The sequence below is a fragment of the Amblyomma mixtum genome, chromosome 7 (genome assembly GCF_055824585.1).
Source record: "Amblyomma mixtum isolate Tamu chromosome 7, ASM5582458v1, whole genome shotgun sequence".
Lineage (NCBI taxonomy): Eukaryota > Metazoa > Arthropoda > Arachnida > Ixodida > Ixodidae > Amblyomma > Amblyomma mixtum.
Genome location: NC_143018.1, coordinates 130,118,157 through 130,189,809, shown reverse-complemented (window position 1 = coordinate 130,189,809; position 71,653 = coordinate 130,118,157). Strand labels below are relative to the sequence as shown.

The 71,653-nt window shown below is 47.6% G+C and overlaps 3 protein-coding genes across 3 annotated transcripts; 1 reads left to right on the top strand and 2 right to left on the bottom strand.

Moving 5' to 3' along the window:
• Window positions 1-2,404: 2,404 nt before the first annotated feature.
• On the bottom strand, window positions 2,405-3,962 carry LOC149337583 (uncharacterized). The gene is made up of 2 exons (XM_089554462.1): window positions 3,621-3,962; window positions 2,405-2,524 (listed from the first exon to the last, which is right to left on the bottom strand). The coding sequence occupies exons 1-2, from the start codon at window positions 3,906-3,908 to the stop codon at window positions 2,405-2,407; spliced, it is 408 nt and encodes a 135-aa protein (XP_089410588.1). The 5' UTR covers window positions 3,909-3,962.
• An 8,687-nt stretch (window positions 3,963-12,649) lies between these two features.
• Window positions 12,650-13,570, top strand: LOC149337582 (uncharacterized). Its single transcript, XM_089554909.1, has one exon. It carries the CDS (start codon window positions 12,650-12,652, stop codon window positions 13,568-13,570), a length of 921 nt encoding a protein of 306 aa, XP_089411035.1.
• Window positions 13,571-42,473: 28,903 nt separating this feature from the next.
• On the bottom strand, window positions 42,474-70,177 carry LOC149337581 (uncharacterized). Its single transcript, XM_089554461.1, has 10 exons — window positions 69,949-70,177; window positions 68,738-68,996; window positions 67,863-67,998; window positions 64,653-64,820; window positions 61,767-61,919; window positions 59,659-59,938; window positions 56,043-56,203; window positions 51,798-52,144; window positions 45,639-45,984; window positions 42,474-42,800 (listed from the first exon to the last, which is right to left on the bottom strand). The coding sequence occupies exons 1-10, from the start codon at window positions 70,175-70,177 to the stop codon at window positions 42,474-42,476; spliced, it is 2,406 nt and encodes an 801-aa protein (XP_089410587.1).
• Between the last annotated feature and the right edge of the window lie 1,476 nt (window positions 70,178-71,653).

Sequence of the window (71,653 nt, the reverse complement as noted above, 5' to 3'; positions counted from 1 at the left end):
TCGTTTTAGGATTCTATATCGGAGAAGGCGACAAAGTGTCGAGCCTCACAAGGGCGGCGATGCTGGCCCGGCCCAGCCTGGTCGTCTCAGCAGGGCAATACGTCGGAGCCCGTTTGACGGCGGCAGGGTGGCAGGTCTATTATCAGCAATTTGGTACTTGCGCGTGGGTAGCCAGAGAACGTGTGGCTGACTTCCAAGTGCGCGGCGTGAGATCGCGTGCGTAGTGTTGTGATTCGCGGCCAACGCAGAGGGCGAGGACGAGCATTGAAGGGGGACGGCTGGTGCCGGCTCTGGCTGTGAGCCGCGGTCTAGATTGCTGAACATTGTTTTCGAATGCTATAACTGCGGTGGCTGTAAGTAATCATAAACGACGAGATGACGGGCTTATAAAATCAGCGTGTAACTCTTCTCGATGTCCCTAGGAAGTTGTCAAGGTCCCAAGAATGCACGCGTTTCTATACAGACCGCACGACCGGTGAGGGGGAAGAACGTTTTTCGAAGAGTCTCGACCCGAAACAACACCGTCCCTCAGTTACAAGCACGGCTGAGCGAGGGCGAAGAACTGCATTTGAAGTCTACCTAGCGCACGCTATCTGCTGTGCGTAGCTATATTTCCAAACACCGTGGCAAGTCCGCGCACGTTAGTTTCATCCTTTTTGTCCAAGTATTTTAGCGCTGTGAAATCTACATTACAACCTCGACTTCACGACATGTGTTAGCCGGTCTTCGCTCAGTTCTCAAGGAGTCGACCGACTGACGAGCCAAGGCTTGCAGTAGATCATTAGAGCATTGTTCGGCTGTACATCACGATCTTCTTTTTGATTCACGGTGGTGTGCTAATAAACTATTTTGTTCCTTCTCCCGTTAAATAGCTAACAGGGATGCTACTGGCCAAGTAACGATAGGGGCATGACGGGATCGTTAGGGCATGTAAACGAAATAACGTTGGAATCACAGTGTCCCGAATGGAAGCAGAAGAGTATACTGCCTCCAGGAAGCCCTTTTACCCTTTTATTGGTCGTCTAAAAAAAAGCTAAAAAAACATAAAAGAAAGAGAGAGGATGCCTGGACCAGCAATGCTTTGTCAGGCTTAACGCCAATACAAAATAAATGAAAAGTAATTAAATGTTTCAAAGAAGAAAAACAAAATTAAGCGAGAAAGAGAGCATTAAAAACAACCCAAAAGAAAAGAAATAAAAGGCTCGTCAGAATAAAAGATAGTCGCAGGCAGATAGCCAAAGTACAGCGTGCAGTCCGCGGAATAAAAATAGTATAAAAACTAGAGAAAACCCAAGTCACTGCAAAGTCATGGTCACCGTAACAGTCGAAGAAAGCACTGAGCGCCCGCCACAAAATAAAAATCAGAAAAATAAAAACATAATCAAGACAAAAGAAAAAACCGAAGTCACAGTCACACAGTCAGGGACACAGACACAGTCACAGAGTCAAGACAAAGTCACAGTCACACAGTGAAGAACGCAGTCACGGTCAAAGTCACGCCACGACAAAGCCGCCTATGCTCAATAAAGGAGCACGGGGCGCTCCTCTCTGCAAAGCTTGGGGAAGAGAAATTAGAGGAAAGAGAGGAATCAGCGTGAATAATTTGGAATTGTACTACTTATGAGGTGAACCATTTGAAGGAGAAGAGCACAAGCAGCAGGGTATCGGAGAACGGAGGGGCAAACAGATGGTGTGATGTCCGATGAGCAAAGAGGTTTTAAACGAGAAACTAAAGGAGCAATAACGGAACAGTCCCGGAAGTAATGACTGATATCTTAATATAACAATCCACAGGAACCAATTGAAGACGGAGACAGGCCAAATCTTTTAAAACAGAACGGAAATCTACCATTCCCAGTAAGTAAAGTTATTAGAGGATTCCTGGGTAGACGAATAGGGGGAATATTAAATGTATCAGGGATCCAATTGAATAATTCAGTGGCACCATTATTCCCGCGCCAAAAAATGCTCCATAAATGAAGTGAAGAATGATGCAAACGGAAATGCACGCAACGACGTGAAAGGGCAGAAATATGTAAACTTCCAAACTGCCCGGCACTACCAGCAGCTTGCTCCGCTAACTCGTTACCGAAAATTCCGGAATGGCCCCGTATATGAAATAAAATAAATGGGGCTAAAGAAGACAAACGATAGGGGTCTTTCTTAATTTCAATAATAGTAGGATTGTAAGAAGTAACTGAAGACAGGGCAGAAAGCAGAGATACAGAATCAGTGTAAAAATGAACAGGCGTAGAGTGAGGGTTGTGAATAGCAAAAACAACAGCAGAATGAAAGGCTACAAGCTCAGCGGCATAGGCGCTAGAGGGTGCCAGGAAGCCATCGATCGCAGCATGTCATACAATGGAACAGTGAGAGAAAACAAAAAGTTTATTTCTGTATCACGTCAGACGGTCTTCGCACGAGGCCGGCCACCGGGAGCGGCAGGTGACGGCTTCGGCAGCCGCCTCACGTGTGAGCCCCAGTTGTTCCCCTCAGGTGGGGCTGCTCTTGGTCCGGCGGGGACCTGTGCAAGAACAAAGCGGTGGCATCACGACGTGTAAACACAGCCCCGGCGCAAAGTTGCGATCCTGCTTATCTTGAACTCGCGAATACTTCAGCTCCGGTATGACGCGTACTGCCGAGATTCCCGACCGTGGTGGCTGCTTCTAGAGAGAAGCGCGCAGTGCGAAATTACTCCTGTACATAGATCCTGGTGCGCGTCAACGGCCCCGAGGGAAACAAAACTAACCACAGACCTCCGCTCCGGCGTACCTCATAAGCGTAGCCCTGTGGAAGAACACGCCAGAAAATAATCTTGGACCCGTTAGAAAACCGGTCAGTCCCCTGCGGCACTGGGGATCGCACCCAGCACCTCCCGAATGCGAGACGGATGCTCTACCGCAAGGCCACCGCTGTACTAAGGAAGCTTCACTAAGGACGAACCCTATAATACGGTGATGTGAGCTATGCAGTAGACCATGTATAATCTCTGTATGGGCTCACTGTGGGCGCGTGGAAAGGAACTCTAGCGTGAGCGCGCTGTGGCCAGCCCCGCAGCTGCGTACGCCATTCTCCCAAGTGATGAAAGGAATGTTGTCCTCAAACATCCATTAAAAAAGCTTTTAAACTAGCTCAAGTAAAAAGAAGCATGAATAGAAATTACCTCTGCTGACAAAATATTATGCAACTTGGCTTGAAAGAGGCGCGTTAAAAACAAGAGTTACTCGTTCACCGCCACCACGTCCACTTTTCTAAACTGATTGTAGTAGGAAGGAGGGTTTCACCACTAGAACGCGATACGCCGTTCACTATACAACGGAAACCAAGACCTTTCAAGACACGATACCACCTTGAGCGAGAGCCCATGCATTAATTTCTTCACATGCCACTACTAAAATATGTCCTTGGCGCAACCTGGAGGAGGCCTCAATTGGGCTTCTAAGCAGCCACCACGCGATTGCTCGTTAAGGGGAAGGAGAATTCGCCATTATATGCTTGCGTCATGTGAATTTGTTAAAAGGGAATATAATGCGGAGACAAAACTTTCCGTGTTTTCTAATAAGCAGGGAACTGGCCTGCCCTGTGTGCTACCGTTCATAAAGACACATTCCCGCTCTCACCTGTCCACCCAACGTGGCCGCCTCCCGAGGATGCTCTCTGCATGGCCCAGGTTTGTTGCGAGCGGCAGCTCTCTCCATGCTTCCCAGTCGAAGCTCCTGCCTGAGAAGCTCGTTTTCTCGCAGCATCCGACGCATTCGTGCCTGAGCCTCCGGCTCCAAGAGTATGCACAGCACTTCTTCGGGATGTCGCCGCTGCAACTCCTGCTCTTCATGCCCCATCACCTGGCACGCCGGGACTTCATTGTTTCGCCAGAGGGCTTGGTGTGGACTTCGAAAGAGGGAATGCATGAGCACACTTCGGGGCTCTTCACAGCAGCTGTGCGGTGTTGGCCGTCTTAGTAACGAGAGCCGAGTCCATGCTGCTGTCCCATGACCAAGAAAGACCAAGACGGTTTATTGAACGGAGACAGCGTATATATACATGAAATGACGTCACAAGACAGAATCCAAGACAATCCACAAAACCGAATCAAGAACTGAAACAAATACAGAAAACACATGAATCACAATACAACATACTCCCTTTCTTTGGGGAAAATGATTCACAGATACATATAAAAATTCACACGCAAACAAGAAAACACACTCTCTCTCTTCCTTGGAAAACAATTCACAAATACATATAAAAATTGACACATAAGAAAGCACACATATTTCACTTATTCTCTTATTCCACTTATTCTCTTTTTACGCTTATTTTACTTATTCAATAACGCTTATTTTTCTTATTCCCCGGGGAAAAAGATTTTACAGCTACATTAAAAAATGACACAAGCAAGAGAACACACTCTGCACACAAGAAATGTACACACAAACAAAAAAAACAAGTCATTTTGTTACAAAGTTCTCGAGCCACAAAGATTTCCGCACAGTCCTCTTTGGCCGCTGAGCGCGCTCCGGAAGAGGACCTTCAGAGCTCAGGTCTGGAGAAAAGTCCCTTGAATTCCCTGAAGTAAATTCGATGTGATCACCTGGTTGCTTGAAGGAGTGGTGAGAGTTGTGGTTGTCACCACTCTGCACACCTGTAGGCACAGACCAGTGTTCAAAAGAATTTGGACTGTTATGTGAAGATTCATGATCACCACACACTAAAGCATCATCACACATTAAAGGATCATCACACATTGACGGATCACCAGACGCTGAAGGATCATCACACATTGAAGACACATCACAACATACGCACATCACAAAAGACTAGTCACTGCACAAGATGCCCCAGGATGTCACCTCTTTGGATACAAGGTAGGAGCAGCGCCGGGCCTGAGGCACTTCTCTGGAAAGAGGCGTGTGAGGGAACCCGATGCAAAGTGCAGCGAGCACACGAAGTTGTCTTCCTGCTCTGGCGGCATCCAGTCAAACAAGTCGTCGCGGCCAAGACACTGTCGCACAAAGTCAATCCACTTGTGGCTATTGGGCTCACGCTCGGGTAAAGGATGCGGCACAGTGTTGTGGGACCGCTGCAGGCCATACTCGATGCAGCATGGAGAAGTGGAGGCGCTGAATACTTTCGGTCTGTAGGAGACAAGGTCCGAGACGCGAAAGCTACCGTTTGGAGTCCGTGTGGACCCAATTGCTGGAGGACTGCTTCCAGTCCTACATCCGAAGCATCGGTAGTCACAACAGTGGGCAAATAGGGATCAAACATCAGTGCATGGAGAAATTCCTCTGTATGTGGCAGTGGGAACACATCAGGTACCACGGCCTCATTGACTTCACGCAAGTCAATACACAAGCGGATTTTTCCATTGAGTTTCTGGATAACCACGATTGGTGAAATCCATTCTGAAGCATTTACTCTTTCAATAATATCTTGCTTCTCTAACCGTTCGAGTTCTTCAGAGACTTTGGAGCGGATAGCAAGTGGTAACCGTCGTAGTATGGCAACTACAGGTTGCACATTCGGACGCACTTTCACTTCATGCTGGAGCCCTTTAGCTAGTCCCACTTCGCCTGAAGAGAGTTTCGGAAACTCTGTCGCTAATGCGGAGGGAATTTTTTCAACTGGATTCGCCACCGTCTGAAAACACTGCAAAGTTGTTCATACAATAAATAAATTCAGAGCACGAATGGCATCCAAGCCAATAAGTGTAGTACCTTCAGAGACAACATATAAAAGAATAGGAACAGTTCTGTCATGATACTTGACTGGTGCAGTGAAACATCCTAGCACAATAATAGAACGCTTGGAATAATCCACAAGTGTTGCACGAGGTGCTTCAAGTAGTTGAGCGGTTGAAAAATACCTTGAAAAAGTACTGTTATCAATAATGGAAACTGCAGACCCAGAATCAACTAAGAAAGACAAAGTGACGTCTGCCACTTGCAACTGAATATGAATGCCAGACCTCCGGTCCTTATCAATAACGTGAACATTGGTGGCCAAGGATTCTTCTGTATAATGTTCACTCTGAGTTCCTGTGACTTCAAGTCCGGTAGACATGGACGCTGTTTTTTCAAGTTCCGAGACATGACCATTTCTTGGTGATGATTGAACGCAAGAATGCATAAGATCAAGTTGTGACCCTTGGTTAAGACTTTGGTTTGTCCAGCGTTCGGCTGTGTGACTGCGGTATCAGCTGATCACGGAGCGGCGTTGCGGATTGTTCTTGCTGGCTTGTTTCTTCCTGTTCTTGCTGTATTTCCCGTACAGCTGAGCGCTGCCTACACATGGAAGCGAAGTGGCCATTTTTTCCGCAGAAGAAGCATGTCTTGCCTTTAGCTGGGCAATTAGACGCTGTGGCACTATGACGACTTGATCCGCAACGAAAACAAGACGACTGCCTTGAACGATGATTTTGCAGTTGAAAATGCCTGGTATTAGGCTGTCTCATAGGCTGTTGCGACATCGACGATGGTATATTATTTTGCGGAGGATAACTCGGACGCGGGTGCCGCGGACTGTATTGTCTATGTTGATATTCTGCAGCCTGCGACGCAGGAGGTTGCTGAGAAAAGCTCGGCGCTTGTGATGGAAAACTAGGACAGAATTGTCTGGGTGCCGGCCTTTGTGAGGACGCTGAGTGATTCGATGTTTCTTTCCTTATGGGCTGGACAGGGGCCAAGAATTCTTGCGCCTCGCGAGTCACCTGTTCGTACTGCAACGCAATGCTAGACGCTGCGGAGAGTGTAACTCGGGATCCTTCCAGCAAAAGTCGCTCTCTAACCCTTTGGGAAGAGACTCCTGTCACAAATCGGTCCCGGTAATTGTTGCCTGTTTTGAAATCTTCTCCGTTCCATCACTAAATTGGAAGGGGTACTAAATTCTTGTTGTTGTAAGGCAACAGTTGATTTGTAGACGTCTTGCGTCTCACTTTCAACGCGAGCGTCTGTCGGCGAGTGAGCTAGCGTCTCACTTGTAGATGCGACGCGAGCGTCTGTCGATGACTGGGCTAGCGTCTCACTTTGACATGCAGCGCGAGCAAAATAAATTCTCCTTCCCTCATCTCCTAGACTATAGAGGAGGAGGGCTTTTTTGAGCTCGGCGGTCGCTGCCGATCCACCTGATACAGTCAAGTAAAGTTCAAAAGTTTGTATCCATTGATTAAATGGAACTGGGGGACGACCCGGATGCTGAAGAAATAGGTCCGGTGCGCGAACGCCAGTGAAAGATGAAAAAGCCATTTTGACCTTGCAGACGCTGCCTAGCGTAGAAAACGGAAAACGTGGCAGTCAATCGATGAATATTTCCTCTCTTGAAACCGAACCAAGGTTTTCTTTGTTTCCCTCGACGACGAGGCTTGATTAAGCTTGACACAACATACTTCAGTCACGAAGACGAACGGTCACATTTGTGACTCAGCGCACGAACGCTCTTTGTTCCAATACTACGCTTGAAAACTTCTGAGGATGAATGAACTTCTGAAAATACGCAAACGTCTGACGTACGGTAGCTCACATGTGCTACGGCCAACATGAAAATTTCTTGTCTGCCTTCTTGAAATTCTTCACAGAATGAAAATGTTTGTTGACTCACGGACTTTTCACGATGACTTCGGCCCAGGACAGCGTTCCAGCAGGCTGTGGCTCATCAGGCGACGACCTCGCTGGCGACGACCACGCTAGTCGGCAAAGTTGAAGAAAACTGGAAGAAAACTTGCAATACCTCCGAAATACGACATTCTGTCGACGGCGCTTCTCCATACAGCTCACATAGCAGATAATGGCAGGACGATTACTTCAAAAGATGACGGATGCCATCGGATTACTGTAAGATACTGGGATTACATGCCCCTATTCCGTTAGGCCTATCCCATCCTCGATCGCCAATGTGGTGTTGGCCGTCTTAGTAACGAGAGCCGAGTCCGTGCTGCTGTCCCATGACCAAGAAAGACCAAGACGCTTTATTGTTGTTGTTGTTGTTGTAACTGAGAGAAGGATGAAAAGGAAATTGCACGGGCCTGCTACTGGCTCGAGCCAAGCCACCACCGCTGCCACGTGCAGATACAGGAGAGTTAAAAGATCAGAGGAAGGAGAGAGAGGAAAGGAAAGACGCGCGTCGCAGCAACAACTGCGTCCGCCGGAGCGGACGCTGCTCAAAAAACAGATAAGCGGCCGAAGCCGCGCTCGCCGAAGCGAGAACAGATACCCTCAAGACGCTTTATTGAACGGAGACAGCGTATATATACATGAAATGACGTCACAAGAAAGAATCCAAGACAATCCACAAAACCGAAACAAGAACTGAAACAAATACAGAAAACACATGAATCACAATACAACAAGCTGGACCCACCATGCTCGTTGGGGGAGGAAGACGGCTCTGCGTGGCTCATCCTAGCTGATCGCGATGTTATACTAATTTCTGGTTGCAGCTGTATCTCTGCAAGTGGTTGACGGGCCGGGGCCAAGTAGTTGTCTGCAGCGGACGCAGATGAACTCTGGGTGGACGGCCCGAGGTTGTTGTCCGGGCTTTCGTCTTAGACGTAAATGCTGAACTCGGGCACGCCGTACTCACGACAACCGCCAGACGTCAACGTGCTCTCAGGGAAAGGCGTTGCAGCGAGTAACTCGTCGAGTGGTGTTGACGTCCTGTACAGGTGACTGGGCCACTCAGTTACCGGCACTGTACCAGTCGCTTCACTGGTGCTGGTGGCTTCCTAGCCGTCGTACCAACCAAGTGAGCCACGGGACAATTGGTAGCAGTCTTGTGCGGAACCTGGCCGTCCTTCGTCCTGTGGTTCACTGTATTTGTTCCCTTGTCCTGAAAACTAAATCTTCTCCCCCGCGCTGTTCTCAGCAGCGTCGTCCCTGTTGGTCGTTGCCTTCGCCGACGCTTCAGCGGCTGTTAAATGTTCTGGTTTTTTCTGCTTCAACGCATGACTTTGGGAGCTTAGGTCTTCCTCAGCCAAATTCACCGAGGTCTTCCGCTGAGCCATGTTTGCTTCGTTGGTAGTCTCGTCAGTCTTTTTGGGCTTTTGAAGCTCCGCACTATATGCAATACAACGCTCACCTCTTCAGGTGTTATGGCGACTTCAGGACGTCGACGCGTCGACGTTAGGGCCACCCGAAGCGAACGTCATTTTTAGTCGGAACCTTAACTCGTGCTGAGCCACCTTTGCAACGTAGCTTTGTAGCCGCAAGCTTGCGCTGCGGGTTGGTAGTAGAGGGGGCGTTCGTGCAGCTCATGAGTGCACGCAGCTCGCTGCGTAGAATGTTCCTCAAACAGCATCGGTCACTTCCTTTCGGAGGTTCAGCGGCTCGCTTAGCGGCGTGGCGAGATTTACGCGGCCGTGTTGAGTTCTCTGAAGCCATCGCAGGAGGTGCTTAATCTCCGTAGGCCGCACCGGTCCTCAAGGGGTGCCACACGCAATCTTCCTTCGCTCGCTCTCTGATGTCTTCGCCTGCGTAGCTCTGCAGCTGCTCCCTGATGGAATGAAACTTGATGGGTCGTCCATCAAAGCGCGTGCGAGACTGAAATTTCTAACCTCTTTTTTTCTTTGCAGTAACCAACTTCTTCCTCTTCTCTCAGTCGGAGATTTCATGCTCATAGAAGACGGAAATGAAAATTGTTTGTGACGGAAGCATATCATTTAAAACCTTCCTGATCGGACATCGGCTACATTTTTTTGCGTAATCTGAATGCCAGATCGCAACCAATAACTATGTGCGCCTTGGATTCCCATTTGTGTGAAAGCAATATAGCAAACCCAGTGGCTCATCGCCGCAGGAATGGCTATCACCTTTAAATAAATGTGTGACGTACGTCTTAGAAGACTAAGAAGGCCTATAATCCCCATCGAGCGCCCACTAAACCTTCCTCTCATAGTATAGGTCCGGACGGCTGACATTTTCTTCGAAGCGCACAGACACGATTTATATTCCTTGCAAAATGCCTCTCGACACAGCACTACCTGTCCTATGAAGCTTAAATAATTTATTTAACTTATTATTTATTTATTAATTCATTTATCTTATTTAACTTTGTATCTAAATGGAACATGCCTCAAAACCCTTGTTACTGACAATGAAGTCTTAGCTGGTTTCCTAGCGTGCGCGAGGTTGAGGTCATGTAATAGCTCCTAAGAGAGAAATATCGTATAACTTGATCTTGAAGCTTTGCGCCACATCTGTATTTTTAGACACTCTAGAAGACACGAGGAGGAAGCTAGACGCCTCGCGCCTACACGACGAAAGAGCGCGGGTTACACCTACGCCGGCATCATCAAACGCCCAGGCGCTACCCCGCCCCCCCCCCCCCCACTTCCCATGCAACCAGGAGGAGAGGCACGAAATTTTTGGATGCGTGCTTTTTTGTTTGCAATTATGCGCAACACATTAACCTACATGAGTCACGACGTGGAATTTACCTACGTCAGTTAAATAATTTAAAACTGATTTTTTTTCTTACGTTGTTTCGGTTCCAGCAGTCGAATGATGGCCGTGACGTCATGGAAAACTTAAGGTCAGCGAGTCATGCAAAATCTGCGATATATTCGCTGTTTGTTTATTTTTTTGAGATCGCAACTCTTGGACTGGCTTAATAGTTGGAATGCATTGAAACGATGAAAGCAGCGACCCTATACTGCAGTTTTTGTATGCCTCACGTCACTTCAAATAATCTGTTACGTAAGAGCTATCATTCGGCTGTTGAAACCGAAAGAAGCATGTAAGAAAAAAATTTAATTATTTTGTAGTCAACATTACACTAACTGGGAGACCTGATATTATATCCCACATTGATCAAACTGCACAGTGGGTGCATATCATATACGCTGAGAGCCCGATCACACCAATGCTCTCGTTCCTTCCGGCGTCTTTGTTTTCTGCCATTCCCACGAAATGATACGAAGAGCGTTGACAGTGTCCACAAATGCTGGAGAAAGCAGAAGCCCTCGATGACCCTGAAAGTGGCCTCCATCAACTCATTGTCTGAACTTTCATTTGAAAGAATCCATGGTGGTCGTCATGCACAAGGCGTGTGTCTTGGCAGGAGGTGCGAGGCTTCCGCAATGAAGGCCCAAGCAAACGTGTGTTGAGTAATGCTCTGATTTTTCTTTCGACAGGGCAAAGAACAGAGCCGAAACATGGACATAGACGGTTATTTTCATACTTATTCATCTTACGAGTCTCTTACCAAGTGTTCTTAGTGAAAGCGATCCATCATATTTAGTTCGTCAGATTATTTTCAATGTCCGGCCGATGACGACGACTAAGCGGCTCTGGCACCAGCTCAAGGCTCGCACTAGTTATGAGCTGGAGAAAGAGTTAAACAGAAAAAAAAGCTATCTTTGGTGGGGGCCGTAGAGCTCCTAGTCCATGTCTCCAGAGGCCTCAGCTGTCAAGTGAGCCCGGTTGATAAGCTTGAGCTGGTCTTCCAGGCTTCTGCAGCGTCCTATAATGGGGCTGTTTATCTTTGGTGCTGGCTGGGTTTGTTGGCAAACTCTGATGTTATATAAGGTATGTAATAAAGAGAGTTGGGGTTTGCTGCCCCAGCGGCTAGCGCCGAGGAAGGAGACGAAGAAGATAGAAGACGAAGCTGACGAAGCTCGGGAGCGCGCTTGCGAACGCTGGCCTGCTGAGCAGCACCGCTTGAACAAAGACCGGCCGTTCACACTAATTGTGCGAGTCGTCTCATTACACTTGGTGGAGGTGCTGTCTGCTCTTTCCTTGCTACGCCACGATGCCCAGACTACCAGGCTCTACCACGACGACCGAATCCTCGGCCCAGCCCGTTCCCAGCGCTGTCGTCTGTTCCGGTGCCGTCCGTCAGCGCGACCCTAGGCTCTTCAGCGGCACGGACGATACCGACGTAGAAGATTGGTTGGCTTCCTAGGAACGCGTGAGTGCTTACACAAGTGGGATGACGTAGTTAAGCTCACGAACGTCATCTTCTACTTGACCGATGTTGCCAACTTGTGGTTCCGCAACCACGAAGCGGATTTTACTACCTGGGCGGCTCTAAAAGTTAATTAAAAGACTAGCGCAAAAAACTAGGACAAAGACAGAGAAGGAGACAGGACGAGCGCTAAAACCAACTAGCCCAGCTTTCCGCCTTGATCGGCTCTAAAAACCAGCCTGACTGACGTCTTTGGCCGCCCCGCTGTCCGAAAACTTCGTGCCGAACAACGTTTGCGCAGTCGTGCTCAGCAGAACGGCGAGAATTTCACCAGCTACATCGAGGACGTAGTTGACTTGTGTAAGGAGGACGTAGTTGACTTGACTTGTGTGTCACACTGGCAGCGGCAGCGGCACGGGAAAGGCACCATCTTAAGAAGTTTTCTCTGCAATTGCAGATATGAAGTTTTGACATCGACTACAACCGTCTGCGTGCACGTGTGCTGGTTGCTGCGGAAGATAACGTCATCCAGGACTGCATCGCTACCGGCCAGCGGACACGCCCACCCATCGGACGAGGCTATAAAGAAAGCCCAGAAACCTGCGGCTGTCACACTGGCAGCGGCAGCGGCACGGGAAAGGCACCATCTTAAGGAGTTTTCTCTGCAATTGCAGGTTAGTTGCTGCTCTGTTAATATATTTTCCCGCTGTCTTCTTTTACTGCTGCTGCTGCTGCTGCCAGAAGGGTCGCTATGCCCCTTGATGAACAGTGTGGGTCATGTGATATGCAACTCGAGGAACTTGATTCCAAAATCGACTGTAGTGACTGTAGATCTGTCTATCACACGGGAAAATGTGCAGGAATTTCAGATGCTACTATCAAGTCAAAAGGGGAGCAGTATCACAGTGCCTGGCGTTGCTCAAATTGCAGGCGTTCGAAAGGTCGTGGTCCACAACTCGATAGATCCAGCATTGATACGGATGACCAAGATGTTCGTGCACTGCTGAAATCAATCAATGAAAAGCTGGAGTACCTTTTACCGCTAAAAGAAACATTTGACAGCGTCGAAGACACAGTTCAGTACATGAGTGACCAGTACGATGAGCTTCTAACTCGGATAGAAAAGAACGAACGTGAAGTCAAGGAACTGAAACACAGGGTAGATAAGATTGAGAAGCAAGACGATGAAATAACGCAGCTGAAAAACGAAATGGACTGTTTGGAATGGAGAAGCCGAAAGCTCAACCTTGAATTCCATGGAATTAAAGCAATGAAGGATGAAAACCTGGTTGATGAGATAAATAAGCTGGCAACTCTAAACAACCTGCCACAGCTTCAGGAAAGTGACATAGTGTCCACTCATCGCCTGCCCTCAAAGCAAGATAAGATACCTGGCATTATCTGTCGTTTCGCCAAACAATCAGTAAGAGACAAATGGTGGCAAAACAGGAAAACACTGTGCCAAGGAAATGACAGCATTTTTGTGTTAGAAAACCTGACAAAAAGGACACGTACTCTGCTTACCGAAACAAAGCTCTGGGCCAAGACAAATAACTACAAATACGTATGGCACAACAACAACAAGGTCTTGGTCCGGAAAGCTGATGGGCAAAACGCGGTGGTCATTTCCTGGTCTAGTGACCGCGACAAACTTAAGCAACAGATCAGCTGAACACTAAGAACACTATGGCACCTACTCACTCGTATGTATTGCCACACACTTTCAACCATCACTTAGGTACAGCGTTTTCGAAGGCTTTCAGATGTTTTCACTTAAACATACGTTCTTTTACTCGCAAGGAACATGACTTCCAACTCTTTTTTGAGCAAACAAAGCAATCCTTTGACGTCATTATGCTGACAGATACTTGGTGTGTTGACGATGTGAACATCTTTCGGCTTCCATTGTACAATACTTTCTACCTGAATCGATCAACAGGTCGTGGTGGCGGAATATGCACCTTGGTTAAAAAGCCGTCTGCATGTGAAATATTGAACCAGTTTTCAGTAATAACTCATGACTATGAATTTTTATCAGTGATACAAAACAATACTGTTTTCGCTGTTTGCTATCGCCCGCCGAATGGTTCCGTTACATGGTTCCGTATGTATTGCCGTATTGCCGTATACATCATTTTTGGAGTTCTTAGAAACTTTTCTCGTCTTTATAAATGAAAACAATTTCAATTTAATTTATGGCGGAGACATTAACATTAACATGATGAAGAATGATTCACCAAAATTTAGCTCTCTTGGAGCTGAACGCGTGTTGGAATACTATCAGTCTTCCTACCAGAGTGACCGAGAATTCGTCATCTTTAATTGACGTATTTATTATGAATTTAAGTTCTGAAGTCATTAATGCTGGCGTCTTCGCGTCGGATCTCAGTGATCACTTGTCGATATATTTATGTTTCAAGGGTCACGTACGAAACAAGGAAACAAAGACAAACCATTTCATTCAACTAATAACAGATCAGACTCTTTCTATTTTTCGTGAGAAGATAGCTCAGACATGTTGGGATACTGTATACGATCTTAAAGACGCAAATTTGGCTTACGAGGCTTTTTTCAGCCTATTGAAAGAAAGTTATGACATTAGCTTTCCTTCTAAGTGCATTAAACAAAAAAAGAAAATACGTAAACCATGGATTAGTGCAGAGCTATCTGCCAGAATACGGAGAAAGAATGCATTATACAGTGAATTTATAAAGGCAAGAGACCCCGAATATTTCAGGCTTTTAAAAAAATTAGGAATCGTTTAGACAAAGATATAAAAAAGGCCAGGCGAGATTACTATACACTTTCCTTTAATTCACTGGTTCCACGTACGGCCACAATGTGGAAAAAACTGAACTCTTTGTTGAATTGCAATATTCCTGAGGAAAGGATACAGAGCTTAAAAATAAATGGTCTTGAGTTAGAGGGAAAAGCACTTGCTGACGCTTTTAACGAACACTTTGTTAAAATTGGAAGTAACAACGTACCAGACAATGATCTTGATGGTATTCCATACAACTCTAGCTCTATATTTTTGTATCCAGTAAATGAGGGAGAGATAATTAGCACAATTCATAGTCTAAATAATAGTACCGCTAAAGATATTGATGGTATCCAAATAAAACCCATCAAATATGTTGCTGACCTTCTCTCTCCTTGTCTTACATATATCTTTAATATCTGTATAAGCGAAGGCACGTTTCCTCGAACGATGCAGATAGCGCGAGTCGCTGCGCTCTTTAAAAAAGGCGATAAAAACGACTTAGGAAACTATCGACCGTTATCAATCCTTCCCGTCTTTTCAAAAGTCTTCGAAAAAGTTATTTTAAAGCGACTATCCGAATTTGAGCAGAAACATTGCCTGCTGACTGATTGCCAGTATGGCTTCCGTAAGGGTTTAGGCACACAACTCGCATTGCTACAACAAAAAGAACACATACTAAATCAGTTTGAAGAAGGAAGACTTGTATTAGGAATTTTTATTGACCTGTCAAAAGCATTTGACTCCATTAGTCATCAACTTTTAATTAAGAAACTCCAACACTATGGCTTTCGTGGTAAAGCCGCATCTCTTATATGCTCCTACTTGGAATTTCGTAGACAAATAGTCGTCATAAACAACCACAGTTCTAACCCATTATCTATTTCAGCAGGCGTCCCACAAGGCAGTATATTAGGACCTTTTTTATTTAATATGTACGTGAATGATATTGTGAATATTGACGCAACCGTGAAATTTATCATGTACGCGGATGATACCAGCATATTATTAACCGGTAAAACTAGTGACGACCTTGTTGATGCTGCTAATTTAACATTAATAAAACTAGACGAATGGACGCGTAAAAACAGCCTGACGATTAATGCAAACAAAACAAAAGCCGTATTCTTTCGAAGTAAAAACAAAAACCTAACAATACAAAAGTCTATCTACTTAAATGCCACTCCTCTCGAAATAACTTCCAGTATTAAGACATTAGGTGTTATCTTTCAGCAGAATATGTCATGGGATGTCCACGTGGACAGCATGCTTATTAAGCTGGCACAGGTAATTGGGCTAGTATACCGCAATCGCAATTTACTACCACCAAAAATCTTACTGTTAATTTATAATACCTTATTCTCCTCCCGACTCAATTATTGTCACTTAGTTTGGTCTACGACAACTTACGGAAATTTGCAGAAGCTTCACAAGTTGCAGAAAAGGTTTGTAAGAGTAATAGAAAATCTGCCGTTTTATTCACATACGTATCATCTATTTCCTAAATACAACATAATTCCTGTTACCAAGCTGTTTGATTATATCCTTTGCAAGACAAGAATGAAAACGCCAGCAACAGTTCATTCCTACATCGTCTAGCCAGGTTACAACAAAACGCTACTACACGCCAGACACGTTACACGGAGCTCTGGAAAGTAAGGACGTTTCGCACAACATACGGCCTACAAACACTACAGAATAAACTACCCCGGTTACTAAATGATTTAAATCATAAACATATCCAACTTGAAAAGGTGACGTTCAAAACACTCCGCCGGTATTTCAACATGTACTAGGACACTTCGCTTGCCATTCCTGTTTACTCTGTCACGTTGTTGTTTACCATGACTGTACCGCTTGTCTGTATTCACTTTGATTTGAATTTTATTTGAAGCAAAAATGTGCTTAATTTATCTGTTACTTTCGCTAAACTCATTGCCCTCGCACATGAATGTTCCATTGCTTTTGTAAGTGCTTTCTAGCTTCATTCTAACACATTTTCTGTATAATTTTATGTAGTTCTTATGAGTAATTGTAATTGGAGATGTTTTCATATTTTGTTCTATTTTCTTTTTGGATGAGACATGCCGTTTCATTGCGCCTATGATGCTGTCAAGTGTATAGGGGGGCCTCCGGCTTTGTCAAGCTGTCGCTTGTGACAGCTTTTACTGCGGGTCTCCCGCGCCATGTATTCATTTGGCGCAAATAAAACCATTATTATTATATTATTATTATTATTATTAAGCGGCTCAATCCATCTATGAGCGAAACTGACAAAATACGACACATTCTGAAAGGCATTGAGGACGACGCATTTCAAATGCTGTTGTCAAAAGATCCTCAAACAGTCTCCGACGTAGTCTCTTTGTGCCAAAGCTACGACGAGCTCCGCAAACAGCGTCATGTCACCCGACGTGCCATTTGCCCGGACGACAGTCTTTCCAGCTTGGCGGTAGGCGGTCCTGCCCACGATCAGCCGACACTTCTTCAGCACATCAAGCAGTTTGTGCGGGAGGAGGTCGCTCGTCAATTATCGATAGTTACCTGCCAATCCACCCCAACGCCACCGCTGTCGCCATCTATTCAGCGTGTCATCCAGGAGCAGATAACTGAGGTCCTGCCGCCCACTAATCCACCCCCTCTGGTCACTGCACCGCTGACATATGCAGAAGCAGTCGCCCGGCCACGCCCTCAGCCGGTTGTGCCTGCTTATTCGCCACCTCTCACCGTGTACCCTCAGCGGCAGGTCGCCCCTGCACTGCCACTCACTCACCATCCTCTGCCTCGTACCGGTCCCCGCCCTATGAATCCGTGGCGTACCCAAGATAACCGCCCGATATGCTATGCTTGCGGTCTCGCTGGTCATGTAGCCCGCTGGTGCCGCACGCGCGGATCCGGTTCTCACGACTACGGGCGCCCGCCGACGTACGACGTTCCGTTGCCTTCCGTACCTGTCTCCTCTGCTCAGCCTCCTCAGAATCCCCCCCGTCTAGCTCCGACTCCTACAACCGCAGCCATCGGTCGCCGTCTCCTCGACGCCGTTCGCTCTCTCCTATGCGCCGCCGGTCACCACCCCTCCAAGCGGAAAACTAGGCGCGGCAGTTCCGGAGGCAAGAACTGCGCCGTCAACGACTGTCTCAAGCCCTATCACCGCTCCTACGAATGTTATTGAAGTGATCGTTGAAGGTGTTACTGTTGACGCGCTCATTGACACTGGTGCTGCCGTATCCATCATTAGTCGCAACTTGTGCCGCAGATTAAAAATGTGATGACGCCGCTTTCGGACCTTTCGCTTCGCACCGCCAGCGCTGACCCCATTCGCCCTCTGGCAGCGTGCACTGCCCGCCTCGTCATCCATGGCCTCTCCTACACCATTGAGTTCTTCGTTCTCACCCGCTCCTCTCATGATATCATCCTCGGGTGGGACTTTCTGTCCGCGCATCACGCCATCATTGACTGTGCACGTGCTGAAATTAATTTGTCGCCGCTGTGTGATGCTCTTCTGGACGCCTCCCCTGTTACCGCCACGCCTATTCTCGCCGCTGACGACGTCGACGTGCCAGCTTTCTCATCTGTTCTCGTGCCGCTGACTTGTGCTGCCCTCTCTGACGCTACTGTCCTTTATTCACCCTGTCCTCTTTGTGCGCACCGAAAATCTGTCATGCTCCCTCATGCCGTGCTCACACTTTCTGGTGGTTGTGGTGCCCTGTACGTCGCGAACCCGTTGCCTTTCCCCACCACTTTACTTCGGGGAGAATCGCTTGGCACAGTTGATTTAATCGATCTCGACGACGCTTCTCCTGTCCTTGATCACCCTGACGCCCATGACATCAACGCCCTCACTCCTCCCGCCGACATCGCCGACCCGTCCTCCTCGGATATGTTCTCCCATTCTGTCGATGCCGCTCTACCACCTCACCACCGCGCCCAGCTCATCGCTTTGCTGCAGCGCTTCCGCGCATCCTTCGACTCCCCTCAAGCACCGTTGGGTCGTGCAGCAGCCGTTCGCCACCATATCGACAGTGGCATCCATGGACCCTTGCACCAACGCCCCTACCGCGTCTCCTCCGCCGAGCGCCGCATCATTGATGAACAGGTGAACGACATGCTACACCGCGGCGTGATCCAGCCCTCTCACAGGCCATGGGCTTCTCCGGTCGTGCTCGTGAAGAAAAAGGACGGCTCCATTAGATTCTGCGTAGACTACCGCCGGCTAAGCAAAACTACTCGGAAGGACGTCTACCCGCTCCCTCGTATAGATGACGCGCTGGATTGCCTGCAGGGAGCGGAGTACTTTTCTTCGTTGGATCTGCGCTCTGGCTACTGGCAGGTGCCGATGGCCGAAGTCGATCGCCTGAAAACAGCTTTCATCACACCTGATGGGCTGTATGAATTTAATGTGGTGCCCTTCGGTCTCTGCAACGCGCCTGCCACTTTTGAGCGTATGATGGACAACATCCTCCGTGGGCTTAAATGGCAGACCTGCCTCTGCTACTTGGACGGCGTTGTCATCTTCTCCCAGAATTTTCCTTCTCATCTTCTTCGCCTCGAGAGTGTTCTTCGCTGCCTCAGTGACGCTGGCCTGCAACTAAACTTGAAAAAGTGTCGCTTCGGCGCTCGACAGCTGACTATCCTAGGCCACGTCGTGTCCAAGGATGGTATACTCCCGGACCCTGCCAAGCTCCGCGCAGTTGCTGATTTCCCGAAGCCCACATCCCTGAAAGAACTCAGAAGCTTTCTTGGCCTTTGCTCCTACTTTCGCCGGTTCATCAAGAATTTTTCTGCCGTTATCGCCCCGCTGACGCAACTTCTCGCTGGTAGCCACGACTTGTAGGCTTGGTCCCCTGCATGCGACGAAGCTTTTGCGACGCTGCGCCAGCTCCTCACCTCTCCTCCGATCTTGCGCCATTTCGACCCTTCCGCGCCTACAGAACTGCACACAGACGCCAGCGGCATTGGTCTCGGTGCCGTTCTAGCTCAGCGGAAACCGGGTTTCAATGAGTACGTTGTTGCTTACGCCAGCCGTGCGCTCACGAAAGCGGAGACTAATTATTCCGTCACAGAAAAAGAATGTTTGTCGATTATTTGGGCGATCACAAAATTTCGTCCTTACTTATATGGGCGCCCGTTCGATGTCATTACCGATCACCATGCCCTTTGTTGGCTGTCGTCACTCAAAGATCCATCTGGCCGTCTCGCTCGTTGGGCTCAGCGTTTACAAGATTACGATATTCGGGTCATTTATCGTTCCGGTCGTAAACACTCCGACGCCGACGCTCTCTCGCGCTCCCCTGTGACCTCTGAGCCTGACCCACCATCTATTTCCGGCCTCACGCCTTCTCTTGACTCTATTGATATGGCTTCTGAGCAGCGCAAGGATCCTTGGATTACTTCTCTTCTGGATTTCCTAGCCAACCGCTCAGCGCGCCTCCCTTCTAGAGCGCTCCGTCCTCAAGCCCATCACTTTGTCGTGCGTGACCAGCTGCTGTACCGTCGGAACTACCTCCCCGATGGTCGCCAATGGCTGCTCGTTATTCCAAGGCATCTCCGCTCCGCCATTTGTGCCAGTTATCATGATGACCCGCAATGCGGTCATGCCGGTCTGCTAAAAACTTTTACCCGCCTACGCCTTCGGTATTATTGGCGGGGCATGTGCCGTTTTGTCCGCCAGTACACACGCTCTTGCCTGGAATGTCAGCGTCGCAAGAACCCACCACCGCACTCACCTGCTCCTCTGCAACCTTTACTGTGTCCCGTCCGGCCATTTGACCGTGTTGGAATTGACCTTTATGGCCCTCTTCCCTTCACTGCCGCCGGCCACCGCTGGATCATCGTTGCCATTAATCATCTCACGCGCTATGCGGAAACTGCACCGTTAACAGCTGCGACCGCCTCTGAAGTAGCCGGTTTCATACTTCAGAACATCATTCTTCGTCACGGTGCGCCTAAGGAATTGCTCAGCGATCGGGGTCACGTCTTCTTGTCCGGCGTCGTGGAAGCCCTCCTTCGGGAGTGTCATATCGTTCACCGCACGACGTCTTGGTACCATCCGCAGACCAACGGCATGACCGAGCGCTTTAACCGGACCCTCGGCGATATGATGGCCAAGTACATTTCTGCTGATCACTCAGACTGGGACCGCGTTCTGCCTTTCGTTACCTACGCTTCCAATTCTGCAACGCAAGCCACTACTGGTTTTTCCCCGTATTTTCTTCTCTATGGCAGCGAGCCTTCCTCCATCATGGAAACCATACTCCCTTATTGCCCCGATTCGTCCAAATTGACCACCGTCTCTCAAGCCGCTGCGTACGCCGAAGAATGCCGTCAACTGGCCCGTTCCTTTACTTCTCACGACCAGCACCGTCAGAGAAGCGCCCGCGCCGCTTCCCCCGGTCTGCCGCCATCTTATGTTCCTCAATCCTTGGTTTGGCTTTGGGTGCCCTCCTCCTGCTCGGGCAGTCTACAAAACTGCTTAGCAAATACCAAGGCCCCTATCGCGTTGTTCAGCAGACATCCCCAGTTAACTACCTGATCAAACCCCTCACGCCTTCGTCTGGCAATCGCCGCCGCGGCCGTGAAATTGTGCACCAAGACCGCCTGAAGCCCTACTACGACCCAGCTATCGTCTCGAGTCCTTAGGCCACCAGGATGGCGCCTTTTCACTCTGGGGGTATTGTAATAAAGAGAGTTGGGGTTTGCTGCCCCAGCGGCTAGCGCCGACGAAGGAGACGAAGAAGATAGAAGACGAAGCTGACGAAGCACGGGAGCGCGCTTGCGAACGCTGGCCTGCTGAGCAGCACCGCTTGAACAAAGACCGGCCGTTCACACTAATTGTGCGAGTCGTCTCATTACAGGTAGAAGATTTTTTGCATTCCGCGAATTGCCGATGTACCGGCATGTCGAGCGTGCTCACGAGGTTCAGCATGGACTGGGCTCGTCCTATATACATATACCACCGCATCATCTAGCGAAAGTATACTTGCCTATGCGAAGTTCGAGCCTAATTTAACAGGTAAACAAGCACAACGAGTACATTAAAGAGGAGCGCACCTTGCTTCCTCCTCCATATCCACATTTCATCTCACAACAACCCCGAATTCGTCGTAATCCAAACCAACGTGCTCTTTACGCCGCACAGACTGTATTTATTCCGCTTCCGCAGAGGACCCAAATTGCCCATAGTGTTCTCATCAGATTGCAGACCCCAAGCATACGTATGCTTTTCACATGCAACGCTCTCCTTACCCTCTGCCCCGACACACACGCGCACACGCACACGCACACACAACCTGGAGCGCTTGGCGAAACTCTGTGGAGCTGGATAAACAGCGGGCTTTAGCAGAAAGGTGACCCACACTCTGGGGTCTTCATCTGGCTCCGAAATAAAGCTGTTTTGAGTGACTGACTGAGCCTCACTCGATTAATGAGAAAGACGGAGAGGCTGCTAGCTGTTCGTTCATGTAACGCTGCGCAGAGAACGGATCAACCTTATGTCTGCACATGGGCTTTGAGACACGCCGCCGTGGAGGGCTCCGGATTAATTTTGAATACCTAGGTTTTCTTAAAGTGGGCTACCATCGCGAGCCACGCTGAAGTTTATCCATTTCGGCTTCATAAGCACAATGTCATCGGCTCTGCCGGGATCCTATCCCACATCCATGTTCGGAAGACAAACGCCATGGCCACCCTTCCAAGAAAGGCAGAGATGTTGCTGTTCATACTTAGCTGCTGCCTTTCATTTTTTCACACTCGGCTTTTTGTAACGTGAGTTAGCCCGGAGCTTTTTGCGATTTTCGTAATTTTTTGTTCTGTATTGGTTCATCCTTTCCGCCTTCCGACGACGTTGCGAGCCACTTCTGGCAATTGTACAGGATTACGCGGCTGGGCAGAGAACTGCTGTCAAGCCATCGTGTCGGCATTCGAAGAGTGTCGTTACAGCAGACCTTTCGGGTACTTCAAACGAGAGGCGCCTATGTGGCACGCTCCTTCTTAGTCGGCGTGAATAGTGGCCGCAAAGCAGTTAATTTTGCCAGCGGGTCTGGCGACGGTGTTCAGCCCGTCGTTTTAGGATTCTATATCGGAGAAGGCGACAAAGTGTCGAGCCTCACAAGGGCGGCGGCGCTAGCCCGGGCCAGACTGGTCGTCGCAGCAGGGCAATGCTCGGAGCGCGTTTGACGGCGGCAGGGTGGCAGGACTATTATCAGCAATTTGGTAATCCCGCGTGGGTATCCGGAGAACGTGTGGCTGACTTCCAAGTACGCGGTGTGAGATGGCGTGCGTAGTGTTGTGATTCGCGGCCGACGCAGAGAGCGAGGACGAGCTCTGAAGGGGGACGGCTGGTGCCGGCCCTGGGTGCGAGCCGCGGTCTAGATTACTGAACATTGTTTTCGAATGCTATAACTGCGTTGGCTGTAAGTAATCATAAATGACGAGATGACGGGCTTATAAAATCAGCGTGTAACTCTTCTCGATGTCCCTAGGAGGTTTTCAAGGTGCCCAGAATGCACGCGTTTGTATACAGACCGCACGACTGGTGAGGTTGAAGAACGTTTTTCGAAGAGTCTCAGCCGGAAACAACGCCGTCCCTCAGTTACAAGCACGGCAGAGCGAGGGCAAAGAACTGCATTCGATGTCTACCTAGCGCACGCTATCTGCTGTGCGGAAGTATATTTCCAAACACAGTGGGAAGGCCGCGCACGTTTGTTTCATCCTTTTTGTCCAAGTATTTTAGCGCTGTGTAATCTACATTACAACCTCGCCATCACGACATGTGTTAGCCGGTCTTCGCTAAGTTCTCAAGGAGTCGACCGACTGACGAGCCAAGGCTTGCAGTAGATCATTACAGCATTGATGATGATGATGATGATGTCCTCAGGCTGATTGGCACATACCCGCGGCTGGGGATTGGCCAGGGTGCATAGCGGATACAAACGCTCTCATGTACAGGGAATGGAGTAAATTTAAAATTTTGGGACGCAGAGCTAGAATTTGTACGAAGCAAAAAATACAGAGAAAGAAAAGTTGTGATTTCACATTCTAGCAGAGGAATCTACCAGATGAAATTATATAATCGTGAATAGAATCGAACACTGGCTTCAGGTCTTATCCCTTGGCGCTTGCTTCGAAGGATAAGAGAATCGGAATAGATAGAGGAAGCCCAAGCCGAGCGAGGGGGATCTCCAAGTAAATTCTATGGAGAGCAGCGAGCCGCCGGCAGGAGAGGAAAAAATGTTCTATTCACTCAATTTCGCCACAAGACTCAAAAAGGTTGGATATCGAAAGCCCCGATCGGTATAAATAAAGATTTAGCCGCGGTATCCTGCAGCGCAAAAGGGTCATGGACACCTCACATTGGCTCGAACTGCACATCCGCACACTCCAAGGAAATGCCAGGTGTTGAAAATCTGCTGCAGCGAGGAGAGGCTCATGGCTCAAGGTGTGGAAACGCTGGAATCGCTGAAAGCATGCTAGAGTCAAGTAAATAGTATTTGGGACGAAAGGGACAATAGGGCCATCATGGGCAGACTTTGCTAAAAAATCAGCCCTCTCATTAAAAACAATGCCACAGTGCCCAGGGACCCAGTGAAAGCGTACTTCTGTAACATGTGGACGAATAAAAAATTGAAGGGAACGGCTCATAGGAGTATCACTCGAGGTTTCGGGCGCTGCCAAAACAGAAAGGTTGTCTGAGAGTATAATAACCCGAGTGATACTGCAGGGAATCCTTATTAAGGCCAACTAAATGGCCAGAAAATCAGCTACAAAAATAGGGGTATAGTCAGGGGCCCGAAATGAGTAGCTGCAATCAAGAGCCCTTGAGTAAATACCAATAGCGGCATTTTCATTTTGCTGGGAGGCATCTGTATAGACGGCAATATGGTTAGGAAAATTGTCTAGGTACTCGTCTATGAGCCCATTTAACATATTGGCGGGCAGGTTCTTAGCATTCCTTGGGAGGGTGTTGTCAAGGAAGACTGCCGTGTCAGCCCGCCTGTGGTTGACTAGTACTAAAGATCTCATTGATACAGGAATATTTGACAGCAGGGAGTTAACACCACCTGAGGGAGCGTATACCGAGGCCAGGGAGTGCCAAAGAAGAGAGTTGGGTTCGTTGTAAATATAGGGCTAGCCAATCCAGGAACAGGCTCCAAAGACCTTAAAAATGTCTGCACAGTGATAAGCTCAAACCGGGAATTGAGGTCAGGTATCCGCGCCTCCAAGTACAACACAGCATTAGCTACTGATTTAGGCAGACCTAAGCAAAGGCGCAGAGCGCGTCGCTCTATAACAAACAGGGGTTCACGCTTGTACTTTGGGTACCCAGAAAAGAGAACGGAGCCGAATTCAAGGATTGGCCGTACATAGGTCTTATAAAGAAGTAAGAGAGTGTCTCGGCGCATACCAAATTTTTTGTTGCTGACCCTCACCAACCGGCCGAGGGCACGCTCACCCTTAAGCGCAATGCTTCTAATGTGTGGCCGCCAGTCTAAATGCGGGTCATATATTATGCCCAAGTATTTTGTTGAATCAACTTGCGGGATGAGGATAGAGTGATATGACAGAGAGATGTAAAGAGGGGTTGCTTGTGGGAAAACAAGGACGGCACACTTGTTGACATTTAAAGTTAACTTTATGCTATCTTGCCAAATTTCCAGAGCATTTAAATACTCATGCAGTAATTGGTACAGGATATGAATGTCTTTGGCAGAAGCGAAAAAAGCAATATCATCCGCGTACACATAAACTTTGACGGCTGGGTGAATAGGGATATCACGCATTAGTATGTTAAACAATAACGGTGAAAGAACGGAGCCTTGTGGGACACCTCTAGACTGGGCGTATGTTGTAGAAGTGACAGTAGAGCATTGGTGTGTAGAGCATTGGTCGGCTGTACATCACGATCTTCTTTTTCATTCACGTCGGTGTGCTAATAAACTATTTTGTTCCTTCTCCCGTTAAATAGCTAACAGGGATGTTACTGGCCAAGTAAGGATAGGGGCATGACGGGATCGTTAGGGCATGTAAACAAAATAACGTTGGAATCACAGCGTCCCGAACGGAAGCAGAAGAGTATACTGCCTCCAGGAAGCCCTTTTACCCTTTTATTGGTCCTCTAAAAAAAAAGGTAAAAAAACATAAAAGAAAGAGAGAGGATGCCTGGACCAGCAATGCTTTGCCTGGCTTAACGCCAATTCAAAATATATGAAAAATAATTAAATGTGCCAAAGAAAAAAAAATAAGAGAAAAAGAGAGCATTAAAAACAACTAAAAAAAAGAAATAAAAGGCTCGTCACAATAAAAGATAGTCGCAGGCAGATAGCCAAAGCACAGCGTGCAGTCCGCGGAATAAATAATAGTAATAAAAAAAGAGAAAACCCAAGTCACTGCAAAGTCATGGTCACCGTAACAGTCGAAGAAAGCACTGAGCGCCGGCCACAAAATAAAAATCAGAAAAATAATAACATAATCAAGACAAAAGAAAAAGCGAAGTCACAGTCACACAGTCAGGGACATAGAGACTGTCACACAGTCAAGACAGAGTCATAGTCACACAGTGAAGAACGCAGTCACTGTCAAAGTCACGGCACGACATAGCCGCCTATGCTCAATGAAGGAGCACGGGGCGCTCCTCTCTGCAAAGCTTGGGGAAGAGAAATTCGAGGAAAGAGGGGAATCAGCGTGATTAATTTGGAATTGTACTACTTATGAGGTGAACCATTTGAAGGACAAGAGCACAAGCAGCAGGGTCTCGGAGAACGGAGGGGCAAACAGATGGTGTGATGTCCGATGAGCAAAGAGATTTTGAACGAGAAACTAAAGGAGCAGTAACGAAACAGTACCGGAAGTAATGACTGATATCTTCACATAACAATCCACAGGAACAAATTGAAGACGGAGACAGGAAAAATCTTTTAAAACACAACGAAAATCTACCATGCCCAGTAAGTAAAGTTATTAGAGGATTCCTGGGTAGACGAATAGGGGGAATATTAAGTCTATCAGGGATCCAATTGAATAATTCAGTGCCACCATTATTCTCGCGCCAGAAAATGCTCCATAAATGAAGGGAAGAATGATGCAAACGGGAATGCAAGCAACGACGTGAAAGGGTAGAAATATGTAAACTTCCAAACTGCCCGGCACTACCAGCAGCTTGGTCGGCTACCTCGTTACTGAAAATTCCGGAATGACCCCGTATATGAAATAAAAGAAATGGGGCTAAAGAAGACATAGCGATAGAGATATTTCTTAATTGCAATAATAGTAGGATTGTTAGAAGTAACTGCAGACAGGGCAGAAAGCAGAGATACAGAATCAGTGTAAAAATGAACAGGCGTAGAGTGAGGGTTGTGAATAGCAAAAACAACAGCCGAATGAAAGGCTACAAGCTCAGCGGCATAGGCGCTAGAGGGTGCCAGGAAGCCATCGATCGCAGCATCTCATACAATGGAACAGTGAGAGAAAACAAAGTTTATTTTTGTGTCACGTCAGACGGTCTTCGCACGAGGCCGGCCACCGGGAACGGCAGGTGACGGCTTCGGCAGCCGCCCCACGTGTGAGCCCCAGTTGTTCCCCTCTGGTGGGGCTGCGCTTCGCCCGGCGGGGACCTGTGCAAGAACAAAGCGGTGGCATCACGACGTGTAAACACACCCCCGGCGCAAAGTTGCGATCCTGCTTATTTTGAACTCGCGAATATTTTAGCTCCGGTATGGCGCGTACTGCCGAGATTCCCGACCATGGTGGCTGCTTCTAGACAGAAGCGCGCAGTGCGAAAATACTCCTGTTAACAAGGGCGTCCGCAGAATTTTTTGCAGGGGGGGGGGCCCATTGGCTGTTGGCGCCGGAGGGGGGGGGGTTATGTTCGTAGCAAAAAGGCACTATTTGCGGAGTAAATTTATTTATTTATAAATAAATAAAATAAATAAGTAAAATACACACATGAAAGAAAAATTACAAACAGCAAATTAAAGCGTGGCTATAGGAGAGATACATTGGAGTTTATCAACGAAGAAACAATTAAAATTAATAAAAATGCAAAAAGATACTATCACTTCGTGGAGAAGAGTGCTCAGTCTTGCTGCATACGGGTTCTCGACACACCCGGATTGATGACCAGCACACAGCACAATATGTTCACAAACACGCAACGACAGTCAGTCAGTAAACAGCAACTGTAGACGCCTCGGATTTTTCTGGGCGAATTGCGTGATGACACGGGTGATAAATTCATTCCTGTGCTTCATTACACGCTCTCGGTGCACACTCATCATACAAAGGCCGTCCAGTCTGTCGTTTGTCATCGTTGAGCGTAGCCACGTTTTCACTCTCCTCATTGTACTGAAGGAGCGTTCGACCGTACAGGTAGTAACTGGCAAAGCCAGAGCCACCTCAATGGCTTTTGCAACACCAGGGAAGAATGTCTTGGCCTGATGTAGAAGCTCGCAGTAAGTTATTTCTGATGGGTCCCCAGTTTTGTTGCACCACATCTCGTACCAAGAGATGGCCTCTTCCTTGAAGTTGTCGATGCCGTAAAAGCACTGGAGTTCTTCGGCGAGAACAGCGAACTCAACACGGCTCAAGTGCTTCATTTTTGATGGATGCAGCTGGAGAAGTTTGAAGCTCCTCTCATTGCTTTCAGAAAAGCGCCGAGCTAAAGAAGCAGTGAGGGAGTCCAAGTACGGCACATATATTGCCACACGGTAGTATTCCTCCGGCGACTGAATCCCGTAGTTGTCTCGGTGGGCCTGACGAGAGACTTGTCTTGGCACAGATATCACCACATTTAAGTGATTGGCTGCCTCCCTTGCTGCATTCATGATGTTAGAGAACTCCTCTACAGCGTTCGTCCGGTGGCCGCGAAAAATACGTTGCAGCTCAGTGATGTGGTCATGCACAGAATGGAAGTCCATGGATACACCTTGCAGAATGTTCGTAACTGGTTCGAGCCGAGCGCTGTACTTCACTACAATATGCAAGCAGACGATGAAAGATGAGCTTGTTGTTGCGCAGTAGAGGATGTGAGCTCGTTGTCTAGTTGCAGCGTACGAGCATGATTCCGTGGACGCGAGCTCCTCGAGTGCTTCGACTATGGCCACGTAATGCTGAGAGAAGATCCTAATAGACTTATATTTTGCAGACCATCTTGTCTCACACAGCATCGGAATGTTCGGCACCAATTTTCTCCGGAGTACGCTCTCGCGGAAGAAGTTTATGGTTTGTTTGATTATGCCAATTGTGTTTCGAATTTCAGAGACGTCGTTCAGATCGTTGATGACGAGATTTAGTTTGTGACTTGCACAGTGGAAAAATAGTGCCTTCGGGAACTGTTTTTGTATAATTTTGTTCACTCCAGCTTCTTTTCCAGCCATTGTAGAGCATCCATCGTACCCCTGTCCAACGAGGTTCGAAAGAATCAGCCCGACATTCGTCAAAAACTTCAAGATTGCCGCGGCGATGCAAGCAGAGTTTAATTGCTCCAGCTCTACAAATCCCAAAAACTGCTCTCGAACGCACACTTCGGCTCCCGCCTTGTCAATAAAGCGAACGCCTATAGACATCTGCTCTTTTCCTGAAATATCTGCAGTTTCGTCAGCAAGAACGGAAAAAGCAAACGCTTTGTTAGCTTCGGTAACTATCTGCTCTTTCAGGATGTCGCCACAGATTGTGATGATCTCGTTCTGGACGCGGACAGAAGTGTACTTGGCATTGCCAGCAGAAGAAGCGAAGTGCTCCTGAAGTAGAGTATATCCAGCTTCTACACGAAAGTCAAGCAGATCATTGAAGACTCAACTATCGGACTGCTTGCCGCGAATTGGCAAGTCATGCGTCGCGCAAAAGACAATGGTGGAAACTATTGGAAATAGTTTCTCACGGTTCCTTTCAACTTGCGCGTGCAGTGCTCTGTTCAGCTGCTCTACAACGGGTAGCTGCTTGCCTTTCATCACATCCATAAAGTTCTGTCAGGCCGTCATTGCCTCCTGGTGCCATTGGGATTTTACGTGATCCCTGCACGCCTCGTGCATTTTTCTGTAGTTACTGAAAGCGCGCACGATAAAACTTCCTTGAGTACCCCGGTGAACACGTGGAGGAAAAATGACGCAAAAACGACAAATAGCGCCTTTCGCTGTCGCTGAGTACGCAAGCCAGGGGGCGTAATCTCCCAGCCATTGATGTCGAAAAGGCCTCTTTCCAGGTGTTACATCCTTCTTAAAATCGTATGTAACATTTGGCGACCATGGCTTAGTAAGAAGACGTAACTTCAAAAAGTCCGGTATGCCAGTGAGTTTAGCTTTGCCTAGAAACTCTCCTAAGTCATATTCTTGAGGCAAGTTATTTGTTTTCTTGATGTTGTCTCCGGACTTCGATCCCAAGCAAGGAGAAAGGGAATCGTCTCGGCTTACTGCGTGACCGGAGCTCGCTGGTGAAGTTCCTTCCATGGAGACGACGACGTCGGCTACTGTCCGGTGATGAAAGGTTGCATCGCTCTGGTCAAATCCGGACTTAAATCCCAAGAAAGGAGAAATGGAATCATCTCGGCCTGCTGCATTACCTGAACTCACTGTTGACAGAGTCCCTTCCATGGAGTCGACGACATCAGCTACTGTCCGGTGATAAAAGCTTGCATCACTCTGTTCAAATGCTACACCGTTGTCACATATCACACCAGAATCTGCAGGGGCGCATTTGGATAACGCTTCGTCAGACAACCGCTGACGCTTGAAGAAGCGCCGAATGTCCATCATTCGGAACCGCGCGAGACAAAGCTGGCTATGGAGTTCTTCGGGGTTGGTAGTGTTAAAAATATATACACATTGATTGAAAAAACGGTTGAATGCGTACGTTGAAAACAAAAAATGACTATATATACAACGAAAACTTATTTACAAGATAAATGCACGCTCGCAGCTTCATACACCTCGCTCCATCTTGCTCGCGCAACCGCACAGTCGAGTATTTGCACACACACTACTCGCCGCTCGTCGTTTTCTCGTCCGCTGTCTTGATTGTTCTCAGCTTCGTTGACAACCGGCCACTAAAAATACCGAAGCACAAACACAGAGGCGCGCACACATGCAAGGGCCTACTTGCCGCAGTATCCCCGAATACGCACTTTGGGGGTGAAAGGAACGCCTCGTGACTTCCGAGGGGAAGGGACACTCGCCACTCCGGTCGGAAAATTTGTTTTGTGTGTTTTTATGGGGTTCAGTGCCCCAAAACGACTCAGGCTATGAGGGACGGAGTAGTACAGAGTTCCGGATAATGTCGACCACCTGGGTCTCTTTACCATGCACTGACATCGTACAGTACATGGGCGCTGTTGGGATTTGAGGCCCAGCCAGAGGTGACAGGCGAGCCAGGCGAGCCAGGCAGGCGCCATCGGGCTGCCTTGACCAAAGGCGCTGGTTTCCGGAGAAGATGCAAGGAACGCTGGTGTGGGGGCGCCTCTGGAGACTGCGTCGCCGTGAACAAAAGCAACTGCTAATCCCCTTTGCCGAAGATTCTGAAAGCGGCGCTTCTACCGAACTGCGCTCTCCCGTGGATCGGAGGAGACAGCGAGCGGCGGCGGCGCCAACTCATCGCCTGCTTGCCCTTGAGCAGCCCGACAAAGCGGGGGTGGACACGGCTGATTTGTCCCTCCCTCCTGAAGAATTCATCGGTGGCCGGAATGTGCACTGTCTGCCTCCGTGTGGCTATCTCTCTAGAGATCAAAGAAACAGGCACCCATCTCAAGACGCCTCGAAACACATGCTCGCCGGTGCCGCTGTATGTCTGCAACGACGCGTCCCCGGACGCGGCACTTCGCAGATGTGACCCAAAGCTGGAAGCGGGGCCGCTTTTACTCTTTTTGCTGAGCGCACCGCCGCCCCTGGTGTGCGGCTATCACTCACGGTTAGAGTGAGTGATTTTCCAGGGGGGTGCAGCCGCCCCCCCTTGCCCCCCCCTCCGGACGCCCATGGGTGTAGCTAATAAAGGGGCCTTCGACAGTGTGGATATCGCGTGTAGTGACCCATCCAGACTCTGAAGGTGCAAATGTACCCGTGGCGCGATTGAACGGGCTTTCGCCAGTGCGCGTATGCTTGTGCAGAGTTAACCTTGGAGAGTCTTCAGTTGCAAAAGAACACATAAGAGTCTCACACTATCGTCCTCCTGTGTGGCTCCGCATCTCTTTGTTACTGTAGTAATTCGCAGACACCGCTGGGACCTCGGAGCATCTCTTTTAAATGCAGGTGTCTGCCGCCCGAATGAATTCTGTTCCATGAGCGAATACGGCGGTATCGATCTTTTCTGGTGTTCATCACCCTCGCACGATGGTCGTTGTCCGTCAATGAGGCGAGAAAACAACTTCTGTCATGGCAGTCAGGAAGCACACCACTTCTGCGAATAAAGTTAATAGAGAGTGTGTTGTTAGCGAAATTCAGTTTTTACTTTTCGACTTGCTCACTCCGCAATATTATTTTTTCGTTGGTTCAAGCATGCCAGCTTGTTGTTTGCATCGGGGAATAATTCTCGATAAGCTTGATGCTAAAATAACACACAGGACGCGGACATTTTAAGGAAACGCACTACTTCAAGACATCTCAAGCGATAAGCAGTGATTTCATACCACCTTTGCCTTGGCGGCCTTGGCGGCTGCCTTTCTTTAGAGGTGAAACGGAAAAGGACCGGTCGGGTGTGCGATGTTTATTGTATGTTAAAAATATCCGCATGGTCCAAAATATTCGGAAGCCGTCCACTACGCCACCTGTTTGTTTCTGTGTTTTTGCGCCCATTGCATTGTCTGTGCAAGTAAAATACACTGTTAGACATTGGGAATATAGATAATGGTTTACGTGGAGTGCTGTAGTTACGGGTAGTTTCTCTTGATCTCTTGACACGTATTTATACCGTGTGTTCCAATAACCCCCTTTGTTTCTGGTAAGCGGTTCCTGTGCGTGCCTATGTATGCATCTCGACTATTTTGCCGCGCTACATTACCCGTCATAGGCCATGAGATTCCGGTGCAAACACTCAAGAAGTTGATAGCTGCAATTAAGATTTATAATGGGAAACTGCAGGGCAGTTGGGTCTTCATAAAAACTGAACAGTGAAAACGACTGTAAAACTGAATAGACAGTAGAATAGTACTTGTTATTTATCTTGTGTTTCATGCTTCTTTTTTGTGCTGTTTTGAAGCCTTGCAATTAAGGAATTACTAAATCCCAGGCTAATTAATTCTGCTAATACAAAGGGAATCTCTGCCCAAACTTGTTGATAAAAATCTCGCGACGTCGAAAATCTCGAAGTTTGAAAGGAATGCAGCAAGCAATGCTTCGAGCTGCCAGTGGTGAACTACTTCGATTTGCGGAAAATTCTGGCCATAACCTGCAACCTTTTCGAAGCCTCGTCCGCGTGACAGGAAACCGAACAGTGCATGCCGTGCTAGCCTGGGATGAGCTGCTAGATGAAGACGCAGTTAAATGTACAAAGTTGTTTTATGCGAAGCATATTACTAGAGCTACACTACAGCCCGTCGAGCGCGGCGGTGGAGCTACCATTGACCACGTGACGTTTAGCGTGACCACGTGACACCACGTGACAACATGACGTCACAGCAGAGGAGAGATGGGCTGCCGGCTCGCGCGGTCGGCCGCGGCGGTGGAGGCTCCACATCAGAGGCGCGGCGGCTGACCACGTGACAACATGACGTCACAGCAGAGGAGAGATGGGCTGCCGGCTCGCGCGGTCGGCCGCGGCGGTGGAGGCTCCACATCAGAGGCGCTACAGCTGACCACGTGACGCTACAGCAGCGGTATAAAGCTGAGCTTGCCTCGCTCTCCGGGCACTTACGAGGCGGCCAGGTGTTGGGATGCCGCCTAGAAGCAGGGCTGATTTGAACGAGAAGCGAAAGCTTCAGCGTGCCACAGAGACCGATGAAGAGCGGGATGAACGTCTGGCTAAGCGGTGTGCTCAATATGCGGCTCGGCGACAACGTTCTACAACAACTGAAGAACAAAGCGAGGAACTTTACCAAGCCTAGCCATCAATATGCTTAGCATCTGACTAGGCTTAACATTAGCTAAGCCTCAGCCATTTTTTTTCTTGGGAAAAAGGCGCAGAACTGAAAATTGCACTTGTAAAATGAAACAAAAGCTGAACGAAAAAGGAGGTACACAGGAGATGTAAATAAATAATGTTTTCCTTACAGACTCTGCTGCAACAGCACGCTTGCAGTGTTCGTGTCATACTGAGGAAATGTGGGCTGCAGTTCCCTGTTTAAGATAGCTGTCCTCCGACCGACCGCCCATTGAGACACCTGAAAACGCAACACGGGAGGCCGACTGCTGCTGGGAAAACACGTCTTAATTAGAGTAAACTTGAATTTAACTAAGAAAAGGTGAATAACCGTCAATCCTACCTTGTAACTGGCTGTGGGAGTGTGTGAGGTGTGTGGCATCACCGAGACCGAGGTGTCTTTTTATTCGCTTGTAGATAGGGCTTGACATTTCAGGTAACTGCACAACGCACGTGCCAGATAGCTTCGTCTTTTCAATCAAACTTGTGTCCATGGAGAACCTGAGTTGCAGTTCTCCCGCCTTCCACAGCGCCGGCTCGTGACCATCGTAACACTTAGTGAAGGGCTCCGGTGGTCGAAATTTCCAGAGCCCTTCACTACGGCGTCTATCATAGCCTAAGTCGCTTTGGGACGTTAAACCTCATAAACCAAATCAGACCACTTAGAGAATAGGACGGATGTTGCTGTCGCGGGTAGAAGTGTGCAAAGGCGATACCGATGCGTTTGCAAGCGCCACACTGAAGATGGCTACGATAAGAGATGTTTCTACATGTTTCCGTCGTCCGCTGCGCGGATGAGTTCAGGCGGTTAGATGAGCGCGACTGACCCACTCATCATTCATATATTACTAGATTTTTCTTGGCAGCTTTAGTTTGCCTATCGCAATGCGGCTTCGTCCGTCCTGGCATATAATCTTATTTTTTTTTACTCAGTGTCTAGAGCAGACATTAAACTGCTCAAGCCAAAAGCTTCTTCCCAGGGAGCAATTATTTTTCGGCATATTAAGTGGCGTAATGCAGCGTTCGACATGTGGCGACAAGTTCCTCCGCAGCATACATACCACCGCGAGGCTTCTACAGTGACTCCTTAAGTTGACATGTGTGATAAAAAGCTGTACTATCAAACAGTTAACATGGTAGAAGGTGCTAGATGCTTACAGCCCATAAAAGCATGCGGCTTCAGCAGCCCTAAAACACTTGTTTTAGGGCTGCTTGTTTCGGCGTACACGATTACTTGGCTGTATACTTTTTACACCAAAACCCGGAATATCTCTGCACATAAATGTACAGTTGTAGGGTACATTTCATGATAACACTCCTCATTTTTAAGGCGGAAGCCTTTAATGCCTCATCGTTGTAAGCAGGAGCTGTCGACAGAAATGTCACGCTTTTCAATTGGTCGAAACGGTCGTGTCGTCACAGTGCGCGAATTTCAAACGGGGCCAATTGGACTTTGGCTACTAACCATGCAACCAATTAAAGGAATCGTATAGTGATGCTCCAAGTAAGTTTGACTGAGTTTAGTTAATTGCTTACTTAACCAATTAGTCTAAATAACCATTCTAGTCAGACCCGATAAATAAACACCGAGTAGAAAATTGGCCGAGCTTGGGAATCGAACCCCGGTCTCCGGAGTGCGAGTCGAGCACGCTACCACTCCGCCATGCCTGCTTAATGGTTTGGAATGAACAAAGGTGCGTCTAGTGAATAAGGTGCCTTCGTTCACTCCCATCTTCCTCCCTTTCCGTTAAGGCGAGGTTTACGCGTCCACCGAGATATGAGAGACAGACGCATTTCCTTTCCTCAAAAACCAATTTACCGACGAGCAAGGCGTATTTGTCCGCGTTTCAGATTGGTTCAAATTGTCGTGACGTCACCGCGCGCGAGTTTGACGGGTGTCCACCGAAATATGTGACGCAGTTACTGCGCAACTCCCTTTCCTCAATTACAGTTTTCGACTAGTGTCTAGTAGACACTAGTAGAGACCGTAGAGACACTAGTAGAGACAGTTACTGCGTAATTTTCTGTCCTCAAATACAATTTTCATTTTCTTAATTACAGCCCCTCTTTCTTCTTGCACTCACACTTCTTCCCTTCCTGTACGGTGCGGCTCAGGTGTCCACCGAGATGACGGGGAATTACAGCCCCATTTCCTTTCCTCAAAAAGCGTTGCGTTCAAAGTGCAACGCATCGCGCCGAACGGGTGGTGGCGTTCCTTGGACTCCGTGACAGCGCTACAAAACGCTGTCACGTTCCACTCCTAAAGGCGAAGCTTAAGCGTCATTAATTGACAGTTAATTAATGCACCAACAAAATGTGCAGTGAACAATAGCGTAGCAGAATGGAGCACTCAGGCTTTCGCCTTTCACCACTTTAGCCGCTAAAGTTCCTCGTAATTTTTTCAGGCACGTCAGCATCGAACTGTTTTGTTTTCCTCGTGGCATTCTGTCTTGATATGTGTCTGCAGCCGGTGCACTAAAGGAGTGGCAGTAGGCATACCTCAGCACTCGCATTTGTCATGCTGTTTAAGTCATTTCGGCCGGAAATTTTACATAGGGTAGCACTGTAGACGATACACAGAAACTTGTTTTTCTGTTATGCAATGGATCGCTGTTTTTGCAAAAGGCACTTAATGTAACAACTTTCAAGAGTGAAGAATGTTTGGCTCCTAGAGGTGAAGAGCATGTCTTGAGGCCGATTAGTCTGCTAAAGATGGTTGCTGTGTCGTCCATACACCTGTATCTTTTCGGGCGCAATGACACACCAACGTCAGTTATCAGATAAGTGGCGTTATGCTTGTACTTCCGCCAAAAGAAGCCTTGCAGGTGCATGACATACATAATGCGCCCGCAGAACCCGCGCTTACTGAAAGAAACCTATGGATTGGCAGCAGTACACGGTAGTAGCCTTAAGTGTAACGGAGTTGATTCCAAGAGAAGGCAAGCTTAGGAGGGGGCGGGCGGCAGAAAGTTTGGCGGGTGGATGAGATCAAGAAATCTGGGGGGTACGGTGGCCGCACCTGGCAAATGACAGGGTTAGTTGGAGAGACACGGGAGAGGCATTTTCCTGCAGTGCTCGTAGGCAGGCTGATGATGACACGGTAGTAGGCTAGTACGCATGTTCTGAGGCGCAAAAACCACGATGTGTTTCACTGAACTGATGTTTCCGTTGGTTTACCCTCACGAACACTGCATGCGATATAAATTACGACGCGCGAAGCACAACCCAAGGGGACAGACAGCGTTTGGACTGGGTAGGTACTGTCGTAGTGAGTAGAGAATACAGATAGTTAGTATAGAACACTTTTACTGCGTATAGCGTTTGCAGTGCAAGGAAATCTACTCGAATGTTGACGCCGTGTATTGGCACAAAAGTTTGTTTCCTTTTCCTTGACGTCGTGTTTTTACCAGCGTGCTCGTAATCTGATGAACAGATGCTTCCGGTGATGTTAAGCAATCGGGATCAAATGAAAAGCAACCGCAAAAACTAAGCACAGGTGTTTTACATTGGAACAGTTAACGCAACATGAACGGTTTCATGGTCCACACAGTTCTGCGAGGGCGCGGATGGTAGCAACGTTGGCAGGCAACTGCGGTGATCAAGTCGTGTTTTTCAACCAATCACTAAAATATCCGGCTTTTTAGAAGAGTAACCCTCGAGTATTAAAATAGCGCTTTATAGTCATGAAAATTTTCCGTAACTCTACGGAAGAGCTTAGTGCGCTGCACACACGGCCGCGCGGCGGCAGGGGAGACAATCGAGAAGCAGTTTTGGCGGGCGGGGGAGCGGGAGGCCACCTAACTGCGTAGAAAATTACGTTTTTCAGTTTGTCGATTAAAGGCGAAAGCGTTTAATGGCTCATACTCTCGTCCGTTACCAAAGCGTGAAACAGGTATTTAACTCGGGAACTGCAAAAGATAAAAAAATAAATTCTTGCTGCCGATAGAGCTGGAAGAAATGAACCTAGAAGCCAAGTTTCATGACTGTAGACTTATTAGTTAATTAATTATAGGCAAGAAAGTCGAAATTGTCGAAATAGCGCGGACGTCGATATGGCCACGGGAACAGTGTGACGTCACATCCACCAGAAGTCGTCACGGCATAGTGAAAATTGTTACAGAATGGTCCGAAAAACGTTGTGGTTGTGTCAAATTAGATAGAAAAATGTGTAATTATTCGTAATTAACACTTAAGATCCCCGAAAGATGTATAATTGGGGTGTCGATATAGCCACGGGAACTGTGTGACATCACATCCACCGCAAGTAGTCATGGCATAGTGTCCTCGGCTTTCGCTTCTCAACACTTTAGTTGCCAAAGTGTCCTCGCAATTTTCTTGTTGTGGCATTTTATGAGGCGCAGTCTCGAAGTATTTGAATGCGTGCGCCTTTGTGAACCATTCTGTGCTGTCTGTGAGCGACGCCTTCATCATGTCGAATCATGGGCTTCCGCTGCGGCTGCAGTAAGCAACGACCGGAATGTGTCACCGAAGTAACACCGAACGGCGAGAGAAGTGGAGACGCACCGTCCTCCAATAAGAAAAAAAAATGAATGCTTCTCTCTAAATTTCCTGAACCAGCGGGCTTGTGAGAAACATTTCAATCTGCACGGATGCCGTTTGTACGAGTTCACTGTGAAAGAGGACGTTGTGTCGCTGCGACTTGAGTTGCCCAGACAGCAGCCTGAAGCTGTCCTTACGATATCCGAAGCGCTCCCACAACACTCTCCCAAATACAAAACACGTTCTCGGCCATCAGGTAAGCGAAGCCGTATCACATCAGTTGCATGAACAGCAGAGGGCACCTATAAATCGTGCCTGAACTACCCGACCATCGACGATGCTACTGGAGCAGCTAATTACAGTGAGCCTCAGTGCCCACACATATGGCTTCTGCATGTGCGACTGTGCTTGTAAAATATCCAGCCAGTGGAGGCAAAAATGCCGAGCGGCTAAGAGCTGCCATGTTTGCGCTTTTTTGTGTGTTCTTCGCAGCATGTGTGAATAAGAGGGATGGATAGCTGGACGAGTTTGTAATAATTCATCGTGGTGGGTACAGCGCGAACAAGACGAAGGACGAAACAAGAAGACTACGCAGACGAGCTCTCGTCTGTGTAGTCTTCTAGCTTCGTCTTTCTTCTTGTTCGCGCTGTACCCCCCACGATGAATATGTGAATAAATTGTTCGTCCTGTGCAAGACATTCCCTTTTCCATTCTGCGCATATACTGCGGCGAAGGGGATGCCAAAATGGTTTTGGCATCGTCTTCGCCGATGCAAAATGGTTTGGTTTATGCCAAAATTGCCAAAATGGTTTGGTTTATGTTTTAACGTGCCAAAGCGACTCTAACTATGAGGCACGCCGCAGTAAATGGCTCTGGAAATTTCTACTTCCTGGGGTTCTTTAACATGCAGTGACATCGCACAGTACACGGGCATATGGAATTTCGCCTTCATCGAAATTCGACCGCCGCGGCCGAGGTCGAACACGCGTCTTTCGGGTCAGCAGCCGAGCGCCGTAACCAGTGAACCACCGTGGCTCTAGTTGCGAAAATAATTTAGGTAGCTAGGTTAAAGAAAACCACCGTACACTGCTCTAATCAGTACCTAAACACGTCGTAGTTGACAGTGGTGTTATTTGATCAAAATCTGGCAAGTTAACGGTGCCGTGCTGTTTATTTTTTTTATTGGAGATGTTTGCCATTATGCATAATGAAAAAGGGAGAGAAAGTAAGAAGAAACAAGCTATGCTGTAGCTCTTGTCCCTTTACAAACAGCGGCACCTTGCTGGCAAAATGTCAAAACTATTCCCCCAGAAATTCATCCTTATATAAGCTCAAAAGATGAGCGAGTGGCGTTACTCTCTGCTGCGCAAGTATGGAGAGTGAAATCGAATGTTCTGCTCTGCCGAATGCACGACGCTTGCGCGCCCAGCAGCAGCCAATGCGACGTTTTGAAGCGTTCTGCGGCAATAGTCACAGGTGCGTAGACATTCAGTCATTATCACCATCATAATCAAGTCTGACTACGCCCGCTGCAGGGCAAATGCCTCTCCCATACCTCTCCAATTAACCCTGTCCCTTGCCAGCTACGGCAATCCTATCCTCGCAAAGTTCTTAACCACATCCGCCCACTTAACTTTCTGTCGCCTACTGCTACAGTTCCCTTCCCTCGAAATCAAGTCTGTTACACTTAAGGACCATCGGTTATCTTGCCTTCACGTTACATGCCCTGTCCAACCCCATTTCTTCCTCCTGATTTCGACTAAGATGTCATTAACCCGTGTTTGACTCCTGACCTACTGCACCGACTTCCTCTTTTTTAAATTCTTCATTCAAATCCCAGTTGTCTGTAGTCGAATACAACTCAAAAACGAGGCGGCAAACACTCTTCAAGGAAGGCCCTTCTTCCAATGGCGTTTACCGATCTTCATGACGTCGTGAATAATCACCTTGGACCATCTAACGTTAGATGCCATGGTGTGACAAGTGAAAAGGAAATAAACAAGGCTTAATCGGATTATCCGCGGCGTCGTCAAAAGTGGTCGGCGCCATAGGCTTGAAGGTCTCCTTTGAGGGGCATCTGCCGCTCCTTTCTTGAGTTGTATCCCACTCAAAGTACAGAAATTTAACAGAACGTACCCTTAACCCCGAAGTCGTGTGCACTGAAGCCACATAACGTTTAACATAAACACTCATCCTTGAACACTACACACACCAGAAGAGTACGCTTTCGTCCTCCTCCCTCCATATCCCCACACACAAATCCCTCAATAGAGCGGACGCCATAGCCTGGCGCCTGCTTCGGACGCTCACTTTCCAAAATCTCTTCCACAAATACCTCTTCTTCTTCAGACAATATCATGGTTGCTTTTCAACATGCAGGAGCCCTACACCCGCACTTTCCCACTCCTTATAGGAATGCAGCGACCCACCGGGCCACCAACCACCCATCCCCCAACTCTCTTTCTCCTCTCGGGAGGCTGCTCGGTCCAGGACAGACCCGCGAGACTAGCAGCTTATCTAAGCAAACCAGACTTCTGCAAGAATTTGCTGGCCATTAGGAGTGACGAAGGACTATGGTAAACCTGAGAGAGAAACGTTACGAATGCCACAGAAAGCTGATGAACTGGCGGCCAGGAAAGCCACGCTACAACGGCTGCTTTACTCCGTATTACTTTGTGCTCACTCATTTTAAACCAGATGGCGCTCCGTGTAAGGTTTGGCGTGCACCTTGGGCAGCGACCATTCCGCTAACCTGGCTTCTTTATCATAGTCAACACTCCTTAATGCCTTCTCCCTCTCTTCTGGATCTCTTGAGTCCCGACCTAGCCTCCTGTGGCCTGGCCTTCCATTCTCCTCCCCTTCTGCACAGTAGTTATTTTTTCAACCTCAGAGAACCTCAACCTCAATAGCACTCAGAGAACGACGAGTTTTACACGTCATATTTTCGTGCACTGGGCACACCGGCTTCAATAAAAAAAAACAACAGGCAGCATTCAAGCAGAACATTCATCACCATTCGACTTAGAAGCTGAAATTGCCTGAGGGTAAGGGCGTCCTACGAATATCTAGGTCGCACACATTTCTGCGGAGCATTGCACCCGCGAGTGCGCCGGAAAATAGCACTTCGTAGGACTGAAATCTGTTGTTTCAGAGTCAGCATTACAGAAATGCGAAAATAAGCATAAAGACAGCCACGACCGACATCATGCAGTTTATTTCCCAAATAAAACATGCTGAGAGAAAGCGTTGTGTTCTATTGGGTTTATAACAGCAATCAGGCGCTAAACACATCTCTGGACCAAATTTTGGTGTGCTGGCAACGCAGCAAATGCAAATTGGAGGTGGCTGTATTTGGCCGCGTTCACAGTGAACAGAAAGCGTGCAAACAGAATGACGGACCGAAAGTTTGCACGCAGCCAATGCTCTCCGTTCAGATAACACCAGTAGAATTCATATCGCTGCAGCGGCCATGGTATCAATCATCTAATAAAAACATTATGATGCCAAAAACTACACAGTATGCTGCGTCATTCAATAATACAAGACACATGATCAAAAGACGATAAAATAATGGTAAGTAAAACCCTTTTTTTTTTTTACAAAAAAAGGTGCCTTAAGAACTGCAACTAAGAGAATATGATGCCGCGGAGGGCCCAGAAAGATGTTCTGGACTGGTCAGGCATAGTCCAAGATTGATGAATTCGGGCTATGAACAACAAAAGATGAGCGCTGCTTACACGCATACCCGCTTAAATACACATTCTACTCAGTGCAGCACGTAACGTGGAAGTGAACGGGGCATGGAAACTTCACGTGCTTCTCAGCCAGGGAGCAGTGAAGGGCGCATGCGATGGAAAACCTTGCTGCTATCATTGTGTGGCACTGGTTGAATCCACATGATAAAAACACGAATGCTGGATTATTACATGCGACAATACATACTTGGGAACAGTGAACATGGAAATAGCCGAAAAAAATATTGCAGTTGAAATTCTTACTTTAAAACGTATGGAATGATTATATATTAGTCACAGATCGTCAGCTAGCCTAGAACAAAATATTAGACGATTGAAGGGGGCATAAAGGCGTGGTTGTCCTACTGTCAATAATGAGGTGACTTTTCACGAGACCTTTCCCGGTGACGGGAAGGGTCAACTGAACAGCTGGAAGGGTCAACTGATACACAGTTCAACTGAACTGTGTATCAGTTCAGCGTTATTCTCTACTACCGTGTGAATGCCTCTCAACATGCAGCGGTGCGTTAAATGCCCAAGACGTCACTGAGGCTGAGGTGAGAGCAGATGCGAGCGTGCACATCCTTGCCTAGCTTGTCGAATCTGCCCTTCCCCCTCGGATGAGTGCTGCAGACTAGCTTGGCCTTGACGACGCCCGTGAAGATGAAGTAGTTGAGTGCCAGCCTCCTGCGGGCCTCAACGATCTGCTTTCTGGCAGGGGCTTCGTCACGCTCTTCGGGGCCGGTCGAAAGGTCTCTCAGAACAGCACCGGAGTACTTGAGGGTGTCGAAAGCCTGGGCGTCCTTTTTGTCATTGGAGCCCTTCACGAAGTGTACCGCTTGGTTGACAACAATCTGCGTTTGAGTGCAGATCTTGTTAGGCAGGTCACGTTTGCCCTGACCATTGACTGGTACGACACCGCAAAGCTCCGCTGGCAAAGCGGAACGACCAGCGTTTGGTTAATACCGGGCGTTTTTTTTATTTATTTATTCAATACTGCCAGCCGCCTTTTGGTGGCCAAGGCAGAAGTGGGGATACAATTGCACAGTGCTTTGTCAACAGCAAACAACGAAAAAAAAATAAGGCCTGCAGGTAGGCAACAAAATTTCTGCCGAACAACACAAATAATAGACGAGTAACAAACACTTTGCTTTCAAATACAAAACAACACGCGACAAGGGCAACACTCCAGAATCGAACCATGTATGCAGTGGTTCTGCATTTGGGAACTACAATTGATTTCTCGTGTTTGTGCCGAGTTGGTCGTGTTCTGTTATACTGCATACAAGTGTGAAAGTCTATTCTGCTGTGATTATTGACGATGCCGAATAACATTTTCAAGCGATGCATTTTGCGACAAGACTCCAAAGTGGGCAAACCGGAACGGCTAAGAAGATCAGATACCGATGCATGTCTTCCGTAGTCGTTGAAAATGAAGCGTAGCGCTCTTCTTTGGACACGCTCTAAGCTTTTGGCATCCGTTTTCGTATGCGGGTCCCATACTACGTCAGCATATTCGAGTAGTGGACGCACTAGGGAAGTATACGCCACAAGCTTTGTTTTAGTGGAAGCATGCTTTAGCTGGTATCTTATTAGCCATAGTCTTTTAGATGCCACTGAGGTTATATTATTAATGTGCTGGCTCCAACTTAGATTCGAACTGATCGTTACGCCAAGGTACTTGAATTCATCTACCCGTTCAAGAGGGACGCTGTTAATTTTGCAAGAGTACAGCGAATGTAAGAGTACAGCGAAGACTGAAAAATTTTCAAAAATAGCCTCCTAGGGGTAAAAACATTGCTTCTTCGGCATAGATTTTAGCGTGATCGTGCCAGGCTCATTTAAACCATGACTCCCGAATTTTCAGCTCAAAATCTCAGCCCTAGAGCCACCGCCTCCCTTCAGGAAATGTCTGCGAACTCTTGAAGGCCTCTCACACCGTCTGCTAGGATTATGCAATCGGCATATATCAATCCTGGTATGCGACTTGTCTCCGGTTGGCCCCTTCGCCTTCACGATTGAGTAAATCCTAATCCGTTCGTTTCTATCTTCCGTTAAATTTCCCTGACGTAGAGCATAAATAGGACTTGCGGTAAAAGACATCCGTGCCTGAGTCCCTTTTCAACCTCAACACTTTCTTTACCTTCCGTTTCCTGCCACTTCAAAGCTACATTGTCCGCCACAACCACAGACACCAATGCATTTCGTCAAATGCTTTCTTTCGGCCTCCATAGCACTAAAGAGAACCTTGCTGCCTATGTCACACAAATTGGCCTTAGACGATAAGTGTGAGGTGGGGCTTCTCAGCCCCCTTAGCGTGTTACTCATACCCTCTTTACGACTTGTAGCCCTACGACCTGGAACAGAACTATTGCTCCATCTAATAGATCCTCCTCTTCCTCATTCTCATTCTCCAACTATGGCCACAGGCCTTTTTATGCTACAGTAAAAGTTAAATAATTAATTCATAGCCAGATTTTGAATAAGCGGAAAAAACGAAGACGAAAATTAACTACAGGACACAAGTGCTCATGTCTTGCTAGTCTTCGTTCTTTGTGCTCTTTCACGATATATCAAAACCAATTCGCCCAGCTACCGGTCCTCCTAGACATCACGCTTGGTGCTGCCACTTGTGCTGTGTTCAAGCTAGGGGCTTCAATATAAACTAATTACGGAGTTGGTTACCATATCACTGGTGATTTGAGAGGCGATTTTTGAGCCCGGCAAAAATTTGTTCACCTTAAAACCCACAACTTTCGCCCGGTGTAGCTCAGCTGCAAGACAGTCACAACTCCATGCACCCCACGCGGCGCACTCTATCGCTCTCTTCTGCCAACTGCTTGTGCTTCTGGATCAAATAACTATTGTATACAGGAAGCTTTCAGACACTGGTGCCGTAGTATGGAAGGAAATTAGACTGTCGCTAAAGGCAGTGCGAAGCTTGATATAGCGTGAGCCTCTTATATGAACGTATATGCAGCGCAGTACGAAAATTAACCTTCGTCTTAGAATGTTTACCGAAGGTGATGTAGAAATAAAAAAAAGAAACGGGTAATAAGAAAGGTTATTGTACCTGTTAGGCGATCATACCTTCCCCAAGCAGCACAGGCAGTCGGCCCAATATTGGAAAGGGATGGTCTCACTTTGGTCCTTTGCAGGACCAACCTTTTCTAATACGCTTCCATTAGTAGGCCGGTTATACGTGCCGCTTGAGCCATCTTCGTGGGACATAAGACCAAGCAACATAATCTTCTGCGATTACTCCAGGTGGGATCTCACGTGTACCGCGCCTGTCCAAGACGCCATGTTGAGCTCTAGCTACTAGTACCTCCCTTCTAGTCTCTTTCTTTTAGGTATCGAAGATTCTAAGCCCGCAAAAACTAGCTGGTGGGCACTAGTGTGCAGTCAAACGCTAGTGCACTAGACAAAACGTGACAAGGGAGAGGGCCACTTGTTTAGTAATGACTGACACCTTACGGATGCTGCGTAGTGAACAGTGGTTTACGTTGTATCACTTTCTCTACTGCCTTGATGTGGCTAGGCCCCTAACCGTGATCTGACCTATTCCTCAGTTCACTTTCTAATGAAGATCTCTTACTGCGTGGAGCATTTCAACCACCCGAGAAATATTTTACAAGGAAATAAGCAAATTGAATAACGCCCGGCAGCATGCGAACCATGCAGCAGCTCACCCTGTTGCGCCTGAGGGCATCCTTGATGACAAAATCTGTGGCGCGGTTTCGATCTTGGAAATTCACAACCACTTCGGTCAGAAAACGATTACGAGGCACAGCCTCCTTGAGTTCGCGGCAGATGGTCCGAACTTCCTGCAATCCGCCGGAGGATTCCTCTTCAAGCTCCACGAAAATCTTGTACAGCTTTCGGTTCTGCTTCACCAGTCGGCCCAGAGCCTCGGCGGATCTCTTCCCGAATGTGACCTGGCCTATGTCGAGGAACCAGACGCTGCAGTTTTGTTCAAGTGACCGCAGCACGTTGACGATGCTCGTTTCAGGCCAGTTGAGTAGCAGGTTCAAATCTCTGCATGAAAAATCATCATCAGCCTGACTACACCCACTGCAGGGCAAACGCCTCTCCCATGTCTCTCCCATTAACCCTGTCCTTTGTCAGTTGCCGCCACTGAATCCTCGCAAACTTCTTAATCTCATCCGCTCACCTAAAATTCTGCCGTCCATTGCTACGTTTCCTTTCTCTTGGAATCCACTCCGTTACCCTTAAGGACCAGCGGTTATCCTGCCTTCGCATTACATGCCCTGCCCAAGCCCATTTCTTATTGTTGATTTCAACTAAGATGTCATTAACCAGCGTTTGTTCCCTCACCCACTCCGCCCTCTTCCGATCTCTTAACGTTACACCTATCATTTTCCTTTCCATAGCTCGCTGCGATGTTCTTAACGTAAGCTGAACCCTCTTTGTTAGCCTCCACGTTTCTGCCCCATAGGTGAGTACTGGTAGAATACAGCTGTTGTATACTTTTCTCTTCAGGGATATTGTTAAGCTACCATTCATGTTCTGAGAGAACCTGCCATATGCGCTCCACCCCATTCTTATTCTTCTAGTTATTTCCCTCTCATGATCCGGATCTGCGGTCACTACCTGCCCTAAGTAGACATATACTCTTACTACTTCCAGCACCTCGCTACCAATTGCGAACTGCTGTTCCCTTGCTAGGCTGTTGAACATTACTTTGGTTTTCTGCATGTTAATTCTTAGCCCCACCGTTCTGCTCTGCCTGTCTAACTGATTGATCATGCTTTGCAGTTCTTGTCCTGAGTGGCTTAGCAAGGTAATGCCATCAGCGAATCGCAAATTACTCAGGTCGTCATCATCATCATCATCTGTCTGACTACACCCACTGCCAGGCAATGGCCTCTCCCATGTCTCTCCAATTAACCCTGTCCTTCGTCAGTTGCCACCACTGTATCCCCGCAAACTTCTTAATCTCATCCGCCCACCAAACTTTCTGCCGTCCCCTGCTACGTTTCCTTTCTCTTGGAATCCACTTCGTTACCCAGGTACTCTCCATTAACTCTTATCCCCAACTGTTCCCATTCCAGCCGCCGGAATACCTCCAGTAAGCAGGCAGTGAGGAGCATTGCCCAGATCGTGTCTCCCTGCCTGACACCTTTCCGTATTGGAATTTCATTGCTGACTTTATGGAGAACTATAGTAGCTTTGCAATCGTTATAATTATCTTCCAATATTTTCACATAACACTCTTCCACACCCTGATTTCGCAATGCCTGGATGACAGCTGAGGTTTCCACTCAGTCAAATGCTTTTTCGTAATCAATGAAGGCTATATATAGAGGTTGGTTATATTCTGCGCATTTCTCTATCACCTGATTGACAGTGTGAATGTGGTCTATTGTCGAGTATCCTTTACGAAAGCTTGCCTGATCATTTGGTTGAATGAAGTCCAAGGTTGTCCTGACTCTATTAGCGCGGAGTTAGACGTCCTCATGCTTTGGCGTTTCTTAATCAGACCTTTAGTCTCCTGAGATAGCTTGCTGGTATCCTGTCGATCCATCCTACCACCTACTTCTGCGGCGCACTCTGTACGATAGCTGTAAGATTATCATTCATTGTTTCAACACTACAGTGGTCTTCAGTTAAAGCGGAAAATCTGTTCTGCAGCGACTTTCTCAATTCCTTTACCTTCCACCTTAATGCTAACTCGTTAATAGCCTTTCGCTTCACCAGTTTCCTCCGTTCCCTCTTCAAATCTAAGCTAATACGAGATTTTACCATTCTGTGGTCGCTACAACGGACCTTACCGAGGACCTCCACATCCTCGCACACAATATTAAGTCTATTTCATTTTTAGTCGCACCAATGGGGCTCTTCGAAGTCCACTTCCTGTTTTCTCGTTTGCGGAAGAAAGTATACATAATCCGTAAATTATTTCTATCTGCGAACTCCACTCATAACTCTCCCCTACTCTTCCTAGAACCGATGCCATAGACACCTACCGCCTGGTCTCCAGCTTGCTTTTTACCTATTTTTGCATTAAAGTCGCCCATCAGTACAGTGTACTGTGATTTTACTTTGGTGATTGCCGATTCCACATCCTCATAGAAGCTTTTAACTATCTGGTCATCATGGCTTGATGTAGGCACGTAGGCCTGCACCACCTTCAGCTTGTACCTCTTATTAAGCCTAATTACGATAGCTGCCACTCTCTCGTTAATACTGTAAAACTCCTCGATGTTGCCAGCTATATCCTGATTTATGAGGAATCCCACACATAGTTCTCGCCTATCTGCTAACCCACAATAGCACGGTACATGCCCGCCCTTTAGTACTGTATACGCCTCATCTGTCCTCCTAACCTCACTAAGCCCTATGACATCCCATTTTATACCGGCTAATTCCTCCAACAGCACTGCTAAGCTAGCCTCACTTGACAAGGTTCTTGCGTTAAACGTTGCCAGGTTCAGTTTCCAATGGCGGCCTGTCCGGAGCCAGAGATTCTTAGCGCCCTCCGCTGCGTCACAGATCTCACCGCCGCCTTGGTCAGTTGCTCCGCAGCCGGTGGGGACTGAGGGCCGAGGGTTAATTGGTTTGTTCATAGTAGGTTGTGGCCAAGTACTACACCAGGGTGGCCAAATCCTGTTCTGGTGAGAAAGTGCGTTGTCGGTTCTGGTCACCGAAATCAGGCCGCACTCCAGGCCTGGTTATGCAATTCCATCGACACGCGGAGTTTTTTTTTAATCCGGTGGAGAATTGCGTGGCACCGGGATTCGATTGGTTTTGTTTGGTTTTGTGGGATTTAGCGTCCCAAAGCGACTAAGGCTATGAGAGACGCCGTAGTGAAGGGCTCCGGAAATTTCGACCACCTGGGGTTCTTTAACGTGCACTGACATCGCACAGCACACAGGCCTCTAGAATTCCTCCTCCAAAGAAATTCTAGCCGCCGCGGCCGGGATCGAACCCGCGTCTTTCGGGCCAGCAGCCGAGCACCATAGCCACTGAGCCACCGCGGCGGCGCACCGGAATTCGAACCCCGGTCCTCTTGCACGCCACGCGGATGCTCTACCTCTACACCATCGCTGCAGCACTGCATGAATATGGCAACCACATGAAAAATATGGCAACGATAATACTTGAGCGCTTAGGGTTTGGCTTGGTTTGGTTTATGGGGGTTCAATGTCCCAAAGCGACTCGGGCTATGGCGGACGCCGTAGTGAAAGGCTCCGGAAAATTTGACCGCTTGGGGTTCTTTAACGTGCACCGACATCGCGAAGTATACGGGCCTCTAGAATTTCGCCTCCATCGAAATTCAGCCGCCGTGACCGGTATCGAACCCGCGTCTTTCGGGTCAGCAGCCGAGTGCCATAACCACTCAGCCGCCGCGGCAGCTGCGCGTACGGGTTAAGGAGTGCTAGGAGCTGACATCGAATAAGCACAAGTCAACGTGCAAAGTTTCAGGTAAATGATAAGAATTTTGTAATCACAGCGGACATTAATACAATTATAAAAAATGTATAATGTGTTTTATTTTGGCCACCTCTCCGTATGCTTCACAAGCAGGTATGTTTTCATTGATTAGTAAAAATTTTTAGGTTTTGCGTGTCTAATGCGAACGCGGCATAATAAAATGTCGATGAAATATTCATGAGTGCCTACCATTAATTCTCCCAACAGTGGTTTCAACAGGGGATCTAAAAACTCAGTTTACTCCATCGCTTCATCTGCCCTTTACATCGTTGTGATGGATAAATCTGTATTATTATTTTTCCTTGTGGCCTGCCGTTGGTTCCACAGTATATGCTGTACGGACTTTATGCTGTCTTTATTGGGTATGTTATTTTCTTGATTTCCTTGTCGCGAGATGGTGCAGCGCACACGTACTCTCTCTAATTGCCACCAATTTTTATATGGCTCGAGATCCAGAACTGTTTTGTTAAGCCCTTTGTTCTATTGGGCAGTATATCACCAAGTAAAGCTACGACTCGAGTGTAGCCCTGTGAGTGTGCTGAGAGAATCAGCGTTGGCAACACAGTTTGCGGTGCTTTGAATTATTAGTTTCTCTACAGTGACCAGAACAGCTTAACTTTCGCGTTTAGATATTGATGCACACTGAAGAAGTCAGTTTTATTCCTCATCTGCATTACGGTACTTCCAACGTAAACTTTAGTCTACGAACCAATTGTATAAAGCTCAGTGTAGCTGTAATTTTTCTTTCAGTGAGATATTTTTTTGTATATATTCAGGTCGGGTTTTTTTGTAATGAAACTGCGTGATGGGTGGGAAAAAATACTGCCTTAAAACTATACCATGCAGATACTGAGCAATGGGTTTTTGCGCAATATCAGGCAGTGAGAGTAAAGTTGTTTTTTTCGTGATCTTACTCTATGAAAGTATGCACATGGCAGTGCACTTTTTCTATCTTCTATTGGAGGATCGTTATGTTTCACATGAAAGGAGCAAACGTAGTTTTCGTACTGGATGTAATCTCTAATCGTTTTCGGGACAACATTCTCGTTGAGAAATACACTACGCGCCTGTAATCTTGGAAACATCATACCAGAGAGTGATAGATATGTAGGAGGACGTACTTAAATCGATGGGTGTTTACGACCCTACCCCGACTTTCATGACATCGGTGTGCAAGGTGCGCATAGCGCAGCGGCGCATAGCGAGATATTGCGTAGGGGGTGAAGTAGGGTAAAAGTTCGGAGTGGGAGGAAAAAACTAAATTTTTTTTTCGCGGGAAAGAAATGGCAAAATAACTGTCACTCTTCTCGGTGGCCGACGCCTCAACCACACCACGAGAGAAAAGGGGACGGTGGGATTGGTTTTGTTTATTGTGGTTTAACGTCCCAAAGCAACTCAGGCTATGAGGGGCGCCGTAGTGAAGGGCTCCGGAAATTTCGACCACCTGGGGTTCTTTAACATAAACTGACATCACACAATACACGAGCCTCTAGAATTTCGTCTTCATCGAAATTCAGCCGGCGCGGCCGGGATCGAACCCGTGTCTTTCGGGTCAGCAGCCAAACGCCGTAGCCACTGAGCCACTGCGGCGGGGCCGAGGACGGTTGGAGTGAACACAGATAAAAAAAACGAAGTGGCTTAATGGAGGGCTCCGAAATGATTTCGACCACCTGGGGATCTTTAACGTGCACCGACATTGCACAGCACACGGGCGCCTTTGCGCGCCGCCTCCATCGAAACACGGCCGCCGCGGTCAGCGTGGGACCAGAGAAACGTAGGTGGTCTGCCGCAGCGCTACGTTGGGAGAGGGAAATGGATGCATTCTCGAGGTGCATTGCGGAGGACTTGTGACCTGTCCGCTACAGAGCGGCTGCTTGGAGGGAAAGCACTGCGTGGGGAAGAAGAAGGATGTAGAAAAAATGAATAGCTGCAGCAGACACGCGGCGGGGAATGCCAAGAGAAAGTGTGACGCGGAAAGAGAGAATGCAGCAACAGCTGTGAAGAAGCTGAGGTTTACGTCGTGATGAGCAATGACAAAAATTCATCGATGCCTCTTACGCGGTGTCACGCGTGTATAATGTGCGATGTTGTGTTGTCATTGCCTCAATGTGCACCTATGAATTCAGCCGACGATAAGTGTCATGAGCAGGGCACGAACATATGCGGAAGGCCAGAACCCTATAATGTAAGGCTAGTGGCATAGAGACTGAACACGTTTGGCGCACCGTACAAATGGCCACCGTGGCAGTTCAATTCATGATTGGTTTCGAGCCACCGTACAGGCATATATATTCCTGACGAAGGCCGGTCCCGCAACAGAAAAACACAAACGGGCGAAATGCGGGGAATGGCCTCTATATGGGCTATCGCCCTAAAAAGTACGCGGTGCCCACCTGAGGGATTTGGTGTTGCGCAGTGCATCGGCCACATGATGTACGACAGCGTCTTCCACGGGGCTCGCGCACTGAATGCACGCTGAAGTCACGTGGCTGTGCGAGACCAGTGGTTCCAGAAGTCTGGCCACGTCTTCCGCACTGTGCCTGTCCAGTTCCACGGCGAAAGAAGACATCTTTCCAAAGCACCCAACTTGCGTGACGTGCGGCATGCACGGATTGTGCCAGGTGACATGGATGCGTGGGGAGACGTTGATCTCTCGAATGGTCTCGAAGACTGGAGATAGGTCAGGCTCTGGGTACCCTCCATAGAGGCTGAACGTCATCTCTTCCACCGTTGAGTTCACCTGTTCATTCGGAGCATTTATTACTGAACCTCGCCGACAACTAGAAACTGTCGTGCAGGAAAGGCACTAAAAACAAACATGAGCAAGGGCGATTCGTCGGCGCTATTGTTCAGACAGGCCGTCGTTTCCGATTCATCTCGACCTGAACGACTAACGTACGCAAGGCTTCTCTATCTTCGGCTGTCACTCAGAGCTTACTGAGGCTGACGATTGTTGCTTCAAGGACAATTTCCACCCATCTCAGCCTGAGTGTCTCTTCGTTTTGCCTCACACGTTTCGCAACACCGAGAAGAGGTGAAAAGATTATATTGGTTGTTATATTTATGAACAACAATGTGTTTTTGAATACAATAAAGCGGAGATATAAATTAATGTGTACGAGATTGCAGTGTAAATATAGAAGAGAATTCTATGTTCGCTTATGTAGCTACGACTGATGTCAGATAGCTTGATATTTGTTGCTGGTGGCTGCACTGATATATGCGGATTTGTAATATATATAAATGTCCGACATATATTATGAGCTGAACATGTTAATTGAGTTGAGTTTAATGGCGCAAAAGCGACTAAGGCGTCAAGCTCAGGGTATGAAAATTGTTTTATATGGATGTTATACAAAAGTCTAAATGAACGGCGGTGTAAAGGGCCTAAAAAGTTAATTCGTGCAACCTAGTAAAGATATAATACAAAATTAAGGTCGCGATTACGATACTCAAGACCAGGCGATAATCCAGACTTTAGGGACCGGTTATGGTTAACCAATTACGCTATGTTTATGCTATTAGTGCTTTAATCGTTAAACAGAGCAAACGCTTAGTACACAGAGCGCCAGGGAGGCACGGCGCCCCCTGGTGTCTATGATGCCGCACACTGTTGTTTTCTTTTGGCGCGTAAGTTGTCATATTCACAGCGCCGAGTTCATGCAGCATAGGCCAGCGCCTGTACACACGCCTATGGATGCACGGCAAGCAGCGGCTGCTGCGACCACCTGGCAGCAATACTAAGAACTGCGGACGTTTGCTGACAACGCCGGTGGGTGGGTAAGGATAGCCAGCAGGCACTAGCGTTAAAATGTCGAATGCATTACTTTCTTTAGCCGTACCAGTGCCATCTTGACTTGAGATTTATGAGGCGTGTAACTAGCTGGAAGCGATTCTTGACAAACATTTGTACTTGCTTCGGCAATATGACTGCTAAAAAAAATTGGCGGTGGCTTAGCTCTGGTTAAGCCTGAATATGCAAGCGAAAAGCTTCATTTATGCATGGTTTGACGTCATGGGTGTCGCAGTTTGCGCACAATACACTGGGAGCACAACGATAACGGTGTGGGCAAGCGCGTTATATAGCCCTCCTTCCGCAAGCGTAGTAACTGTGGTAAACACGCGGCTACAAGTAGAGTCATACGTGGAAGCCGAGCGCGCTCCGATGCACACTCGGTAAACACGCGCAGAGTGCGCGAACGACGGCGAAAGTCGACCGGCGGAACCGCCGCCGAGCGCGGCGTCACGCGGCGACGTCACGCCGACGAACTCGCGCATGCGCAGCTGTTCCTAAAATTGATCACGCCGCACGCCGGACCCGGTGTTGACTAGCCTAGTGAAGTTTTTTGCTTCAGAATACGCGGAAGGGAATTTAGCACGGAGAGAGCAGCCTCCGTGATAGGCGTACTCGACGTATATTATAGTTGGGAAGGCGCACGATGTGGAGAATCCCCAGATATCGGAAGAGGGAAAGTTGGTGATCAACTTAAGGTTGTGATCAGCTCAAGGTTGTGATCAGCTCAAGGTTGTGATCAGCTCAAGGCGCTCATTAAAGATTTTTGCTTCCACAAAAAAGGGCACCAAAGCTGGTTGCTGAAATTACGCATTTGTAATGACAAGTCGCTATAACTTGTGTGCCATTTTGCAACTCTGTACCAATAACTGTTTTCCTTACTGGCGATGACGTGGCGCGAAGTGGGATAACGGACCCAGTGGACTACAGAGCCGCCATAAAGTTCTACTTCGAAGGTCACACCGAGCGATACTTTCGATGAGATGAAAAATGTTTATGGGGAGGATTCGCAGTCACATAATGTAGTCGTTAACTAGCCTGCAATGTTAAAATGTGATTGAAATTCGGTGGAAATGGGTCCAATTGTAGGGCGACCCCACTCCGCTATCGATAAACACACTATCCAGGGAGTACAGGCCGCCATTTTGAAAACCACGGCGTATCCAATAAACAGCTAGCCGAAAATGATAAGATAAGTGTGGAGTCAGTGAAAAAAAGTGTTACTTTTTAACCTAGCTAAATCTAGTCGACAGGCGAAAGCATATGTTTAGCCTGGTGTGCTGATGGCTTTGCTTTTCTGGGTCGCCGGCACGTCAGGCGACATTACTTTGATAGTAGTATCAGTTGATGAAGACGATGATGTGCAATGCACAGCGTGAGAGTGCGTTGCAGTTTAACACTAGGCGTGATCGGCTGCGGCGATAGCGTATAGTGTCTTCGTGCAGTGGCCAGCGAAGCTGATCTGTTCGCGTCGCCCTGTGTTCGAAAGCCTGTCGCGGCACTATTTTATTTTATTTCTGCATGAACTTTTGCTTTGTTATGTTTTTTGCAAGGTCACCTGCAAAGTCAATCTTCACGCAAACGCGGTGAGCCTGTTATTCCTCGTGAAGTAGTGCTTTCGCAATGAAATGTCAACATGATCTTCATAAGTATAAGGTATCCGCACACTGGATTCATTGGTTGCTCTCTGAATCTTTCCAAAACCACGAAGGAGTGGAATCCTTCCAGGCTATTTCCACGATGTGCTACGGACGCGGGAGGAGTTCTTAAACAGACTTCTTTTTTTAGTTTTTCCACGCGGGGAAAAATCTGGGTCCATCGCAATGATCCGGTGACTGAAGTCCAGTCGAGGAGACTGAAGCATTCGGACTCATCATCGTCATCAAAGAAGGCACGCGCCCAATCCCCAACTGGCAAGACATGTTCACATTCTTGGGACTAGCACGCAATAGTCGATGGATTTCCTTTGAATTTCCATTGTAGATGAGTTTTCCCAGTGGTATGATAAAATAGCGATGGCCTCCAGTCTGCCCAACTGAACACTCGCTTGTCGCTACCCAAACAATATCTACACATGGACACACCGTCGTTCCTGAGGTGTCCGCACGCTTTGTCCTGGTTGTTTAGTAAAGCATCGACAGCAATACCAATCAAGGTATGGTAGAACTACCTTCCCTACACTGCTCTCAGAGACATGTGTTGGTGCCACGCTGCACTGTTTCTGTGACCGAGGCCCATGCTTTTCTTTGCACAGTTCATTATGGGGACGAATATACGGCGTTACTGTGCGGCCTAACTCCCGCCAGCTATGAAGAAGGCGTCTCCCTGACCGTCGCGGCGGTCACCAACAGTTTTCCAGCCAGTTGGCCTCCACAAACCTAACGTGAATCAGTTTATGATCACTTATATCTCTTTCTATAGCTTACCGGCTCTTCCATTTTAATCGCAGCCATTTTAAGGGCTGCCATTTTAATGGCAGCCCTTTCGAAGGATGCAGCTGTGACCGACTCCTCCAGTGACAACGCAATGTTGAATGTAGATATTTGTACTCATATGATGAATATTTTAATCTGCTGAACCTGCCTACAGGAAGCCTTATCGAGTGCCACCCTTAGAATGCTAGGCAATAGCGCAGGAAATCTGTTACATATCGGAAAGAAGCATTACTTAGGAATGGAAATGTCTGTCAAGGGGACGTTCAAGGATATTAGGATGAAGCACAAACGTCAATGTATAGATGTCTCTTGCAAAAAGACGTTTCATTCGAGTTGACTGCTGTGCTCCTACTAAAACTTTGGTTGCTTTCGACACCGACGTATAGTACATAGTCCCACGTTTTTCTCACCGAGAGTGCTCGGGCCAGGAAGCACATGGAGCGGACGGGGAACCAATTATGCTGCAGGTTGAGAACACGCAGCCGTGTGTCGAAGCACAGAAGGGAGGCGGCGGGGATCGCGAACTCTTCTCCAAGGGAGCACCCTTCAATCCTCAGCTGCTCCAGGTTGCCTGCGTTGGGACACATGCGGAATCATAACTGGCTGCCAGCATCCGGTGCCAGTGGCTAGGTCTAAACTTCAAATAATTCTGCTGTGCAAGAACCGACGCCATGAAAATTGTATTTAATTACACTATCTGCAATACTCATCACTCTAAGTCGCACCGTTTTAGAGTGACAGTTCCAAATGTCTTCACTGAAATGGCTTACGAAAAAATTCAGGGGAGCACTTTGTTGACCTCAAGTGCGGTTAGGCGAAAGCCTTAAGCGCGGTATTGCTGCTTGTGTCACTGTTAAGATGCTAAACTTCGCCTCTTAAGAGTGGACCGTGACAGCGTCTTGCAACGCTGCCAGGGACTCCACAGAACGCCATCGCTCGTTCGGCTCTACGCCTTGCTCGTCGGTAAATTGGTTTTTGAGGAAAGGAAATGTATCTGCCTCGCATACCTCGGTGGACACCTGAACCTCGCCGTAACGGGAAGGGAGAAAGATGGGAGTGAACGAAGACTGGTTGCATGCTCGCTAGTCAAAGTGCACTGGCCCCGTTTGAAATTCGTGCATTGTGACGTCATGACCATTTCGACGAATTGAAACAAGGTCAGCGTAGCTACGGCGGCCACGCGAGGTCTCGCTTTGGCTGTCAGAGTGTTGCGCAACAAAATTAGCCGGAACATGGAAATGCACACGCAAATATAAAAAAAAATAGATGGGCCACTAAACTATACACCTTTTAAAGCAACACGCAAGTGACTAGAAAAAGTTAACGCTAAGATACAAAATCCAACAAAAAGAAGTACAAACGAATAATTCGAAGGAAGAGACCAGAACATGCTTTGAAAAGTATGAGCAAACAGGAAGAAGGAATTATGGTTATTGAATTATTCTAGGGGTAATGTTCCGCTGGAGGTGGAATTCGAATATCTCATCGTGAGGGCTGTCGTCCTCTGCGCATGCGCATGCACAGAAACATTTTTCTCGTCTCAAATATGGTGGTCATTAGAACGGCGTTGCTGAGGTTATAAGCTGCAGAAAAGTGCGAATGTCAAGGTAAGAGTTGGTCAGAGATGGACGCTGAAACCAATTCTAAGTGTGATGAGAGGCTGTAACAGGTGAAGTATCACGTGCTGCCGCTTTCTGAGCGATCTGGAAATCAAAGAAGGGAGTCGTAATTGGCTTTCCACTTTAGGGCAATTTGATGCGTCGCGATAGGCGTTAAGAGTCTGCACTTCCACCGGTCTGCCTTGGATGAGTGCGAAGCATGTCCTGAGCATGCCTTGTATGTGATAAGTAAGACTGACCGTGACTATCCGCATCATGTTCCTCGATCAACTCGTCCGTCTCCTTTTAGTTGTCACCAAAAGTGCTTGCGTTTCATTGTCCACATTGCGCAGGGCAGGCTTTCAGTGTGTAGCCAACGAGTGCAAATATCCTTGCGGTACTTTCATGAGCGTAAACTGTTGCTCTCATGAGAGTGCCGCAAGGATGGTTGAATCCATTGGCTACACACTAAAAGCCTGCCCTAGCACAATGTGGACAATTAAAAGCAAGCACTTCCGTGACAACGAAAGGGAGAGTTATGAGTTTATCTAGGAACATGCTGCGGATAGCCATGGGCTAGTCGGCATTCAGTATATGGTCTGTAGAGCAAAAAAGAACAAATTAAAGCCGGAAGTGATTACCGCGAACATGTGCTCTATGTATCCTGAGTAATACTTGTTGGCGGGCTAGTTGGTACATGTTTCCAGAAAATGGTTGTAGCGCCGAAACAGACAACACACAGAAAGCTAGACGGGACAGGCGCATGACTTGGCGCATGCATGACAACAAGTCTTCAGGCTATATGTTTTCTATTGACGTTGTCGATCTGTTCTATTCTATCCCACAGATTGAGTTGTTAGCTGCTGTACAGTCATGCATTGAAAATAATGGTGCGGTTTCTTTCCAAAATGCTGCAGGTGTTTCTGTTGAAAATTTCATGGCAATGTTAGAGTTTTATCTGTCTTGCACTGTGGTATCATTTGCAGACCAGCTGTTTGTTCAAAAAAGGGGAATTTGTATCGGTTCCTGTGTCGCTCCTGTGCTGTGTAACATCTTTCTTGCGGAGCTGGACAGGACATTGATAGATACTTTTGAGGAAGCCAAAGAGCTGAAAACTTTTAGATATGGTGACGATTTTTTAATTATTAAAAAAAAAACAGGTTCCCTCATTTTATTCACAAACAGTGGAATAAGTTTTATCTGCTTTTAAACTACTTGGAAAATGTTTGGACTTCACCCATGAGCTTGCCCAAGGCAATAGGTTGCAGTTTTTAGACATTAAAATCACCCTTAAAGACGAAAGCTTTTGCTGGATGTATTGCCCTCGCGCACGAAAGGAATTAATGCCCTATGATTCTGCCCATTCAAAGACTGTAAAGCGCGCCATTGCCCAGATGTGCCTGGAAGCATCGCTGAAGAAATCATGTTGCCATAAAGCAAGCGAAAGCTTTCAAACCCAGGTTCGGAAGTTGGAACAAGCAGGCTTTCCAACGTCGATCATAAGCACAGTAGCAGAAACTTTGTTGAGAAAACTAATGAAAGAATGTAGTAAAGATGGCAATGAACATGAGGTCACCAAAACCAAAAGTATACCGGTTGTCATCCCGTACATCCATAAGGTGGCGCACAATTTGAAGCATGTGTCAACAAAATACAAGGTACCTGTAGTTTTTTCCTCCCCCAAGAAACTGGCTGCCCTGTGCGTTAAAACTGATCCCAACAAGGCAAAGAAAACTGCATGTAACAAAAGGCATGCAGCTCCGTTTGTTAAATGTGCTGTGGGAGTCGTTTACCAGATTCCTCTGACGTGCGGAAAGAAGTACATCGGCCAAACCGGCCGCTGTATTGACGACCGATTAGCAGAGCACAGTCGGGATTTAAAAAATGGCACAGGCTCACATCTGCCCAATCACTTGTAAAGCCTGCAGTGAAGAAAGAAAGATTAAGTGTACAGCAAGGCTGAAAGAAACGAAGGTTTTAAGCAGAAGTCAGGACCAGACAGCCCGTGAACTGTTAGAGGCTTTCTATATCAAAAGAAACAGTAGCGACTGTGTTAATACCCCTTCAATTGCAATATATAAGAATGAAACTGCTTTTTTAGATACACGGGGGTGAGACACCTGTGTGACTTGGCTATCTTTTTCAAAAAAAAAATGTTTTTCAATTTGTTCAATTTTTTTACATCCCTCCCGCGCATGTGTGGTTTTTGCGATCCTTCTTGATTGTGTGTCTTATATTCTTTCGCGTTCGCGGTGAATAAATCAGTTGGAAGTTGCGCCTGTCCCGTCTACCTTTCTGTGTGTTGTCTGTTTCGGCGCTACAACCATTTTCTGGAATCTATGTATCCTATTCCTCTTGTTCGGTGTTCCTTTCCCGCTGCTGTAGGTTTTCGATTGCCCGTGCTATGAGGGAAATACGTGTTTCTTGCCTCCGAGTAGGGCGGCATAAGCCCGCTGCAGGCGCGGTTCGCATTCCGTGCACAAGAAGAATTCCAGGCATTTCAGGCGGGTGGGGGGTGTCTGCGGGGTCGCAGCAGGGGCCCCGGGCACTCTGGCGTACGAAGGCGGGCGCGGCGTCAGTGCGACGGCAATGGCCTCGATGTCCTCGGCGAGGATGGCGAAGGAGCGCACTGTGAGGATCCTGAGGCTGGAGCTCTGCAGAGCAGCCCGAAGCGCGGCCGACGGAGTGATCGTGTCTGCTCCGCTGATCTGCAGCCAGAAGGAAGCATAGAAAGCACTAGGTTTGTTGGGAAGATACCCGACCGTAACTCATCTGTCCCAGGCAGCAAAATGGCTTCAGAGCGAAAGCTCTACTTTGCGACAAAAGCTGCGAAAGCCGAAGCATCGCTGAAGCCTTGGCCTTAAATAAATAGATAAATAAACAAAGGAAATATACCCTGCCACGACTGGGATTCGAACCCGCGGCGGCTCTAAGAGATCAGCTTCGCTGGTCACTGCTCAAGAGCTTATCCCTGTCAGTGTGCTTCCCTGCATAAAGCTATCGCTGCAGCAGGTCGCGCTTTGTGTTAAACGACAACTCACTCTCGCGCTATGCAATGTACATCGTCATCTTCACCAAGTTTCACCTGCAGCACGCACTGATCGGATCAGCTTCACCTTGATTAGAGATTAAGCCGACTGTATTATTGTCGCCAGGCTTGCCGGGGAGCGAGCAAAGCAACGCCATGAGCCAATAAAGCTCAACACATGGTTTCACACGTCTACTCGTTTTACCTACGTTAAACCCTACTACTATTTTATTTGATAGCAGCGAGGTTATGAAATGCGTACCGCGGCAGGTGCGCAAAGAGCGTTACATGTTACCTGTATAGTTTTATACGCATGCTAAACCCTCCGTTGTTCTTCAGAAAAAAAAAAAGCGCTTAAAACTACTTCCCTAAGTAGGTGCACACCAACACCACTTCACAGAGCGATCGAGAGAGCCAGTTATGCACTTTTTCTTTCCTCAAGATGAACGGAGGATATAGAAGGCGGAGAAGAACACATTGAGAACTAGACGGTCTAATTTCCTCCCTCCAAGAGAGCCCTGGAGTCCGTGAAGCGTGCGGGAGCGTGTTACAGCAAGCCTGGACACGTTTTGACAAACCCTGTTCTTGAGAAGTGCTTTTAACTGTCGGAAAATCGCGCAGTTGGAAGATCCTGCTATGAACATATGTGTGGGAATGATATAGTTACCCGACGCAGAGCTAATTTTTTCCTGTTCTGGCACCGAGTAGTTAAGACTGCCATTGAAAACCAAGGGGTAGCGTTTTTGACTATGAGTAGCAGAAAGCTGAAAGCAGCCCGAGTGGGATTTTAGGATTTGTGAAGGTTTGACGTCCCAAAGCGACTGAGGCTATGAGGGACGTCGTAGTGGAAAATTTCGACCACCTGGGGTTCGTTACCACGCACAGACATCGAACAGTACACGGGCCCCTAGCATTTCGCCTCCATCGAAATGTGACCAACGTGGCCGGAATCGAACCCGCGTACTTCGGGTCAACAGCCGAGCGCCATAACCACCGGGCCACCACGGTGCTATCGAGCGGGATTTGCGGATTTATTCACTGTTATGAGGCAATCTTATAATACTGGAAAAAATGCGTTCATACACATATTCGCGTTGAAAACGTTATTTTCCTGAATATAGCGGTACGTATATCACGGTTCGCACTTCGCGTGGAGATTATTCATGCGCTCATGAATACTAACCGAAGCTTTTTCTTGTGCCAGAAAGATGATCACGCCAAGCTGCGAAACATGTCTCTCTACAGTACTCGATCTCTATCTACCTTTAAGTACTCGGGAGGCGAGGGAAAGCAAGGCAGGAAAACGTATGAACTTTAAATAATACACAAAATACACGTTTAAAATGTCAGTACTGTCCGTCCTTCACAACTATGCTGCGTATACTTGATATTTATCGCCTCACGCAGGTAGCAACGGTGCATAGGCTTGCTTCATACCGAGTGCCTACGAGTGGCCAATGAAAGACAAATCATCACGGCACAAGAACAAATTCTGCCGTACTTCTTACCTGCAGGTGATTAAGGGAGACATGGTTTCGCACGAGGCGTGCAAGAGCTTCGCCCTCCTGTGCCACCACGAAGTCCTTGCAGAGCACGAGGATTAGAAGTGTGTTATTCTTAGCCAGATAATCCAGGAAGACAGTAGCATCTTCATCTGCCGCCTGCGCAAACATTCAGTTCAAATTTCAGTGAACATTGTATAAGGCCTTTGTCTTAGAAGGCAGTGGTTGCGCAAGCCGGACGGGAAATCATACCGAACCATTCTGGACAAAAGGATTTTTGAACAGGAAAATATTTATAGACGCAATTTTTTCATATAATGTAAGATTTGACTAAAAATCAACATACCCGCAGATCTCCCGTCGTCAGGCTTGCATTTTCTTGCTACTAACGTTTTTGCTATCGTCAAAAGCGTTCCCCATCGGTTTTCTATGGCGTTTTTAAGTTTGCTACACATCGAAACAATGAACCATAACCTTCAAATTTCCATAACAGTACCTTACAGCTTCCCAATAATAAAAAAAAAGTGTTTGTACATTCCTTGCTCAGAGCGCATGACTGCAAGGCGTGAAGGGTACAGCAAGATCGCACTCTTAGGTTGCGGTTCTTATGCATGTCTCTCCGTTCATGGAGGCCTTGATTGTGAACTGGGATTGCACCCCTTAGGGCGCGAATTTTGTTTCGGCCAAAAGAGTTAGCGACTTCAGTTTGGGACGAAAGAAGCCAAGCAAAGGTTAGTGTGGAAAAAAAAAAAAATGTGGTCGCAGCATTTGCGCCAAGTATTGTTGCACGCCATACACGATACACCCTGCAGTTATACCTTTGCGAAATATAGAACTGCATTTAAACGACCAGAAATAGAATGCTAAACGACGAATGGTAATTTGTATGAAAGAAAAAAAAAGTATTGTTCAACAGCTGCAGCGTCACGGCACACTAAAATGCATGACTAACAGTTGTGTCAATACATATCTGGACGGTGTTTTAATGCGCCTTCATTGCAACACCTTTAAGCTGGCGGGCCTCTTAAAAGAGTACATATGCTCGTATAAGTCCAAATGTTAATAGCAGAAGCCCTGAAGGGCAGGGTACAGCGACTTCATTCGAGGCAGCTAAGGGGGAAGCGATCTGTTTGCGTAAGCGACCATCAAAATCCAACAGCGGCGATAACGGGGCCATGCTGCTGATTTCCTCGATAAGCGCTTATATTCCAGAGAGTTTAGTCGCGTGGCTCCCTTCCTTTCGTGTGGTATCCTTGTGCAGTGAGATGTCGAAATATGCTGACGCAGATGGCTTGAACTCTTGCCATATCACCATCTTCCTTCGCGAATTTACTGTTTTCTTCTTCGATAGTCTGTCTTTTGTGTGCAACGAGAAGGCATGTAGCGTAGCTGTTTTAGACAAATAATTTTTTCGGACCCCCATGAATCCTCTTTTTTATTATAATTACTGCAATTTAGCCTTTAGTTATTACTACTTCATGAAGAGCTTCATTACTGCTTATTCTTTCTTTCAGCCTTTCTTTAATTCCCCTTTCTCTCTTTCTTTCTTACTTTCTCCCGCTTCATTTATGTCTTAATCGCGACTCCCTTGCTTTTTGTTCCTCCTGCCTGCAAGAGATCATCGTCTTCGTTGTCATTACTCAGTACACTACCGCCGCTCCTATCATCGTCAGCTGACTGCATGTTACTCTCGGTTCGCTCATAAAATATTCTGGAGTCCTGTCACCGCTTTAGCTAGCAGGAGTGACAAATCATGAAAGACGCCTAATCTCCTTCACGAGAAAATTGTACGTAAAATACTTTTCCTGCAGATAATTTATTTCCAGTCGCTGAAAGGATGAGACACCATGCAGTCGCAAAATTATCCATAACAGCATTTTGCATCGTATCTGATACGCAAATATATACCTGTCCAACAGCGCAGTATCGCCCATTCTTACGCCGCAGCCGCTGTCAAATAACGACAAATGGCTATTTTATCACCTTAAATATTTTCATGACGCAACCACTAGTTCGATTGAGCAACACTCTTTCTTTGCCTGTTGAATTTCCTCAACAAGCAACAGCAACATGCTGCTGTTATGGCCGCCAGACAGTGACACTGCGGCAGTAAATAAGATTTCGTTTCGTACCGCTCACGATATCTTACGACAAGAAAAGTTCATATGATATTTGATACGCTACCCTGTGAGAAATAAGAAACGTAAAAGTATGGGAAAGTTGGTCCGACATGCTTTGCCACGAGGGCTGCAGCGGGAAGGGGAAAGTGCAAGATAGGACGCACACACAACCACGTATCTGTGCCCTATTAATGAAAATTCGTACAATTCCGACCTCGCCAGTCGCCGTAAAGAGTGTGAACTACGGAACAGCACACCATTGCACATGCAGAACGGAAATGATTACCAGTTAAGCGCTTTACCTTGAAAAACATTGTAGCGCAGCAGAAGATAAAAACACAAAGAAATAAAACGAGCACCACGGGCGCTACACCATGGGCGTTACGGGTGCTTCAGCGTCCGTGGTGTTCGTTTCTGCTATTTGTGTTTTGTAGCGAAAGCTACATTGGCCACGAACTTGCAATTTCGCTGTGGCGGTGCTCCGAGGAGGCACAGAGATTGACCTTGAGCCGTTGCCTAGCAACCACCGCAGCTGGTGCTCGCTGCGCCATCTGGCAAGACGTCGCACCACGAGCCTCACCGCGCAGCCACCGCCGCCGTTTGGTATGACGTTACACCACTTGCCGCTTCATTGCGCTCGCTTTCGCTACCTATATTCTGGCGTAGGCGAGCTAATCCACTGCCAGTTTTTTTTTGTTTTCTGTTGCGCTACAGTGTTTTTCAAGACTATGAACCATCAAGCCCGCAGAGCCACTCTACTAAGGCGCTTTACCTTGATGTTGTAAAAGGCGATGGTCTGTAAAGTGGTGGTGCGCACCATGTATTTTCCCAACGTCTGCGCCACGTCCTCATCGAAGTGGATGCTCCATACGTGCAGGCGTTGGAGGGCCGGAAGGCAGGCCACCGAGTGGGACCACATACGCATGTCGGGCAACTGCTCCTGTTTGAAATGGGTACGCAATGCATGTAGGGAAAAATGGTTTACTTCCAGCCCTCTTTTGAGGTAAATAATTAGCATACTGAATTAATTAGCAAATTTTAGCATAGCATCACCGCATACAGCTAATCCGGATCATGAGGGGGAAATAACTAGAATAATAAGAATGGGGTGGAGCGCATATGACAGGCCCTCTCAGATCATGAATGGCACTTTACCAATATCCTTCAAGCGAAAATTATACAACAGCTGTATCTTACCGGTAGTAACCTATGGGGCAGAAACATGGAGGCTAACAAAGAGGGTTCAGCTTATATTAAGGGGAACGCGGCGAGCAATCGAAAGAAAAATGATAGGTGCAACGTTAAGAGACAGGAAAAGAGCAGAGAGGGTAAGGGAACAAATGCGAGTTCATGACATCCTAGTAAAAAAAAAACAGGAAGAAATGGGCTTGGCCAGGGAACTTGATGATAAGGTATTATAACCGATAGTCTTTTAGGGTAATTGAGTAGATTCCAAGAGAAGGCAAGCGTAGCAGGGGAGGCAGAAAGTTAGGTACGCGGATGAGGTTAAGATCTTTAAGGAACGAAACAGCGCAACTAAAACGAAGGACCAAGAAAAAGAGACACGAACACGCTGACTTACAACTGACTGTTTTAATAGGAAAACCACATATAAATATAAACCACATATCTCTAATCGCTGCGTCACAGCCTCACGTCGTCATCGCAAACTACTAACATAAAAAGAAAGGAAAAACCATTGGCGAAAGGTAAGCACCTACAGGCTCCCACGCTTTTCCAACAGATATATTTCGCGCTTAGACAAGGCCATCGAAGTGCTGCTCACACATGAGTCAACTTCTGTGCAGATATGATACGCCTCTACTACTTCCCGTACCAGTTGTTCTTTATGGCGATACAGCACAACAGTGTTGTCAAAGTACGGAGTGCAAAGGCAGGATTTGCAATGTGCAGCCAGTTATGACGAACCGGAGCCACGCAAAGAATTAGCGTGTTCCAAAAGGCGTTCGTTGAGGCACCTGCCTGTTTGACCCACGCAGAAATGGCCACACGAGAACGGAATCCTGTAAACGACTCCAACTCTGCACTGCACAAACTGAGTGGCATGACGGACTCCGCACCCTTCTGTGGCGTTGCCGTTTTCTTTCTTGCGTTTCACTGACGCCGGAACCTTGCTCAGCTTATTAGGCGCTGAAAACATGACCTTGCCCCCAAACTTCGCCGCTATCTTCTTCCATCTGTGAGACAGCCGATGCACATATGGGACCACCACCCCTTTGTTCTTACTTCCAGTGTCATTCTCAGCTACTTTTTCTTTCTTTGTTTTCATTTTCAAGAGTAGCCTGTTGCACGTTGACACTAACACCTCTTCCGGAAAACCTGCTGCTCTGCAACGAGACCATTGTGTGTCAAAGCTTGAACCAAGTTCATGCAAGCATGACTTCTTAATTGCCGCTCCAAGGCATGCCATGGCGATCCCGTTCTTGACCAGCTTGGAATGATTTGAATCAAAATCAAGAAGTGGCTTTTGCGTTCTTGGTGCGTACATACATGGTTCCTTTGAAACTTGAAGTTCACATCCAAAAACTGCAGGCGTTCTTCAGAAGGCATTTCATAGGTAAACCTTAGTTCAGGCGCCGTGCTTGAAAATACCTTCATGATGTTATTGACCACTTCAGGGCTTGCTTCCGTTGGTAGTGCCACAAGATAGTCATCCACGTATCTGAGGATGCTAGAGGTTCAAAGGAACCATGTATGTTGGCGTTACGCACCAAGAACGCGAAAGCCACTTCTTGATTTTGATTCAAATCATTCCAAGCTGGTCAAGAACGGGATCGCCATGGCGTGCCTTGGAGCGGCAATTAAGAAGTCATGCTTGCATGAACTTGGTTCAAGCTTTGACACACAATGGTCTCGTTGCAGAGCAGCAGGTTTTCCGGAAGAGGTGTTAGTGTCAACGTGCAACAGGCTACTCTTGAAAATGAAAACAAAGAAAGAAAATGTAGCTGAGAATGACACTGGAAGTAAGAACAAAGGGGTGGTGGTCCCATATGTGCATCGGCTGTCTCACAGATGGAAGAAGATAGCGGCGAAGTTTGGGGGCAAGGTCATGTTTTCAGCGCCTAATAAGCTGAGCAAGGTTCCGGCGTCAGTGAAACGCAAGAAAGAAAACGGCAACGCCACAGAAGGGTGCGGAGTCCGTCATGCCACTCAGTTTGTGCAGTGCAGAGTTGGAGTCGTTTACAGGATTCCGTTCTCGTGTGGCCATTTCTACGTGGGTCAAACAGGCAGGTGCCTCAACGAACGCCTTTTGGAACACGCTAATTCTTTGCGTGGCTCCGGTTCGTCAAAACTGGCTGCACATTGCAAATCCTGCCTTTGCACTCCGTACTTTGACAACACTGTTGTGCTGTATCGCCATAAAGAACAACTGGTACGGGAAGTAGTAGAGGCGTATCATATCTGCACAGAAGTTGACTCATGTGTGAGCAGCACTTCGATGGCCTTGTCTAAGCGCGAAATATATCTGTTGGAAAAGCGTGGGAGCCTGTAGGTGCTTACCTTTCGCCAATGGTTTTTCCTTTCTTTTTATGTTAGTAGTTTGCGATGACGACGTGAGGCTGTGACGCAGCGATTAGAGATATGTGGTTTATATTTATATGTGGTTTTCCTATTAAACAGTCAGTTGTAAGTCAGCGTGTTCGTGTCTCTTTTTCTTGGTCCTTCGTTTTAGTTGCGCTGTTTCGTTCCTTAAAGATGCAATATCAACTCGCCCACTATGCTATGTTGCTAGAGGTTAAGATGTTTTCGGGGATAGGGTGGTCGCAACTGGCAAGGGATAGGGTTAGTTAGAGAGACATCCGAGAGGCCTTTGACCTGCAGTGGGCGAAGACAGGTCGATGATGATGATACAACTAGCACCAGCAGCAGGCAGCACAGAGAGGCCAGCTTGGGGTGTGCCTGGCCTATCCGTGTCATTTTCGTCGGCGAAAATATTGGAAGCGACAGCGGCTAGGCTTACCACATTGGGTTCGTCGTTCAGCGTAGCAGTGACGTGCAGGTTACAAACTCCCGCTCCTCCGTTCTGCAGCGCATGCCAGAAGACGGCCGTCTCGACTTGAGTGATAGTTTGGTCCATAACAACGTGGGTCACGCATCTGCACAGTTACGAAAAATGAACAGAAAAATTCTACTCTAAATAAGGCACGCATCGGGATATTTTGTTGGCATTCAAGTTAGCTAAAAGACGTCAGGACGGTACAGAACAGAAAGAAGGATAACAGGATGATGCACTTCGCCTTGTAGTCTTTGCTACTGCGCATAATTCTGACATGTTTAAACCAACAACATACTTCTTTTATGAAATGTTTTCCAGCTACTGCGCACTTCCCTTCGTTTACGCGGGTATGCCGCACATTTCAGTGCACCGGTACTTTGGTGCCCTTAAACTTCCATTTTCTCTTTGCTTGAGGCTCACTTTCTTTGCATTTGAGGCTGGATGAACTAAGGCGGCTCCTATAATTAATTGTGTGCACGACAGCAGGGCCAGCAGGTGTGCTCCACCCTGGTACACGAGCCTGCACCTGCTCCGCCACGACAGGCAGTCGGGTGCAGGTCCACCTCACTCGCATGGCGCCACGACATGCGATGATGCAAGCGACTTCCAATTCTAAGCGCTGTTGGTTTGGGTCATGTGTAATGGTGGCTGTAGGCCTTCACCTGGTCTGCATTACTCAGTACATCTCGCCCTAAACGCACTCACAGTTAGCATGAAGTTCCAGCCTAGAAAAGCGTTAACAAACGTAATTCGCCGATAAACAAACTTTGGCGTTCAACTGCTTTGGCAAACTGCAAGACAAAGTCGACGTGTCATGCACAGTCGCATGCGGAACTCACCTGTGCTGCTGAAGAAGCAGGTGCATGAGCAGGGAGACCAAGAGGACGTCCCGTATTTCCGGGGTGTTGCAGTCGGGCCAGTTGAATCCCTCGAGCGCTAGTTCGCCCCACGAATGCTCGCGCAGCTCGATACAGTTGCGAGAAAGTACGCGATTCCACGGCTCAAGCTCGGACACAAGCCAGCACTGCTTCTTGCCGGGCTCCCACGTGCAGGGACGGTCAAAGCTCTCGCTGCTGCTGCTACTGCCACTTGCAAGCGCTGCGTACGTGTTCAGAGACAAATGGAAGGGGTTAGGTTGGGTGTTGTTTTGTGTTGAGGTTATGTACAGTCATTGCCAAAAGTAACCAGGCTGCATGGTTTGCTTCTCATTCCTATAGTAGAGCCCTCACGGTTTCCCTAAAGATCAAAAAGTTCTTTGAAGGTGACGACAGGGGTTCTTCTTACCATACAGAAACTTAGAGCTGAAGGGCTGGCATAATCGCTTTAATATACGCCTGAGAAGCAAACCGTGCGGCCTGGTTACTATTTGCAAAGACTCTAGTACATCAGCAACTATGGTCATCACGCACCAAAGGCAATGGAAAGTTTGGGTTGGTTTCAGGAGCCTCTATCTCCACACGAGGCAAATGATTACGAGAACAGCACCTTGGGCATGTTGGTTATTCATTTTGTGATGGAATAGCATAGACTGGCGGGACAGGACAGGAGACAGGTGCTGACTTACAGCTAAGTTTGTTTCGAAGAAAGACGGCTTCTTATAGCATCTGTACAACCACATGCGTCACACTCATATCACTCATGCACTCTAAAATGACCAAAGCAGTTTTGTTTTAGAGATGAATCAATGCTTAACATGTGAAGTTCCTTCTTTGTTGCAATACAATTGCCGCGCAGCCTCGCTATCGAAGCTGCCTCGATAATATCCCGCATCAGCTGCTCTTTGTGTTTCACAAGTACTCTGAATCTGCCAAGGTGAGGCGCACAGGTTTTCGAGGGGCAGTCTCTGCAATGAATCCCTTGATTTCTTCATGCTTGCTTAAAATTCGTTTTCTGTTCTAGTAGTGTTTCGTTCATGCATCTACCAGTCTGTCCTATGTATTCTTTTCCGCAAGTCACTAGGCACAGATACACCAAATGCCTGGTGTGTTCGTTGCCGCTTTCTTTAGAGCAGCCAGAACGCCAGTTCACCCGTGGAAGAGAATGTCTTTACCGGAGTCACCGCTGCGACATCTGGAAGTCTTGGAACCACGGGGCGACGACGACGATGGGGGTGAAGGCGCTGACGCTCCTCTACCGAGGGAGCGCCGCAGCTCGCTGAAGACATCAGCGACGTCCGAAGTGGTAGCCTTGCTGAACGTGCATAAGCCCTGCAGCGTGCTTATGTACTCTGCAGCGATGATACCAGAGCGCCGGCCCTTCTTTGGTGGCGTCGTCGTCATGCTCTGTAGATGATACTGGAAACAGGAACGCGTGAGATATAGGACGGCAACAAAAGCCTATGGGCGTGGCGGTGGATTTCCAGCTACTCTAGAAACAAATAAAGGTTCATAAAAGTTGCGGAAGAGAGCCGGCCCGCAAATCTCAACTGGCTATTCCGGTTTTTTTTTTTTGCTGCCGTTATCTAAGACTTCAATGCATTCTTCACGGCTGTAGTGTAAACATAACAGGTAGACTGATAGCGGGCTGTCTTTTAGAGGATGTTGGCTGTTGTTTTCAGAGGACGTTTAACGGCAATTAATGTTTGAAGTGAAGCTATAAAAAGGGTTCAATATTTAACGAGGGACGTTCTCTAGGTGAGAGCCATAAATACTCTTCCCCCCCCCCCCCCCAGCAAGACTGGAGACATTTTCCTTGTTGGATGAATGAGATACGCTTCATTGATGACACCCTTCAGTAACAGGAACGTCGAAGGTATTATCTCAGCAGGACGTTAACCCTCCCCCCTCCTTTCATCCTGAGTTCCGCGGAAGGTCAGAAGATGATTAAGGTGAAAGCCTTATAGGGACTATTACCAACGAAACCTGGCGTCGTTATCGGCGTCCAGGAAAAATGGTCCACAAAGCCCAAGTGACGTCATCAGCCAAGAAAAAAAAAACTGCGAGGACACTTTGGCAACTAAAGTCTTGAGAGGCGAAAGCCGAAGACGCTATGCCGCGATGACTTCCGGTGAATGTGACGTCACACCGTTCCCGTGGCTATATCGGTACCCCAATTATAGATCTTTCGGGGATCTTAAGTGTTAATTATGCTTAATTACATATTTTTTCATCTCATTTGACTCAAGTCCGACGTTTCGCCGACCATTCTGTGAAAATTTTCACTATGCCGTGACTACTTCCGGTGGATGTGACGTCACACCGTTCCCATAGCAATATCGACGTCCGCGCTATTTCGACGCAATTTCGACATTCTTGCCTGTAATTAATTAACTAATTAATCTACAGTCATCGAACCTGGCTTCTAATTTCATTTTTTCCTCCTCTATCTGAAGCACTCATTGGTTTCCTTCTTTTTTAGTTCCCGAGTTAGGCGCGTGTGACACGATTTGTTAGCGGACGACCGTATGAGCCATTGAAGGCCTTAAGATTTCCTTCCAAAGATTTGGGGAACTGAAGATGAAACTAAGAGATCTGACACTAAAATCAGCTGACTGTACAGGCTTGTGATGTTATCTGGTCATCCTAGAGAATTGAGTTCGCTCTCTCCAATGCACTAGCGCTATGAAAAGAAACTTGAACCATAGAGTAACATAAAAGTAAAGAGCGGACACTCGGGCCCTTTCGCGGCCGAGTTCGGCGCTTCCCCGTTTCCGCCAGATGGCACTGACCGTGCAAATAAAAAAAAAAGAAAAAGAGTATGGTCTTGGCATGTCTTGGCTTCCTTCTGCGGAGTGACTGATGCGCTCACTGTCACCC

Bases quoted from the DNA above. Each gene is read 5' to 3' on its own strand.
- LOC149337583 (XM_089554462.1), bottom strand. From the start codon at position 3,908: ATGCATTCCCTCTTTCGAAGTCCACACCAAGCCCTCTGGCGAAACAAT. The intron at 2,525-3,620 runs GTGAGAGCGGGA...GTTCTTGCACAG, and splicing joins CGGCCACGTTGGGTGGACAG to GTCCCCGCCGGACCAAGAGC.
- LOC149337582 (XM_089554909.1), top strand. From the start codon at position 12,650: ATGCCCCTTGATGAACAGTGTGGGTCATGTGATATGCAACTCGAGGAA.
- LOC149337581 (XM_089554461.1), bottom strand. From the start codon at position 70,177: ATGACGACGACGCCACCAAAGAAGGGCCGGCGCTCTGGTATCATCGCT. The intron at 56,204-59,658 runs GCAAGAAACACG...GTCCCAACGCAG, and splicing joins TTATGCCGCCCTACTCGGAG to GCAACCTGGAGCAGCTGAGG. The intron at 52,145-56,042 runs GTGAGAAAAACG...CCGAATGAACAG, and splicing joins TCCTGGCCCGAGCACTCTCG to GTGAACTCAACGGTGGAAGA.